The sequence below is a fragment of the Mustelus asterias genome, chromosome 4, assembly GCF_964213995.1.
Source record: "Mustelus asterias chromosome 4, sMusAst1.hap1.1, whole genome shotgun sequence".
Taxonomy (NCBI): Eukaryota; Metazoa; Chordata; class Chondrichthyes; order Carcharhiniformes; family Triakidae; genus Mustelus; species Mustelus asterias.
In genome coordinates this window covers 107726418-107798506 of record NC_135804.1, presented here as the reverse complement: position 1 = coordinate 107798506, position 72089 = coordinate 107726418, and the positions used below count along the sequence as shown (strand labels likewise).

Genomic DNA, 72089 nt, shown 5'->3' with positions numbered 1-72089 from the left:
GCAAGAAAAAAGGGGACCAGATGGGCGTTTGAAAAAAATCCTAGCAGCACTGCACTGGCTGCTTATTTTTAGTGATTGGTAAAAGTTTGTTTTATAAAATTTCAGATGGATAATCAGCTCATTGTAGAATGCAGGTTGGTGTGTTCTGGCTCACTGATTACTGATTCAAGATGGCGCCAGAGCAAGCTGTGCCTTCTAATTCCATCTTTTACTCTTGTTCTATGCTTCTAAAACTATGGACCTACCTCATATTAAGTTGATCTTTCTCTACACTCTAGCTATGACTGTAAGACTACATTCTGCACTCTCTCGTTTCCTCCTCTATGTACAGAATGCTTTGTCCGTATAGCGCGCAAGAAACAATACTTTTCACTGTATGCCAATGCATGTGATAATAATAAATCAAATCAAATCACTTCCATCAGCTGGAAAAATCCATTTCTTAAGGAATGAACTATAACAAAAGGAGTGAATTTATTTTTATAATTATTTTTAAAGAAGATAATAGAGGATATATTCAATGAAGCAATGATGGTATCTTACTACCAATTGTATTGTTCCATCCTCCTCTGTGTTCAGGCAGAGAATAAGGGTGAAGCGCAGTTTTTCCATGACAGTAAAACCCTTTTAAAGCAGACAATGCACTGTCGTCTCAAATGCAATCATTTGATGGTGCTTGCCCATCCACCACTGAAACCACTGTGTGAGCCATTCAGATTGACTCAACATCTCAATTTAATAACAGAGGGTGCTGTGGTTTAGCACCAAGTATTTGGTAAGTTTTAGAATAGAACATGTTTCCATTATCAATGCTGCTCCCCCTCTCTCACATTCACTTGCTATTTCCATTGCTGTCTCCCTCCATCCTCCCCTCACCATGACTGTGCAACATTGGCTGATTTCTAAAATGTTGCTGTGAAAATAATGCCGTGCTAACATTATTAAATTGCAAATGGGCCAGCAAGTTTATGGGAATAAGTGAAATGTCATGAGTTGTGGTTCCCCAGAACTTGCTGGTCAATTTACACTGTTCACTTCACACAAACAGCATGTTGTCCTTTGCCTCCTGTTTTTTTTAAATTTCTGAATTTGCTTATTAATTTTCATTCAATATGTCATTTAAGGTTAAGCCTGATAATTAATCATGTAACTACCCTTTAGACCATTTAAAAAAACTTCTTGCATGGGGTGTGGGTCTTAGAATCATAGAATCCCTACAGTGCAGAAGGAGGCCATTTGGCCCATTGAGTCTGCACCAACTACAAACCACAAAATCTTGCTGCTAAGCCAGCATTTATTGTCCATTTCTGAATTGCCCTTGAACTGAATAGCTTGCTGGACCATTTCAGAGTCAATCACATTGCTGTGGATCAGGAATCACATGTTGTCCAGACCAGATAAGGTTGGCGGGTATCCTTTCTTAAAGGACATTAGGGAACCAGATGGGTTTTTACAACAATTGACAATAGTCCCCATTAAATTGTTAATTATAGATTTATATTGAATTCAAATTTCACCATCTGCTCTGGTGGGATTCAAACCCGGGTCTCCAGCACATTACGCTGGGTCTCTGGATTACTAGTCCAGTGAGAATATCACTATGCGACTGTCTCCCCTAATAATTGGAGTCCTGTCACATGTACTTTGAATTTTTTTTTGTGGGACATGGGTGTTGCTGGCTGGCCAGCATTTATTGCCCATCTGTAGTTGCCCTTGAGAAGGTGGTGGTGAGCTGCCTTCTTGAATCGCTGCAGTCCATGTGCTGCGGGTTGACCCATAACTCTCTCTGGTTCCATGTCTAAATGATCCAAGCGTGCAAATCTTCATCATGAGTGTTGATTGGCCAGTCAACTGGAGGGGGAAGGGCTTCATAGCTTGCCCTGTCTTGTATCCCCAGCCTTAATAGTGAGTATTGACTGGCCATTTGACCGGAAGAAACTCACGCAGACACGGGGAGATTGGGCAAACTCCACACAATCAGTGACCTGAAGCTGGAATTGAACCCGGGTACCTGGCGCTGTGAAACAATGCTAACCACTGTGTCACCATGCCACCCTAATTTACAGCAGTTGAACTAAACACAGAACCTTTCAAGTCCATGCGGCATTTGCTGACGAGTCTGCAACTTGTGAAGAAGGGTAACGCTATTAAAAATAATGTGCACCACAAAAGGAAAACAGTGAAATGTGATTTCTGTGTGATGACTGGACATGTACAATGTTGGTTGGCAGCCTCCTAGCAACTGAATCAGAAAGTTGTGGACTCAAACTCCACTTAATCTAACTTAATACATCCCGTTGTTGTTCCTTGGATGGAATGTTAAACTCACAGGCCTGTCTGTGATTTGGGTAAGCATTAAAATTGGCACTGAACTGTTTGAGAAGAACCTGGTGTCCTAGTCAATATTCCCACTTCAATCCACACTAGCATAAACAAATGAATTGGCCAATGGTGTTTGCAGGAAGGTGCTGTGTGGAAAGTGGCTGCTATGTTACATAACAACATGGACTGCATGCTTCAAAGCAACAAATGGATTGTGAAACATTTTGGACTGTTCCAAGACAGATGATTTGGATAGGCTGAGCGAGTGGGCGAGGATCTGGCAGAGAGATTTGGATAGGCTGAGCGAGTGGGCGAGGATCTGGCAGATGGAATATAACATTAGCAAATGTGAGATTATCCACTTTGGAAGAAATAATAGTAAATTGGAATATTATTTAAATGGAGAAAAATTACATCGTGCGACTGTGCAGAGGGACCTGGGGGTCCTTGTGCACGAATCGCAAAAACTCAGTCTGCAGGTGCAGCAGGTGATCAAGAAGGCGAATGGAATGTTGGCTTTATCGCGAGGGGGATAGAATATAAAAGCAGGGAGGTCTTGCTACAACTGTACAAGGCACTGGTGAGGCCGCAACTGGAGTACTGTGTGCAGTTTTGGTCCCCTTATTTGCGAAAGGATATATTGGCCTTGGAGGGAGTGCAGAGAAGGTTCACCAGGTTGATACCGGAGATGAGGGGTGTAGCTTATGAGGAGAGATTAAACAGATTGGGTCTGTACTCGTTGGAGTTTAGAAGGATGAGGGGTGATCTTATAGAGACATATAAGATAATGAAGGGGCTGGATAGGGTAGAGGTGGAGAGATTCTTTCCACTTAGAAGGGTAACCAGAACTAGAGGGCACAGCCTCAAAATAAGGGGGGGCCGGTTCAGAACAGAGTTGAGGGGGAACTTCTTCTCTCAGAGGGTAGTGAATCTCTGGAATTCTCTGCCCATTGAAGTGGTGGAGGCTTCCTCGTTGAATATGTTTAAATCACGGGTAGATAGTTTTCTGATCGATAAGGGAATTAGGGGATATGGGGAGCAGGCGGGTAAGTGGAACTGATTCGCTTCAGATCAGCCATGATCTTGTTGAATGGCGGGGCAGGCTCGAAGGACCAGATGGCCTACTCCTGCTCCTATTTCTTATGTTCTTATGTTCTTATGATGAGGTTGCTGAATGATTCACTCATCCCACTGATTGTCTATTTCAGCTTTCCAAGCTGGATCCTTTTTTGATGTAAGTTCCGAACACTCATCTGTTTTCTCATCTGTAGCCAGCTCCTTTTGTTTCTCTCACTGAATTATGGCGTTGGGTGAATGTTAGAGTCTAGGATGGATTAATCAAGGGCCTGAATTTCACGCTGGTCGGACTCGCAGGAAGTTGTCACAGAATCTGCTCCTGGCCAAGATTGCCTTGTAAACATGATTTCATGCATGTGCTCAATTAAGGCTTGTCTAGCGTGAAACGTGTCCTCCTGTTGGTCTGATGGATCCCGGATACAATGGGGGCTTTAAACAATGTGCAGGCTGCTCCCTGAAGGCTGCCCAAGGGTAGTGGGGGAGGCTGAGGGTGCTTTCTGCAACATGTGGAGGTACCGTGCTATCCTCATCCTACAGTGGATTCCCCCCTTACCAGAGCAAAATTATACAGAGCACAGCAAGCAACAACTATCAGCAAGAAACGGTCTGGAGGATATTGCAGTGCTCCCCGATTGATTCAGGCAGATGTGACTCAACTTCAGCAGCCCAAACGTCCTTTCTACCACCGCCCTCGTGGAGTCGTGATTCCTGTTGTACCTCTTTTCCCCTTCTGTACTTGCGGGCTGGAGTGACATCATGAGCCACCTTTTCAAGGGATAGTCTTTGCCACCCAGGAGCCATCCATCAAAATAAAGCCTGTATTGTGTCTCCAGCACTCGAAGGATTAGAACACTTGTTCTCAAACATATATCTTGTTGCAATCAGCCAGGAGGAGTGAAAAGGAGAAATCACCCTATATCTTTCCCTGTTCATAACAATGCCTTATTTACCTCTAGATTTGACAATTCCAATGCAATCCTGGCTGTTCTCCCACATTCTATCCTTTGTAAACTTGAGGTCATCCAAAACGCTGCTGCCTTCGTCCTAATTTGCACCAATCCCCTTCACCATTGTTCTTGCTGACCTACATCGGCTCCCAACCAAACAGCATCTTGATGTTAAACTTCTCATCCTGGTTTTCAAATCCGTCCATGGCTCTCTCTTTCCTATCTCTGGACTCTCCACCAGCCCCACAGCTCTCCAAGATATCTGAGCACCTCCAATTCGGGTCTCTTCAGCTTCCACTATTTTAAATTCTCCAACTTTGCTGCACCTTATAGAATCCCTACAGTGCAGAAGGAGGCTATTCGCCCATTGAGTCTGCACCGACAACAATCCCACTCAGGCTCTCTCTCCGTCACCCCGCATATTTACCCCGCTAATCCCTTTAACCTACGCATCCTGGGACACTAAAGGGCAATTTGGCATTGCCAATCAACCTATCCCAACATCTTTGGAGTGTGGGAGGAAACCGGGGCACCCGGATGAAATCCATGTAGACACGGGGAAAATGTGCAAACTCCACACAGACAGTGACCCAAGCTGGTAATCGAACCCAGGTCCCTGGAGTTGTGAGGCAGCAGTGCTAACCACTGTGCCACCATACTTAGTCAACCTTCCTGCCCCAGCTTAGTCAACCTTCAGTTGCTTTGACCCTAAGCTCCAGAATTCTATCCCTACACCTCTTCACTGCACTCTGTTCCTTTAATACATTCTTTGAAACCTATTCCGTTGACCAAGCTTTGATCATATAATCTAATAACTCATCACATTGTTGTGTATTTAAAAATTTCTTGATGAACCAATCACATCCTACAGAAGAAGGAAAGTTAACAGATCGCTGTCCAACCAAACACCATCCCTTGGATCCTGCTTAAAAAAAGAGAGATGCTGCTTTGATTGGCTGAGTTCAGGATTGATCCATACGAGACAATGAGCAAAGCCACACACAATGTATTTATATTTTGGCCAACAGTTTCAAGCTAATCCTAGTGTTAACCCTCAGACAAGGGTATCAACTGACGTGGTGGATAAAGAAACACTCACATGAAATATTTCATATAACTTATTTTTTATTAATGTTTAAAAAAATAGATAAACACTGAACTACTCTTTAAACATCTGTTAGAGAACTGATTATAAATCACAAGACTTGGTGTTTCTTTATCCACCACGTCAGTTGATACCCTTGTCTGAGGGTTAACACTAGGATTAGCTTGAGACTGTTGGCCAAAATATAAATACATTGTGTGTGGCTTTGCTCATTGTCTCGTATGGATCAATCCTGAACTCAGCCAATCAAAGCAGCATCTCTCTTTTTTTAAGCAGGATCCAAGGGATGGTGTTTGGTTGGACAGCGATCTGTTAACTTTCCTTCTTCTGTAGGATGTGATTGGTTCATCAAGAAATTTTTAAATACACAACAATGTGATGAGTTATTAGATTATATGATCAAAGCTTGGTCAACGGAATAGGTTTCAAAGAATGTATTAAAGGAACAGAGTGCAGTGAAGAGGTGTAGGGATAGAATTCTGGCTTGGAGTCAAATACCACCCGTTGCAAGGTGAGATGATCAGTCCCCCTTCAATGGGTTATATTCTTCTCTGACTCCTGGACTCTGGGCTGCCTTTGTGATGGTTAGTCCTGCAGGTCTCCATTGCAGAGGCTTCTCACCTCCCCCCTTTTTGTCCAGTTTCTCCCAGCATCGAAAATGTTCTCAGTTACATACACCCACGGCCTGGGATAATAAGTTTGCCCATTACCAGTTGTAAATCAGGCTGTCCTGATTCTTCTGTCCTTACCTAGTAGTCTTGCAGCCGCAAGATTCTCATGACGAGCGCATCATATCAGACGCCGCTCACTCAACAGGCTGGTTCAGCAGCAACAGCTGTTTTCACAGTCCTTGTGCTTGTGTAAGCTTGGCTACTTTTCCCATCATGCTTTGTGGATGTTTAGCTGTCAGCCATCTGGCTACTCTAGAAGAAAAACGTTTCCTACCTCATGCAATTTGTTCCATTGCTGCCAAAATAGGTGCTAACAACCGACACACTCTTACTGGTCCCACACACCGACACAAAACAATCCCCACTGAACTTGACCTCCAAACATTTTAAAACACTATAAAAAGTTACTGGGGCTGTTCTGTGGCATTGGTAGCAAAGAAAGCATTCATTGTAGCAGAGAACACAGGTCTTAGCTTTCAATTCAAAGCCATGTTGTGTTTCTGATTGCTCCTCAGTTGAGATGGCGCGAGTGATGATGCTGGAAGGATCCAAGCTGCTGGGTCAGAGGAGGGCAGAACAAGAATAAGTGTTGCTGCCGCTGACAGCTATGTGAATACCGCTGGAAAACACAGGCTGAATTTTCAATATGAAGGCGGGGGCCAGGTTTGTTTGGGTCAGAAACCTGCTTCGAGTGGGAAAGTGACTCAAGTTAAGATTTTCACAGAGGTGAGCCCTGAAATCCATGGAAACAGGTTCCTTATCTAATTAGAGCCACTGTGGTTGGAATGGAGATGAGTCAAATAAAGTCCGGCATTGAATTAGACTCCCGGTGACAGCCATTACTGGCACCTCTCCATTCACTGTCATCCCTCTCCACCTCCTCTCCTCACCTCATACTGCAGCTCCTGCACAAACAAACTGTCTCCTCTCATGATACTCATGGCCTACAGCTCTCTGGAAGGTCATATTATGGAGTATGCAGCAGACCACTACAATGACTGAGACCCTTGCATGAGCGTATTGGCAGGCATCAACTGACTGGCATCAGAATCACAGTTTTAGAAACCAGCTCAATGTTTGTCCTACTAAGCAGAAGACATTGGTTGTATCACCTCTCTGTCTCTGTCTGGGAGTCCTGTAGAGAGCTCAGTATCCATCTCTTTAAATGATTTCCCTTGTCTCCTCGGATTGATCCACCATGGGATTTGGAATGAAGATCTGAGGCAGCCTGTACTGGTAGAGGAGTAAGGGATCATGGCAGATGTTAGGAAAGTGACCACGAATGTGGAGGAAGCTCTTGCTGTGGTCACAGACCATCTGAATGGTGAGGGAGTGGAATCCCATCCACTCATACCGGATCTTACTGGCTAGTCACTGAGAGACTTGATGCCATGTGGATGCATTGGTGATGCCGTGCACCAGAAGGAATCCAGTGAGGGTGGCAAAACCTAATGCCCACTATCCCCATGCCTAACATTAAATAAATGTGTTCAGTTCTGGCAAAGAGGGCACCAGTGACCAGCTGCAGTGATGTGCAGCCACTGGCAAGATGCCACTAATAGGGGGACAGGTGTGTGACCATCTGCATGGAGAGTCTATTCTTCCAGCAGAGGGTTTTTTCCACACTGCCAGAATCTGAAAATTGTGCCCACATTGCCAGCTGCAGCCTTCCTTTACAGGCCCTATTGTGACCATGCCCCCCCCCTTCTCTTCTGTCCTCCTGATGCCAGGGATGATGACTGTATTCAATGTCTGAGCGCAGAATGCCCACTCTCCCTGCTACCTGTGTCGCACTGAAAACACCCCCTTTGTAAATTGCAAGTTCATCTTTGCCCCACTTACTCTCTCATGGGGTTCGGGGTGGTGCCCTGGGGGAGCTGTGACTGACTCTGGCAAAGAGGGCACCAGTGACCAGCTGCAGTGATGTGCAGCCACTGGCAAGATGCCAATGATAGGGGCACAGATGTGCGGCCATCTGAATGGTCAGATGGTCACACACCTGTGCCCCTATCATTGGTCCTCTTACCCGCTCAGTGCCAACCCCTCTGTACCCTCCTCCCTTTAGCTGATCAGAAACTGACAACTCCTGAAAGCTATACAGCCTCTTCAAACTTTCACTCATGCCCTCCAACAAGTTCCTGAAATGCATTTTAACAACTTTAAATTACCTCAATAGGGCACTGAAGGGGATCCCTGTCCTGTTCTCTCCCTGCCCTGGTTTACGTTGTCAAGGCGGCCTTCATGACACATGACAACGCAGAGTCGCTGAGCAGAGACTGATAGCCAAGTTCCGCACACATGAGGACGGCCTCAACCGGGATCTTGGGTTCATGTCACATTATCTGTAACCCCCATGACTTGCCTGGGCTTGCAAAATCTCACTAACTGTCCCGGCTGGAGACAATACACATCTCTTTAACCTGTGCTTAACCCTCTCTCCACTCACATTGTCTATACCTTTAAAGACTTGATTGCCTGTAAAGACTCGCATTCCAACCATTATTTTGTAAATTGAGTTTGTGTCTTTATATGCCCTGTTTGTGAACAGAACTCCCACTGACCTGACGAAGGAGCAGCACTCCGAAAGCTAGTGGCTTTTGCTATCAAATAAATCTGTTGGACTTTAACCTGGTGTTGTGAGACTTCTTACTGTTATTACATTGTCCCAACGGGGAATGGCATCTTGAAACTGACAAGCTGGTCATCCAGCTTTGGGCCTCTGTTCCTGACCTTGGGGAGGAAACCTGAAACCTCAATCCAAAATGCTTGTACACCTAGTGAGGACAGAAATATACCCATCGGATTTAAAGTAGCCAACTTACTATTGCACCTGGATAATGTTCACTGAGGTTAGATGCTCCCTGTAACCAGCCTACTTAACATGCTTGTGTAATAACACTATATCTCCAAGGAAATTTAGTTTAAAAAATGACCAATATGATTTTCAACATTCAATTTTAATGTACTTTACACTATTCAAAATGTCTGATTACCCTAATCATTGAAATGGCTTCAGTATACTTTTATCAAAGCACTTCATAAATTAACAACCAATTAAGTCATTGTTCAGTGTCAAATCATTTTTCTGATTTTTCTTCTCTTTAATTGCAGAAAGGGAGACAGCAGATGGTGCAACAAAGTGGTGTCTCAACACCTTGTACCAGAAAGCAGTCGGATGCCAGTTCCTCACATGGTGAGCATGAAATCTCAGCAATGATCTCTGCAGTCGGGCAAATGGTAGCCAGGTGTTTCCTTTAACGGATCGAAAATGAGAAATCTGGAACTTTCACCCCCAATTACTGATAGTAAAACCTAGAGAGTGGCAATGGCAGGTGTCTGGAACGTGCTTTGTGCTTTAGCTTACCGAAACAATATGGCAAGCCCTGGTTTCCCAAATGGAGAGTGATTTGGGCCCAGATTTTCACTCCTGGGTCAGATCTGCATAGATGTGAGAATTCCCACCTCTGTGAACCCCACCGTTAACAGTGGTGGCCTGTGTCCAGCTTTTGTTCCAGAGCGGTGCGCAGAATTAGAATTTCGGGTCTGCCGTCCCTGAAATGAGTATGGATGCTCTCGGGTGCACAGGCAGGCTGAGTGGTGTCCTATCTCTGTGCTTTGGTACTTTGTTGAATTTAATATTTAAAAATGATTAAAATAACAAACAGCCCTCCATCCCTCAATCTTTGCCGCCCCCCTCACTCCCCAAGCTCCATCCATGCCAACTTCCCCACCTCATGCCACTTTATCCATGCCCCATGGCCCATCATGTCCCTATGCCAACTCTTGCCCTTCTACTGACTCCCCATGGCCCATTATAGTCTTTGTGCCAACCCATAACCCTCTAACCAATTCCTTCGACCCTCATACTTCCTAAGCCACCCTATGCCTCCCAGTCACTATCATGGCCCATTATAGCTATGATGTGGAGATGCCGGCGTTGGACTGGGGTAAACACAGTAAGAAGTTTAACAACACCAGGTTAAAGTCCAACAGGTTTATTTGGTAGCAAAAGCTTGTGTGGCTTTTGCGACCAAATAAATCTGTTGGACTTTAACCTGGTGTTGTTAAACTTCTTACCATTATAGCTATGCCAACTTAATGCAAACTGATGCCAACCCATACCTCCCACCCACCACCCTTTGGTCTTATCTCCTCAGTGCCAACTCGCCTCATATCCACCATGCGCAAACCTCAGGAGCCATGCTGACATAAAATAATGTTACGCATCTACTGATGAAATCACTATTTAAAAAACAACACACCATTGATTACATTTCAAAACATGGAAATTCTTTCAACTAATCTCTTATGAAAACAAACATTTCTGTCTATAACTACTTGGAGCTGTTGATCAAACAGCTCACTTAACAGGCACCCCATTGTGTTAATTTAATGTTAATTTGTAAAATCAGTCATTTGAGTGCAGACAGAATGAAATATAAAGCACTGATTTTTATTTTAACTACACACTTAGTGAAAAATTTAATCCCAGCAGCATTACATCCCATGAAAGCTATGACAGTTCTAATTAGTCCATGAACTTTACACGCACAATCATGTCTACTTTTAACAATCCCAAAGAGTCCCTTACCTCGCACACAGGACAGATCCAGAGAAGTAACTTATCTTTCCAAAAGATGCCCTGGTTATCCAGATAAATCCACCAAGTTCAGAGTAGCTCTTACTTGGTCTAATCTGCACACTTGAGGTTTCATATTCCTGGCCGACCAAAATCCCATCTCAGTGGAGGTAGCTGATGATATAAATGACCAGCTGCCTCTGTAAAACATGCAAACCCCGGCTCAACCTCAAATAGAAAATGCTGTGTTCAGAGGTGGGGGTGGGATTTTTCGCGCCTAAAGACTAGAAATTCCTGCCTGAGGTCCACAGACCTTTTCATGGTCCGCCAAATTTTCTGTCCTGCCTGCTACGATTCCCTCAGCAGGCGGGACGGGAAAATTCCTTGGCCTTTGGATTTTTGGCCATTTCCACTATTCTCCGCTGTGGTGAAGATCTGAGCCTTAGTCTTTAACTTCCATTTCTTCCCTGTGAGGTCACGCTTGGCTTACGTTTGTAATCCTCCCCATTAGCGCCATCCAGGATGAGAATCCAATTCCGGATGCAAACTCCTTGTTAACTCAATATTGGTGTCTTGGTTAATGCAGAGCAGAGACTAGGTGCCTCAATCAGTTTTAACAAAATCCTAAAACCAGCAAGGCCATTAATTGCTGCATCTTAATACGTTTGGTGAAATTGTTTTTATATTTCCATTGTCTGGATCATGTTTAGTGCTGGTGGCTTATTTTGCCATTTGTATGGAGGATGCTACACAAGTGTCTCGGGAAGGGAAGCATCTAAATAAAACTTTGTCTTTTTTTACAAGATATAGGCTGATCTTGTGGATCAACTTTGTCAACACTGGACGGTGTCTAATGCTGAATGCTTGAGATGGAGACAAAAGAAAAGATCGAAAGAAATTTCCTCAGCAGTCTAATTTCACCCAGTGAATTATACAATGCATCATATTTCTAAAATAAAGCTCCTGATATATAACCTGATATATAATTAGAATAATATTGAAATGATGGAAGATTCAGAATCACATTAGCTAAATGCAATTAAGAATGAAAATAAGGAAGCAGTCTTAAATTATAGAGCGGATAGATTTTTGTATTATGTAGATGTCTTGCCCTCATTTTAATAAATATTTGATTTAGCAATGCAACCTTAATCTGGGACCAGAGTTCAAAGCAAATCAATATCAACAAAAACTTGCATTATATAATCCTTCTGATATAATAAAACATATGCTTCACAGGCAAGTTTTCAAACAAAATTTGACACCATGCCACATGAGAAGATATGAGGATGGGTGACCAAAAGCTTAGTCAAGGTGGTAGGTTTTGAACAGTGTCTTAAAGAAGAAGAACAAGGTAGAAAGATGGGGAGGTTTAGGAAGGGAATTCCAGAGCTTAGAGCTTTGGCAGCTGATGGCACAGCCACCAATAGGGAAACAATTAAAATTAGGGATGCTTAAAATGCCAGAATTGGGGGAGCGTAGATTTCTCTGAAAGTTCATAGAATCATAGAATCCCTACAGTGCAGAAAGGAACCATTTGCCCCATCGAGTCTGCACCAACAACAATCCCACGCAGGTCCTATCCCCATAACCCCACATATTTACCCTGCTGATCCCCCTGGCACTAAGGAGCAATTTAGCATGGCCAATCTACCTAACCCACACATTTTTGGACTGTGGGAGGAAACCGGAGCACCCAGGGGAAACCACTGTGCCATTGTGCCACCCCCACTGTGCCATCGTGCTGCCCGGGATAGGTTATAAAGCTGGAGGAGATTAAGAAAATAGAAAAGGGCAATGCCATGGAGGAAGTTGAAATGAGAATTTTCAAGTTGAGGATTGCATTGAGGTCCAGCAGCTCAGAAACCTGAGCAGGACCACCAGGAGAGGTGGGCACTGCTGAGGCAGGTCGGTAACTTTGGGGTACCGCAGACTAGAGATTAAATAAAAAATTTAATTCAAGATGGTTCAGAGGAGAAATCTCACTAATCACAGGGCTAACCTCTCTGAGACAATAGCTGGAATGCAGGGGAGACTTTTCCTGACCACTGCTCTCTCTCTCAGTCATGGAGCATTAGGCTCTGATAACACCCAGACTGTCTCAAGGCGGCTAACTCTCAAAGCAGCAAGAGAGTCAAGATAAAGAATCGTACACACAGAAATGGGACTCAGAAAACAGGAAGAATTACAGGCAGAGAACATGTCATGCACTCTGCACTGAAGGCACGTTTTTGGCTACTTGTCTACTGATACTTCATCCTGTGCCATTTTCGAGGCAGTTTAGAATCATAGAATCCCGACAGTTGGAAGGAGGCCACTTGACCCATCGAGTCTGCACCAACCACAATCCCACCGAGGCCCTATTCCCGTAACCCCACATATTTACTCTGCTAATCCCCGATACTAGGAGCAATTTAGCCTGGCCAATCAACCTAACCCACACATCTTTGGACTGTGGGAAGAAACCAGAGCACCCAGAGGAAACCCACGCAGACACGGGGAGAATCTGCAAACTCCACACAGACAGTGACCCGAGGCTGGAATTGAGCCTGGGTCCCTGGCGCTGTGAGGCAGCAGTGCTAACCACAATTGCCTTCCCTTTTCAGAAACAGGGCAAGAAGGCAAGCTCCAAGTCTATCTCAATCAGAACCTGCATTGTTGGCATTATTCTGAACCACATGCTAGCCTGCTAAGCTAACCAGTCCTCCTCATACAGAGAACTGCAAATAGGAAATAGGAAGAGTTGAGATGGGGAGAAACATACAGGAAAAGGGAAACTGAAGAGTACCAGAGAGAAACCACACTTTAGGAAGAATGTTTTGGAGGGTACAGGAAAGATTTACTAGAATGGCATCAGAGATGGAAGATGACAGTTACATTGATAAACTGGAGAGGCGAGAGTTGTTCTCCTAAGTGGAGATCTGCTAGAGGTGTTTCAAATCAAGAAGGGTATGGTTCAGGTAAATAAAAGAAAAACTGCTTTCAGTGGCTGAAGAGTTAAAGGGTTAATAGTCAAAGGGCACAGATTTAAGGTATTTGGGAAAACAACCAGAGGTGACACGAGGGAAAATATTTTTTTAGGATTTGGGCTGTGCAACCAGATAATGTGGTGAATATAGATTCAATACTACTGAAGACTGGTGCTCCAGAACTTGCTGCACCCCTAACCAAGCTGTTACAACACTGGCATGCACCTGAAAATGTGGAAAATTGCCCAGGTATGTCCTGTACACAAGAAACAAGACAAACCCAGTCCGGCCAATTGCCGCCCCATCAGTCTACTCTCGATCATCAGCAAAGTGATGGAAGGAGTCATCAACTGTGCTATCAAGCAGCACCTGCTCAGCAATAACCTGCTCACTGACAGTTTTGGTTCTGCTAGGGTCACTCAGCTCCTGACGTCATTACACCCTTGGTTCAAACATGGACAAAAGAGTTACATGTCAGAGGTGAGGTGAGAGTGACTCCACTGGACATTTAGGGAGCAATTGACTGAATATGGCATCAAGCAAAACTGGAGACGATGAGAATCAGGGGGAAAGCCCTGATTGGAGTCATACCTGGCACAGAGGAAGATGGTTGAATTAGTTGGAGATCAATCATTTCAGCTCCAGGACATTGCTGCCGGAGTTCTTCAGGGTAATGACCTGGGTCCAACCACCTTCAGCTATTTCATCAATAACCAATGGCACAGTGATATTGTCACTTGATTAATAATCCAGAGACCCAGGGTAATGCTCTGGGGACCCGGGTTCAAATCCCACCACGGCAGATAGTGGAATTTTTAAAAAAAATTAAAATATATGGAATTAAAAGTCCAATGATAACCATGAAACCATTGTTGATTGTCATAAAAACCATTCGTGCTGCCCCTGTTCTGTCCCATCAGCAGGACAGACCAGCAGAGATGGCAGTGGTACAGTAGTATACAGTTGGGAGGGAGTTGTCCTGGGAGTACTGAACATCAACTATGGACCCCATGAAAAAAAGGTTGAATCCATTTGGGTGGAAATTAGAAATAGTAAGGAGAAAAGGTCACTGATAGTCGAAAGACCACCAAATAATATCATCATGATGGAGCGAGCAAGAAATAACTGATGCATGTAAAAATGGTATAGCAATTATCATGGGGGATTTTAATCCTCATGTCGATTGGTCAAACCAGGTCGGTCAAGGCAGCCTTGAGGAGGAGTTCACCCTATGCATCTGCGATAGTTTCCTTGAACAATATGTAATGGAAACCTACGAGGGAGCAAGCTATCCTAGATCTGGCCCTGTGTAATGAGACAGGAATAATTAAAGATCTTACAGTTAGGGATCCTCTCAGAAGAAGTGATCACAGTATGGTTGAATTTAAGATACAGATGGAGCATGAGAAGGTAAAATCCAATACCAGTATCTTGTGCTTAAACAAAGGAGACAACGTTGAATGAGGGAGGAGTTGGCTAAGACAGACTGGGAGCAAAAACTTTATGGTGGGACAATTGAGGAACAGTGGAGGACTGATTTTTCACAGTGCTCAGCAAAAGTATATACCAGTGATAAGGAAGGACTATAGAAAAAGAGATATCTAAGAAAATAAAGGAGAGTATGAAATTGAAAGAAAATGCATAGAAAGTGGCAGGTTAGTGGGAACCTAGACTGGGAAGTCTTTAAAGGTCAACAGAAAGCCACGAAAAAAGTTATAAAGAAAAGTAAGATTGATTATGAGAGATATAAGCTATTCTTATAGCTCAGAATATAAAAACAGATTGCAAAAGTTTCTACAAATATATAAAATGAAAAAAAGTGGCTAAAGTAAACATTAGTCCTTTAAAGGATGAGAAGGGGGATATAATAACTGGAAATGAGAAAATGGCTGAGGCATTGAACAGGTATTTTGTGTCGGTCTTCACTGTGGAAGACACAAATAACATGCCAAACATTGATGACAAGAAGGCTATGGCAGGTGATGACCTAGGAACTATCATTATCGCTAAAGAGGTAGTGTTGGGCAAGCTGATGGGGCTAAAGGTAGACAAGTCTCCTGGCCCCAATGGAATGCATCCCAAATTACTAAAAGAGATGGCGGGGGAAATAGCAAATGCACTAGTGGTAATTTACCAAAATTGGCTGGACTCTGGGGTGGTTCCCATAGATTGGAAAACAGCAAATGTGATGCCACTGTTTAAAAAAGGAGGTAGACAAAAGACAGGTAACTATAGGCCGGTTGGTTTAACTTCTGTAGTAGGGAAAATGCTTGAATCTATCATCAAGGAAGAAATAGCGAGGCATCTAGATAGAAATTTTCCCATTGGAAAGATGCAGCATGGATTTATGAAAGGCAGGTCATGTTGACTAATTTGGTGGAATTTGAGGACATTACGTGCGCGGTGGACAATGGAGAACCTGTGGATGTGGTGTATCTGGATTTCCAGAAGGCATTTGACAAGGTGCCGCACCAAAGGCTGCTGCATAAGATAAAGGTACATGGTGTTACGGGTAATGTATTAGAATGGATAGAGGATTTGTTAATGAACAGAAAGCAAAGAGTGGAGGTAAATGGGTGTTGTTCTGGTTGGCGATCAGTGACTAGTGGTGTGCCTCAGGGATCAGTGTTGGGACTGCAATTGTTTACAATTTATATAGATGATTTGGAGTTGGGGACCATGTGTAGTGTGTCAAAATTCACAGATGACACTAAAATGAGAGGTAAAGCAAAGTGTGCAGAGGACACTGAAAGTCTGCAAAGGGATATAGGCAGTCTACGTGAGTAGGCAAGGGTTTGGCAGATGGAGTACAATGTTGGTAAATGTGAGGTCATCCATTTTGGTAGGAATAACAGCAAAATGGACTTTTATTTAAATGGTAAAAAATTGCAACATGCTGCTGAGCAGAGGGACCTTGTGCATCAATCGCAAAAAGCTGGTTTACAGGTGCAGCAGGTAATTAAGAAGGCAAATAGAATTTTGTCCTTCATTGCTAGAGGGATGGAGTTTAAAAACAACAAGGTTATGTTGCAGCTGTATAGGGTGCTGGTGAGGCCACACCTGGAGTACTGTGTATAGTTTTGGTCTCTTTACTTGAGAAAGAATATATTGGCACTGGAGGGGGTGCAGAGGAGATTCGCTAGGTTGATTCTGGAGTTGAGAGGGTTGGCTTATGAGGAGAGACTGAGTAGACTGGGAGTATACTCATTGGAATTCAGAAGAATGAGGGGAGATCTTATACAAACATATAAGATTATGAAGAGAATAGATAAGATAGAAGCAGGGAAGTTGTTTCCACTGGCAGGTGAAACTAGAAGTAGGGGGCATAGCCTCAAAATAAGGGGGAGCAGATTTAGGACAGAGTTGAGGAGGAACTTCTTCACACAAAGGGTTATCTGTGGATTCCTGCCCAGTGAAGCAGTTGAGGCTACCTCATTGAATGTTTTTAAGGCAAGGATAGATAAATTTTTGAACAGTAATAAATTAAGGGTTATGGTGAGCGGGCGGGTAAGTGGAGCTGAGTCCACAAAAAGATCAGCCATGAACTTATTGAATGGCAGAGCAGGTTCAAGGAGCAGATGGCCTACTCCTGCTCCTAGTTCTTATGTTCTTATGAAATCTCATGGCATCAGGTCAAACATGGGCAAGGAAATATTCTGCTGACTACTACGTACCATCCCTCCTCAGCTGATGAATTAGTACTCCTCCACTTGGAGGAAGCACTGAGGGTGGCAAGGACGCAGAGCATACTCTGGGTGGAGGATTTCAATATCTGTCACCAAGAGTGGTTCAGCAGTACTGCCAAAGTCTGAGTTGGCCGGATCCTAATGGACATAACTGCGAGACTGGGGCTACGGTAGCTGGTGATGAAACCAACAAGAGAGAAATACATCCTCAACCTGTCTGCCGCAGATGCATCTGTCCATGACAGCATCAGTAGGACTGACCACCACACAGTCCTTGTGGAGACAAAGTCCGGTTTTCTCACTGAGAATACCCTCCATCATGTGGTGTGGCACATCCACTGTGCTGAATGGGATAAACTTCAAACAGATGCAGTGTCTCAAAACTAGGCACCCATGAGGCACTGTGAGGCCATCAGCAGCAACAGAATTGTGCTCAACCACAATCTGTAACCTCATGCCCCAGCATATCCCCCACTCCAATGCTGCCTAAATGACCTGTACTCATGAAATTAAAGGTAAATCCAGTGTGCCACTGCTTGCATCATAGAAGATTTTGTTTGTTTCTGCTCTCTTCACCACCACTCCACCAGTAAGGGGCAACCCAGGTTCGATTCCCGACTTGGGTCGCTGTCTGTGTGGAGTCTGCATGTTCTCCCCGTATCTGTGTGGGTTTCCTCCAGTTGCCTCCCACAGTTCAAAAGACGTGCTGGTTAGGTGCATTGGCCATGCTAAATTCTCCCTCAGTGTACCCAAAAAGGTGCCGGAGTGTGGCGACTAGGGGATTTTCACAGTAACTTCATTGCAGTGTTAATGTAAGCCTACTTATAACACTAATAAATAAATAAAAAATAAGTTGGTTAGGCCACAGCTGAAGTACTGTGTGCAGTTCTGGTCACCTCACTATAGGAAGGACGTGATAGCACTAGACGGGGAACAGAGGAGTTTCATCAGGATGTTGCCAGGGTTAGAGCATTTGAGCTATAAGTAGAGACTGGATAGGCTTGGCTTGTTTTCTTTAAAGCACAGAATGAGCATGATTGAGGTGTATAAGATGATGAGAGGTATGGATAGGGTGAGCAAGGAGAAGCTCTTCTCCTTAGTTGAGGGGTCAATCACAAGAGGGTATAGTTTCAGGGTAAGGGGCAGGAGATTCAGAGGAGATTTGAGAAAAATCGTTTTCACTCAGAGGATGATGGGAATCTGGAATGCACTGTCTGGGAAGATAGTGGAGGCCGGAAACCTTACCACCTTTAAAAAATATTTGGATGAGCACCTAAAATATCATAATGGTCGAGGATATGGGACAGGTGCTGGAAAATGGGATTAGAGCGATTTTAGTGGTCGTTATTGTCGGTGCAGACTCGATGGACTGAAGGGCTTTTTCTCTGCTGTGTGACACTGTGACTCTATGAGTACATGGAAACAATCCAATCCATGCTGCCAAGTCTTTTTCCACGTCCCCAGTAAATGATGCTGGCACTTTTCCTTTTCCCATTCCAGGTTCACAGTGGTGTACTTCCCTGGTCTCTCTATTCACCTTTTCCAATAGTCCCATTACCACGATTCTTCCCTGATTCTCCAGATAGTCAGTCAAATTAGTCCCTAAATCTGGGATTTGAACATAAAAGTATTACATCTGTCAAAGCATTGTTGGACTCGACAATCATTGTGTGAATGCACTATAACTGATATGAAATAGAAACATAGAAGATAGGAGCAGGAGGAGGCCATTTGGCCCTTCGTGCCTGCTCCGCCATTCATGATGATCATGGCTGATTGTGCAACTCAATAGCTTAATCCTGCTTTCTCTCCACAACCTTTGATCCTGTTCGCCCCAAGTGCTATATCCAGTCGCTTCTTGAATACATTCAACGTTTTGGCATCAATTACTTTCTGTGATAATGTATTCCACAGGCTCACCACTCTTTGGGTGAAGAAATGTCCCCTCATCTCAGTCCTAAATGATCTACTCTGTATCTTCAGACTGTGACCCCTGGTTCTGGACACCCCCACCATCGGCAACACTCTTCCTGCATCTATCCTGCCTAGTCCTGTTAGTTTCAACACAATTGTTGAAAAACATCTAAAAACTGAAAATATAAAAAATGTCAACATGGATTTCGGAAGGAAGGCCATGGTTGACCAGCCTTACTAAATTATTTGATGAAGTAACATAAAGGGGGAGACAAGGTTAAAGCTGTAGATGGGTATCGCGGTGACACAATGGTTAGCACTGCTGCCTCACGGCTCCAGGGACCTGGGTTCAATTCCAGCCTTGAGTTACTATCTGTGTGAAGTTTGCACATTCTCCCCACATCTGTATGGATTGCTTCTGGGCGCTCTGGTTTCCTCCCACAGTCCAAAGATGTGCGGGTTAGGTGGATTGGCCATGGTAAATTACTCCTTAGTGTCCCAAGATGTGTAGGTTAGGTGGATTAGCCATGGGAAATATGTGGGGTTATGGAGATATGGCTCCCTTTCTGCATCTGTCCTGTTAGTTTCAACACTATTATTGAAAAACATTTTTGGAAAAAAAAGAATTCTTATCAGGAAAGGCTGATGAGGCTGGGGGAGGAGGGGGGAGGATTTCCCCATCCCGCCCACTATGGGAATTGTAGCGAGTGGGGGCCAGAGCATGCAAAGGTCCATTGATCTCGGGCAGGATTTTCCAGTTTTGAGGCGAGCACGGCTGGAAAATCCCGCCCTATTTTTCATATTTCTTCAGGAAAATGAAATAGGAACAAGAGTAGACCCCACAGCCCACCGAGCCTGTTCCGATTCAACACCATCATGGCTAATCTTGGGCTTCAACTCTATTTTCCTATCCACTCCCCATATTGCCTTGAGAGACCAAACATCTGTCTATCCAGCCTTAAATATATTCAACAATGGAGCATCCACAACCCTCTGGGAGAGAGAATTCCAAAGATTCACAACCCTTTGAGTGAAGCAATTTCTCCTAATTTTAGTCCTAAATGATCAGCCCCTTATCCTGAGGCTGTGCCCTGTATTTTACATTGGCCGGAAACAGTCTCTCAGTGTCTACCCTGTCAAACACCTTCTGAATTTTGTAAGTTTCACTGAGACCCACGCTTCTCATTCTACTAAACTACCACTGACTCACCTGATGAAGGAGCTGCGCTCCGAAAGCTCATGATTCCAAATAAACCTGTTGGACTTTAGCCTGGTGTTGTGAGACTTCTTATTGTACTAAACTCCAGACAATAGAAGCCCAATTTACTCAGTCTCTCATATAGAACAAGCCCCTTATCCCAGGTACCAGTTTAATGAACCTTCACGGTACCACCTCAAATGCAAGCATATTTTTTCTTATATGTGGCTGCAGATAGTATTCCAGATGTGGTCTCACCAAAACCCTGTACAACTCTAGCAAAACTTCTTTGCAAGCATTTGTACAAGCAAGTTTCCTTTAACATCAATATTTACAAGTAACACACCTCTAAAAACATCTGATTCTAAGAGTAGAAAAGCAAAGTGAATAACTTCACCAGTTAGGCATGAACTGATAAGGTCTTTCAAATTCTGACATTGAGATGGTAGATGCAGAGATGTTTTCGCTTTTAAGCAAGTCCAAAACTAGTCACTAATAAATCCAACAGGAAATCCAGGATAAAGTTTTTTTTATTCCGAGTGGTCAGAATGTGGAATCATAAAATCATAGAATCCCTGCAGTACAGAAGGAGGCCATTCGGCCCATTGAATCTGTACCAACCACATCCTAGCCAGGCCCTATTCCCGTAACCTCATACATTTACCCTGCTAATTCCCCTGACACTAATTTAGCATGGCCAATCAACCTGACCCGCACATCTTTGGAGTGTGGGAGGAAACCAGAGTACCCTGAGGAAACCCATGCAGACATGGGGAGAATGTGCAAACTCCACACAGTCAGTTACCCGAGGCTGGCATTGAATCCAGGTCACTGGCGCTGTGATAATATATTAACCACATTAAGGTAAACAGCATTGGTGCACTTAAAGAGAAGCTCAATCTGTACACGAGGGGGAAAGGAATATAAAGCTGTATGGGAGGAGATTCCTGTAGCACATTAAAGGCAGTATGTGGTTGTTGGACCCAGTGATTTGTCTGTGCTATAGACTCAATGCGACAGTACACATTTGACAGCACTAGGGTAAATTCACTCCATCATATCGAACCTGACTCACAGTTGCTGACACCGCTTCAGTAGATCGGCTTTTTAAAGTGGAAAGTACATCTCTGAAATAATAGTCACATGCCTCGGAAAGTACACTATTTTTTCCGGGGGGTGGAGGGGACGCAGCAAGTCATCCTTACACAATAAACCGACCAGAACGACAAGGTCGGCGGCGTGGGCTGTTAGCCGAGAACACTGTACGTAGTCACAATTGCTACATGAGCTGGGAGCGCAGTGTCCGGGGGACTGGACCCGGAACCCGCAGCAACACTGGACAGTCCATGAATCAAACCCCAGGATCAGCTCAGCCTGCAGCTCTGCCGCAGATTGGACAATCTCTTCCGCTTTCCTTCGTCTTTGGAAAGTCCCGGGGCATTTTTCAGAAACCACAGAGATCACATCCGCCCAATCTTTGGAGTCTGTATATATGTGTGTTCACGTGATGAAAAAGTTTTCTTTTAATCACATGTGTCCGAATGATAAGACAGGAGTGTTTTGGAGATGAGTGTGTGTTGAAAGGGATTGAACTGAACAACTTGGTGTAAGGTTTACTTCCAATTCACGGCGAATAGATGAATGCGATCGGGTTCTTGGTTATTTTGAAATGCTCGGGTTTCTCCTGTTTGAATGTAACATTTGGAAAGTTGTAAGACCAGGGTTATCAGCTGGTCTCCACAACATTGCACCTGATGCTGAGCACATTTCCTCATGAAACTGTATCAAAACCACTTCCTTTTTTTTAACAATTAGGTTGAAAGCTCGGGGACTGGGACTTTTTGTAACTAACTGGAGGGTCAAAGGAAACTGAAGACTGCGGCTACACTCTGTAATTGAAGGATGGAAACCCAGGCTGTCCTGCTGCCCCACTCCACTCACAGCCTTGAGCTGCAGCAAGCACTCGACAAAGCTTCCAAGATTCACCAGGGGGACGAAAGGAAAGGCATCACAACATCTGAAGTTACTTTTGGGTAAGTTCACTTGAATTACAGACCTTATAGGATCTGGGTATGATGTGTTGATTTCAAGAAGAAATTAGATCTAGCTCTTTGGGGCTAAAGAGATCAAGGGATATGAGGGCAAGAGCGGAGGTGGGGATCAGGATATTGAATTTGATGATCAACCATGATCATAATGAATGGTGGAGCAGGCTCGAAGGGCCGAATGGCCTACTCCTGTTTCTAGTTTCTGTGATTCTTGGCTAAGCACAGTAAGAAGTTTAACAACACCAGGTTAAAGTCCGACAGGTTTATTTGGTAGCAAAAGCCACACTTTTGCTACCAAATAAACCTGTTGGACTTTAACCTGGTGTTGTTAAACTTCTTACTGTGTTTACCCCAGTCCAACGCCGGCATCTCCACATCATTCTTGGCTAAGCACAGGGTCAAGTTTGGCACTGAGGCCTCCTATAGTCAAATAGTTGGTTTTAAAGGTTCGTGTCACCTGAGTCCAATGAGGGGTCAGGACCTATAGGAGAAGAAAAATTCAGCAAACAAAAAATTGGCAAGAGTAAAATATTTTCTAAACTTAAACACTATGCATAATAGCATTGAGTGTTTTAATAGCTTGATAGTTTAACTATGATTAAGTCTCCTCATTCAACAATATTATTGTAACTTTCAGAATCCCATCTTAGAGTGTCATTACCAAACCATGGTAGAAATGCTGCACATTAAGATCAGTTCTGCTGTGTGCTTTTATTAAAACACATTTAGGTTGGGCATTTTACTTTATCTGCATAATATTTCAGTCATGGAGAAAGCTGAAGATTTTGTGTGTCTTTTTTTTGCCATTTTGTTCATTTCTTTTTGTAGAGTGATAGCATGATATACATCGAATCCCTTCAATTTCACAACACTTCAGATTTCTACAGACACAAGTGCATTTCTCTGAATCAAACAAGAGGGTCAGTAAAATTACAGGATAGCCCTGCAAATTAGGACATCTATGAAAAACATTGGTGAAAAGACCGCCTGCCATTTCACAATGTTTGTGAAGATGCCAAACCTGTATTTCAGGCATTTCTGAATTCATACACCAATAACAATGTTAGTTTCCAATAATATATAATGTATTCCTCTGTCAATTTATTTACAAAACTGTTGACATGTAACCAGTTACCTTCATGATTGTCTGTTCTAATTTTAATTTTACTTGTTTCCTACACGTTGTCAATTTTCAAATTTCTTTCTCATTTGATAATTAACCATAAAGTATTTTCCAAATCTTCTTTCACCTTTATCAGCTTTTTTGGTCCATTTATGGAGGTAAGACCATAAGACATAGGAGCGAAATTAGTCCATTTGGCCCATCAAGTTGCTCCACCATTCAAACATGGCTGATATTTTTCTCATCTCCATTCTCCTGCCTTTTCCCCATAATCCCTGATCCCCATATTAATCAAGAATGTATCTATCTCTGTCTTAAAGACACTCAATGACCTGGCCTCCACAGCCTTCTGCAGCAAAGAGTTCCACAGATTCACCACTCTCTGGCTGAAGAAATTCCTCCTCATCTCTGTTTTAAAGGATCGTCCCTTTAGCCTGAGGTTATGCCAACTGATTCTAGTTTTTCCTACTCATGGAAACATCCTCCACATCCACTCTATCCCGGCCTCGCAGTGTCCTGTAAGTTTCAATAACATTCCCCCTCATCCTTCTAAACTCCAATGAGTACATTCGATGAGTACAGACCCAGAGTCCTCAACCGTTCCTCGTACAACAAGCTCTTCATTCCAGGGATCATTCTTGTGAACCTCCTCTGGACCCCTTCCAAGGCCAGTATATCCTTCCTTACATATGGGGCCCAAAACTGCTCACAATGCTCCAAATGGGGTCTGACCAGAGCCTTGTACATCCCTGCTCTTGTATTCTAGCCCTCTCGACATGAATGCTAACATTGCATTTGCATTAAACAACATTTTCGTAGGTAGGGAACTAATATTAAAGGCCCTTTGTTTTTAACTAATTGAATACTGAGATATTCATGACTGATGTAGTTGGATCATGGATTTATTTTTTGTGTGGCGAATGTGTGCTATTTGAAAGCATTAATCTTTGTTTCTCTAATAATTGAAATAATAGTTAGGTGTCAGGTAACTACAGCAACTCTGGTCCTTAAGGAATATCAAAACCTCACATTGTAACACATAATAAAAACAAGGATAAACTAATAACTGTTGGTGAGGAAACTGTTCAATATCCATTCTGGAGTTTATTCAACTGAAAGTTCAATTTTGGTTGATATGAAAGGAAAGTAACATGTATTTTGTTACTATTTATATCTTATTGAATTCTGGCGGTCAGTTCAAATGTAAGGATTGAAACTCTAGCCAATGTTTTGAAGTCAATGCATTGAAATTGCACTGTGTGAATTAAATAACACATTTTTATCTATTCGCATGATATTCATGTCTGCTGTTATAACAGGAAGGAACCCATTGAAAATAAAAGGGTTCACGTCCTTATTATAATATTGCATGGAGCTCTCAGCTTCAGTGATGACACAGAATTGGACACCAATTGTGAAGCCAATGGGAATTAAAATTCGGAATTAAGTTGCCATTTGTGGAAGAGAGTTCTGAACTTCTGTCACCTTTTGCACGTAGAAGTGGTTCCTCACATTACTTCTTAAAGCCCTGGCTCCCATCTTTAGGTCACATAACTTAGCCCTGGACTCCCCAACCAGAGAGAACAATTTCTCACTGCCTACAACATTAGTTTCTGTCCAGTGAAGGGTTCACAGCTCTGGCCACTAGCCGTCTAGTGGAAGGCTCACAGCTCTGGCCACTAGCCGTCTAGTGGAAGGCTCACAGCTCTGGCCATTAGCCGTCTAGTGGAAGGCTCACAGCTCTGGCCACTAGCCGTCTAGTGAAGGCTCACAGCTCTGGCCATTAGCTGTCCAGTGGAGGGGTTGGCCCTTCACTGTGGCATTTTTACATTAATTTTCTTTGCCTGTTCTCCAGAAAGAGCATTGGCAGCTCCCACATTGGGCAGTGAGGTTGATGATGTGTCATCATAGCAGTGTCTCCTAAAGTAAAAGTTTATTTATTAGTCACAAGTAGGCTTACATTAATGAAGTTACTGTGAAATTCCCCTAATCACCACACTCCGGCACCTGTTCGGATACACTGAGGGAGAAATTAGCATGACCAATGAACCTAACCAGCACACCTTTCAGAATGTGGGAGGAAACTGGAGCACCTGGAGAAAACCCACACAGACACGGGGAGAACGTGCAAATCCTCACAGACAATGATCCAAGCTGGGAATTGAACCCGGGTCCCTGGCGCTGTGAAGCAGCAGTGCTAATGACTGTGCTACCGTGCCGCCCCGATTGACACTCCAGCTTTGAAAGCCCACCGACAGTGTTTAATTGGACAGTGTGAGCACCCTCTGACCACAAATTGGCCAATCTAACCAAAATCAGTGTTAGGTTACTGCACCTAATACATTTGACCATGATGTCAGGGCCCCAAAAAATGCTGTTCCAGGCATCATACTAGTAAATCTATGTTGCACTCCCTCCAAGGCCAGAATAGGCTTCCTAAGTAATTGTGGGCAAAATTGAATACAGCCCTCCAGGGGCTTGACAGGGTAGTTGCTGAAGGGTTGCTTCTCCTTGCGGGAGAGTCTGAGACTAAACGGCATAATCGCAGAGTGAGGGTTCGCCCACCTTAAAATAGGGATGAGGAATTTCTTGAGTGAATCTGTGGAATTCTTTACTGTAGAGGGCTGCGGAAGTTGGATCTTTAGTATGTTCAAAGCTAAGATTGACATTTTTAATCAGTAAGGGAATCGAGGATTATGGGGATAAGGCGGGAAAGTGGAATTGAGATTACTGTATCAGATCAGTCATCATGATCTCATTAAATGGCAGAGCAGACTCGATGTGCCGAATGGCCTAATTCTGCTTCTACAACTTATGACCTATCGAGGGTTTTGTACAGCTAGAGCATAACTTCTATCCCTAAGCAGCTGAAAGTACAGCTGGCAATTGTGGAGTGATGGAAATCAGGGATGCACAAGAAGCAATCAATGTCAGAGTGTACAGATCCTGGAAGTTGGGGCAGGTTTCAGAGAAAGGGCAGGGCAAAACCAATGATTTCTCATGTTCAACCTGTTTCTCTCCTCCCCTCCCCAACCCACCCCTGCAGTGTATTCCAGTGCTACTTAGGGTCAGACAATAGCTAGAAAAAGAATAACCATCGCTGTGAGAGAATTGAACCTTAACATAGCAGACAAATAATCCACATCATTACGGAAAATCTTGCCGACAACTTTCTTCCCCCATTATCATGAACCCTGGCTATGCTTTTCTCTTAATATTCATCATTGTAAATTACTGTGTCAACATTTCTTTTTACTGTCAAATGGCACAATATAGTAGCTGACTCTAACCAATGGATGATTTGGTGGGACTGAGTAGAGGCAGCACGATGGCACAGTGGTTAGCACTGCTGCCTCACAGCGCCAGGGACCTGGGTTCGATTCACGGCTTGGGTCTGCACTTGCTCTCCATATCTGTGTGGGTTTCCTCCCACAGTCCAAAAGATGTGCTGGTTAATTGCACTGGCCATGCTCAATTCTTCCTCGGTGTACCCGAACAGGTGCCAGAGGTTGGCGACTAGGGGATTTTCATAGGAATTTCATGACAGTGTTAATGTAAGCCTACATGTCACACTAATAAATAAACTTAACTTTAAAAAACTTAAGTGTCATTGAGGCTGTTTAGAAAAAAAAAGCTCTTGCATTCAACTAAATCTGGGCAATTTCACGAATAATTTACTAATATTGCTATTATAAGCATTACATCCACAACCTGCATCAAGAGGACTTGCTCTGGTCACTTTGGGCCTGATTTTACCATTTTCATTCTAAGTGCTGAATCTGGGCGTAATTCAGATCCGACTTGGAAACCTGCTTTCAGACGCCCCCATACGCACATCGCCTGAAAAAAAATCGCGGGTTTGAATTGCGCAGTGGGCGGGGCTTAGCATGTCTGAAACGATCGGAGCTCTGAGCTGCGCATGTGCAGTTAGAAAAAACAATTGAAAAAGCATGCCCGTGTCAGATCGCTCCCGGGCCACAGAAAGCAGAGAAAGTGGCCCGGGTGCAAACAGCGGGAGAGATGGCCCCCACAGACATTACTGTCCCCCTTATCCACCCCCCAACTACCCAGACCGATCACGACCCCCTGCCCCCTTCCCCTCCACCGATCGCCCACAGAGTGGCAGTGGACCCCCCTGCCCCCCCACCAGAGATCCATCTGCCCCCCCCCCCCCCCCAGTGAATGATCGGGCCTCCCCCCGCCCACATCAGAGATGCATCTTACCCGCCTCCCTCCCCCCCCCCCCCCCCCTGCCCCCCAGAGAACGATCTGGCCTCATTCCCCCCCCCCCCCCCCCCCGCCATCCAGAGAATGATCTGGCCTCACTCCTTCCCCCAGAGAATGATGGAAATCATAGAAATCATAGAAACCCTACAGTGCAGAAAGACGCCATTCGGCCCATCGAGTCTGCACCGACCACAATCCCACCCAGGCCCTACCCCCACATATTTACCTGCTAATCCCTCTAACCTACGCATCTCAGGACTCTAAGGGGCAATTTTTAACCTGGCCAATCAACCTAACCCGCACATCTTTGGACTGTGGGAGGAAACCGGAGCACCCGGAGGAAACCCACGCAGACACGAGGAGAATGTGCAAACTCCACACAGACAGTGACCCGAGCCGGGAATCGAACCCGGGACCCTGGAGCTGTGAAGCAGCAGTGCTAACCACTGTGCTACCGTGCCGCCCTGGCCTCACTGATCTGGCCTCACTCCCCTCCGCCCCCCCCAGAGAATGATCTAGTCTTACATCTCCCCCCACCACCTCCCTCCTCCACCCCCCCCCCCCCCCCCCCCCCCCACAGAATGATCTGGCCTCACTCCCACACGCCCCACCCCCGCCCCCAGAGAATGATCTGGCCTCACTCCCCCCCTCCTTCCCAGAGAATAATCTGGCCTCACTCCCCCCCCACCCCCACCCCCCCGCCCCCAGAGAATGATCTGGCCTCACTCCCCTCCCCCCCCCCACCCACCCCCTCTAAGAGAATGATCTGGCCTCACTCTCCCCGCCCCCCCCCCAACCCCCCCACCCCCAAGAGAATGATCTGGCTTCATTACCACCCCCCCCCCCCTTTCCCCCCCAGAGGAACATGTGACCCGCCTCCTCTTCCCTCCCCACCTCCTCACCAGAGAATGTCTGGCCTGCCACCTTCGGCCCCCCTCCCCAACCAGGCAATGATCGGCCCTCCCGATCCCCCCCACCAGACAACGATCGGCCTTCCCCCCCCCCACCCCCCCCACCACCAGACAACGATCGACCCTCTCCCCCCTCACCAGAGAATGATCTGATCTGCCTCCCTCCCTCCTCCACCACCACCGATCTGAGTCAGAGAGCCGTTGGAAGCTCTGAACTCACCTCTTCAGCAGCTGGAGCACCCGAATCAGACTTTTATTCAACATGTTCATTTCCACGCGATTCCGGATTGGCGAACGCGGTGGTAAAAGGGGAAATGCTGATAAAGGTGGGCGGGCAGTTCATTAATTCAATTTAAATGCACGCAAATGCATTTAACTCGCCGTTGCACCCATTTTGGGTGCGAATCGGATCGCGGCCGTTCCCGGGTCTCGGCCATCTGCGCGGACACGGGCGCGGATTGCGTTAATGGCCTCACACCCGACTTTACCACGTTTACCTGCCCGAAAACGGGCGCGACGCAATGGTAAAATAGGGCCCTTTGTGTAGCTTTTTAGATACATTTCTGATTTTGCTTCAAACCTTGACAAAAATAAGTCTTCATGAGTTATTTAAGATATTGCTCTACCTCGAAACCATAAAAATCTCTCCTAATAGTATAACAGAGCTCCAGTTATGCTGCTTATAGAAGGGAGCCACTTACACTTGCTAATACTTGTAATGTTTTAAACTATATTTGAAATGCAATTCGGATCTTGTTTAAAGGTCAAGTGACAGTCCATCACTCAAACTAGCTTCCCACTCATTGACACATTCTATACTTCCCGCTGCCTCGGAAAAGCATAATTAAGGACCCCATGCAACGTGGACATACTATCTTTCTTCACCTTCCTCCATCGGAAAAAAGGTACAAAAGTCTGAGGATACGTACCAACCGACTCAAGAACAGCTTCTTCCCTGCCGCTGTCAGACTTTTGAATGGACCTACGCGCATTAAGTTGATCTTTCTCTACACCCTAGCTATGACTGTAACACTACATCCTGCACTCTCTCCTTTCCTTCTCTATGTACAGTATGCTTTGTCTATATAGCGCACAAAAAACAATACTTTTCACTTTATATTGATACATGTGACAATAATAAATCAAATCCAATCAAAAAAATGGCCCAACTGCGATCTGACTAATGCAATCACTCAGCAATGTGTTGCTAAGATTCTTCATAGCCAGAGAAGCATAGCATTGCACCATTAACAAAATGATTTCCTTCAAAAGGAAGGCATTTGTTGTCTGCTTCAGACAGCACTTAAATTACAATTGTTGGCTGATTTGCTACTTAATCTCTTAAAAATTGGGAAAGATATTTTGAGAATGGATTTCGAGGGGGGAAAAAATACAAAATAAGGATTTTTTTTAAGGAGGAGGCTATCTGTTTAAAAAACTTCCTCATGCATTGCATCACCAAGATTAAATAGTTTGACATAGTTATTTTCATGTTCCGATCCAAAGATATTTACTTGCTTTGTGCAAATGAACATTTAAGTAGTTTTACTAGAATTTGATGTGCATTGCACTGAGTCTCTGTCTCTAATCTAGAAATGCCAGTCTGTGGTGGAAAGGTGACTGGATGTTTGCTGTTCATTTCGCATGGGTGACTTACTAATTGACAGTGAGGTATTACTGACAATATAGCTAATACAAAAAGCTAATACAAAACATTGATATCCTGCAAAAGATTGTACTGGGGGATAAGTTGGAGCATGCAATCAGCTGGTCGCTGATGTAATTGCACAAACTTAATGTGTCAACCACTAAAATATTTCTGTTTTATTGAACATTAAAGGAGCATAACCGTGCAAAAACCACAACAAAGTACTTTGTGCTGCAACTGTTGTAGTATGGGATGTGACACATGTTGTGGCAGATAACATGATGGCACTTTAGTTTTGTAAAGGAGTGGTTTCATGTACTGGCAGTGCATAAAATAGCCTTCAGTTTAAAGATGTCCTTTTGACCGACTTTTGCATGAACCATATATAGGTGAGACTTACATAGAATCATAGAATCCCTACAGTGCAGAAGGAGGCCATTTGGCCCATCAAACTTGCACCAACAACAATCCCACCCAGGCACTATCCCTGTATCTCTATGTATTTACCCTGATAATCCCCCTAAGGGGCAATTTAGCACAGCCAATCCACCTAATCCACACATCTTTGGAGTCTGGGAGGAAACTGGAGCACCCAAAGAAAACCCACGCCGACACAGGGAGAACATGCAAATTCTACACAGACATCCAAGGCTGGAATTGAATCTGGGTCCCTGACGCTGTGAGGCAGCAGTGCTAACCACTGTGCTTTAAATGTTTGTTTTCACAATTTATGTCCTGACTTGCACAGGAGCAGCAAATACCACAAGCAGCAGAGGACAATGAGAAAATAATAAAAGCAAGTGAATATTTTCTGGAATTGTTACCAGTGAAGTAAGCCTCGTTGCGATGAAATAAACATCACTCATGGTCATTAGGGTTAAGAAACACACGAGAGATTTATAGAATACTTTAATTAGTAATGCCTCCTTTCCCTCAGTGTAAATGTGAGTCGGTGTTGAACAATACTAGAGTCTGGTATGAATAAGTTCAGGTGATTGCTTACAGTTGTTTTATGTCTCGCTTTGCTTCATAACTTGGGAGTGCTACCATTAATAAATCAAGAATAGTGTATCTAGAAAGATACATTGCCATGCCAGAAAGCACAAAGCTCACAGCAAATGCCTCTTTTTATAGAATCACCGAACACTGGCTTTCCATGCTTCATATTATTTATCTTAATTCATTACATAATATACCTCAGATAACTGCAGAATGCTGCGGATGCTGGAATCTGAAACAAAAGCAGAAAAATGCTGGAAAATCTCAGCGGGTCTGACAGCATCAGTGGAGAGAGAATAGAGCCAATGTTTCGAGTGTAGATGACCTTTCGTTGAAGGTGACCTCAGCTGACGTCAGTGGAACATAATGTACCTCATTACAAAGATTGTGTTATTAAAAAACACAAGACTGTAACATCCCTCTGTCTCTTTCTCTCTCTCACTCACACGCACACACGGGTGTAAAGTACTTCTCTCTCTCCCTTTCTCTCTCTCCCTTTCTCTCTCTGGCTGAGAAACAAAAGAATGTGCCAAGTAATACCAGTGTGTTCATTATCTATTCTTTCCCCATTTCCAACTCCCCCCCCACCCCCTCCCCAATCTTTTGTTTCTCTACTTTGTGCTACACTTAACCCTTTGAGGCCCGTTACAAATCAGTCCAGCCTGGGTAGATCATTGTTTCAGAAAAGGAAAGCTTGATTCTTTCATTTCGGATTCATGGATTATTGGTGAGGAAAAATAAATCATTCTGAATTTAAAAAAAAATTAAAAGCAACTTTAGTAAATTTAACTTAGAATTAAAAACAAACAACAAATCTTAGGGCAAGTGTAACTTTTGAAAGCACTTGTCTAGCACTGGGGTGCTATATTGCTTAACTCTGATCTATAATTTGCATACAGCAAGATCCCACATGTAGTGACCAGATTACCTGTTTTGTGATGTTGATTGAACAGTGAATATTGGCCAGGGCACCAAGGCTAATCCCCTGCTCTTTTTTAAAATACAAGCATGGGATATTTTATGTCCAACAGACAAGGCAGATGGGGCCTCACTTTAACATCCCATCAGTGCAGTATCCCCCCAGTACCTCACACCGCTCACTCATCATCACAGATTTATGAATCTTGGAGTGGGACTTGAACCTGGAACCTTCTGACTCAGAGGCAAGAGTGCTACCAACTGTGCCACAGCATTGAATGAAGAATATTGTAACATTAAATCATGGGCCATTAACACAGATGTATGTTCTACAAGCACAATTCCCTTAATGACAGTATGATAAAAGCAAAATACTGCAGATGCTGGAAATCTGAAATAAAAAGAGAAAAAGCTGGAAAACCTCAGCAGGTCTGGCAGATGGGGAGAGAAATCAAGCTAATTTTTCTGTCTGTACGACTCCTCCCGAACAACAGTGTTAGATTGCAGAATCTCCCTGACGTCTTGTACTGTACCAAATCTGGGGAAAAGCGTTTTATTGTCAACAAGGCCATTCCTTATCTTTATGTGTAGAAAAGGCATTTGAAAAGCTTTTAGAAGGTTGGTTATGAAATTAATAAGAACACAGCAGAAGTGTGTTGGAGGGTGGGGGGGGGGTTATTTTCACTTCTGCTGCTTGGACACTGATCTGGTAAAGGGGATTACAAAAGCATGACAATCAGTAGACTCTACAAGGGTAGGTAACTTATTGCACCTGATTAATGCCCAGTCCCTGAAACCAAAAATGAACCTCAGAGAATTCAAGTAGAAATAGCATTTCAGAAAACACACCCGTCTTGTAGCTTTATACATAATTGCTTTTAGGAGGAATAACCTGTAAGAAAAATCACCTTCTGTCTGAAACGTTAGCACAGACTGATTGTCGAGTGTATCAGCCTCAAAGGACCTCATCTTGCTGTGCTTGTGCTGTCGTTGCACAATGTAGCCTGTTTTTACATGTAACCGTGTTGGCATTGACACCACATTCTGCATTCCCCGTGCTGCAATAAAGTCACTATTTGCATCACAATGCTGCAGGACATAGATCAATCGTAATCTCAGTCTAAAAGTGGAACTATTAACTCCTGGTTCACTGGCTTCATCAGACATTGAGTGGTAATGACATTTGGCTTCTGTTATCTATATACTCTGTGTGCAATGATAGAGTTTCTGAAATGTTATTAATTTTAAAGACATACATTATTAAACAAGAACTATATTAAACAAAAACTATTCTTCTCACTAAGTTAACCTGATAATGATAGCAATCTAACTATGAGTGAACAGATGTGCCTCCTGTTCCCATATCAAACAAGTTAATCTCTTTTATTGAGGAAAGTCTTGCTTGAATGATTTGATGGCTCAGTCTGGACAGGGCTGAGAGTGTTATTCACATCCCACACACATTACGCTTCAAAACTGTGAAAGAATCTGTGAGGAAATGCTGTTCTGAAATAATATGACAATTGGAAGTAGTATGATTGGATGAAATGCAATTTGAAATGAAAACGCCTCAGTTGGGGATTCTGAAATAATATTGAATAATTAAGAACGTCATCATTCACAGTTTCTTTGTGTCCCACCCAAACTGCCTCCAAAATGGAATCCACATTCTTCTGGAGCTAATCATGACAGACAACCTTTTGGAAAGGGCACCAGCACGTGCACAGGGAGTGGCTGCTGAAAAGATGCAGATTGTCACATCAATCCATGTGTAGTGCTGATGTGATGCCAGCACTGCCACTTTGGAGGTGATCACTCCACTTCACCTCACACAGCCAAACATGCATTCAATAGCAAGGAAGTCCCCCCACCAGCTCAATTTAAAGGGGATTTTCACAGTAACTTCATTGCAGTGTTAATGTAAGCCTACTTGTGACTAATAAATAAATAAACTAAGGGATCATCAGCCATTTTCATGTCAGTTGCTGACTGATTTACTAGCTTCTGCTGTGATTGTAAAAGTGTTTGGTGGTTTCCAAGGTTGGTTAAAGTTGCTGAAGTTTACAAGGAGTGATGTGGCATATGCTGAAGGACTTTCTGTTGATTGCAAAGATTCTGCACAAACCACTCACCTCAGGACATGGGTGCAGATACGTGCATCTCTTGAACTACTGACTGCTGGTACCAACATTACCTTTGATCCCTGCCTGGCTCAGGCTGCCTATACCCAGTACCTGACCACATGCAAGTCCTATATCCTCTGTAAAGTACGTGTCATGTCACTATCTGAGCTGGTGGCCGCTGGTCTGTGAGCAAACAATGGCGTTTCTTTTCACTGTCTTCTACCTATCCCACCAGTGCTGACCAAACACAAGAAAAATACAGTGCCTTTCATGAACGCCAGCTGTCTCAAGTGTTTTACAGCCAGTAAACAACTATTAAAGTGTAGTCACTGTAGTAATACATCAGTCAATTTGTACACACCACACTTCCATAAAGAGCGATGTGGTCATGACCAGAGAAGCTGTTAGTTTTTATGTTGGTTGACCAGGTGGCAGTTCTTTAGTATCTAAAAGGAGAAAGACTCATGAGAAAGGAGAAAGGATTGTGGTGGGAAAGAGAGACCCGTGTGCTTACACCATGTGCAGCTTGTAAATCAGAAGGGATTGTGGGATGAAGGGAAGCTGGGCGTGAGAAGGGGGATCGGGTATGAGGATCTGATCATCGTTGGTTGCTGCACCACTGCTGGCCATGGCCTCAGCCCAGGGGTGCTCCAATGATGATAAACACCATCCCTCTCCTTGGGGTCAGGAATGCAGCCATGCATTGCACGGTAGCAGAGTGGTTAGCACTGCTGCCTCATAGCGCCAGGGACCCGGGTTCGATTCCCGTATTAGGTGACTGTGCGGAATTTGCATGTTCTCCCTGTGTCTGCGTGGGTTTCCTCTGGGTGCTCTGGTTTCCTCCCATAGTCTGAAAGGAGCATTGGCCAAGCTAAATTCTCCCTCAGTGTACCTGAACAGGCGCCTGGGTGTAGCGACTAGGGGATTTTCACAGTAACTTAATTGCAGTGTTAATGTAAGCCTACTTGTGACAATAATAAATAAACTTAAACAGTATGTGAGGCTAGTGCTGCAGATGGTGGGATATGCCATTTGAAGATACCCTCACTAGTCTTCACCACTCCAATTAGATCAGTGAACTTCCAATGCTGGCATCCTTATCTTCACCCTGGAATTGAGGACCATGGCTAGCTGATGCCCATTGTCTTTGAAACACTAGTCTGCAGAACCTCTGGCCCCTGTAGCTAGATGGCAGCTTTTATATTCTCTGCCTCCTCTGTGTAGGTGTTGGCTGCCTTTAAATAAGGAAGACTTGCTTTAACTTGTATCAATTTCATGATTCTACACAGCTTCTACTCAGGCATGCAGCCATTCGATGGCTCAGTGTTGGCTACACGCCACAAATGAACAAGCAGTAGTTTGTGCGCTGCCTGTATCAGAGGCACTGGACGTGGGGTAACCCTGTGTTGCCTGTCTTTGCGTCCTGTCCAATTTAGTGGCTAAGCTGTATTTCTCAATAATAGCAAAGTTCTGCACTTACACTCCACTGCCTGTGCCAACTAATTGACTCATCTTGAACTTAAGATGAATGTTGGCATCTAAACCAGAATGACCTACAAGAAATTCTAAGACTTAGAATCTAAGTGGAACTGATCTGATTTATTGTGTTATACGATTATCTGACTGCAGTGCCCTAGGTTGCTGAGTACTGATATTAAACAACATTTTGTTTTTAGAGACACTATCGCAAGAACATCAAACGAACCATTCCAACTGGCCCAAAATGTGAATGAGTTTGGAGCTGAGGAGAATGTGACTTTTATCACAGAGAGCATGAGTGTAACTACTGCAGATGAGGAGAAACTGCTGCTGCTGAACAGGAACACTGAACTCAGACGTATGAACAAAGAGGTATTTGGTTCTCTTTCACTTCTGTTTTTTTTAAAGCAATTTGAGTGCACCAGTTAATTTACATAAAAGTCTATTAAGCAACACCCTGCTGGAGTTTCCCTTCTGACTCAAGAACAACACCGATAACCATTTATGATTCGCAGTCACCTTCTTTGCAAAGCAAAATCTGTCCAGTATGTCATTGTTGAAATGCCTTGAGAAATTTCTGCTTTGATGTATGCGGTTACACACTTGTCCCTGAGATGTTAGTGGTCTGTCCAGCATCACATCGTGCAGCACACATAATTAAACTGTGAGCCACATTATCACAAATGTCATTGTGGAAGAGATTACGTAAGTTGATCATCAGGACATTTAGACTATGCTGTAGATGTGTTCCATTCCATTCCATAATTAAATAATGTTCTATCTGCTTTGCAGAGTTATTTCTTTAAAAACCTGCCCATTGAATGGGTATAACTCTGAAATGATATTGTAGGCACAGGTGCTCAGTGCAATTGGAAAAACCGAAGTGACTCATGTTCAGTTAGTTAGAAATAAGAAAGAACTTGTTCATGTAGACAATTTGACACAGTGGTTAGCACTGCTGCCTCACAGCGCCAGGGACCCGGGTTCAGTTCCTGGCTTGGGTCACTGTCTGTGTGGAGTTTGCACGTTCTCTCTGTGTCTGCGTGGGTTTCCTCCGGGTGCTCTGGTTTCCTCCCATAGTCCGAAAGGCATGCTGGTTAGGTGCATTGATCATGCTAAATTCTCCCTCGCTGTACCCAAGCAGGTGCCAGAGGGTGGCGACTAGAGGATTTTCACAATAACTTCATTGCGGTGTTAATGTAAGCCTACTTGTGACATTAAAACTACACTTTAAACTTTATATACATGATATAAATGTTATACAATGTATATATTCTTAGAAAGCTTCGAAACCCTACAGCACAGAAAGAGGCCATTCGGCCCATCGAGTCTGCACCGACCACAATCCCATCCAGGCCCTACCCCCATATCCCTACATATTTACCCACTAATCCGTCTAACCTACGCATCCAAGGACACTAAGGGCAATTTTAACATGGCCAATCAACGTAACCCGCACATCTTTGGACTGTGGGAGTAAACCGGAGCACCCGGAGGAAACCCACCCAGACATGAGGAGAATGTGCAAACTCCACACAGACAGTGACCCAAGCCTGGAATCGAACCCAGGTCCCTGGAGCTGTGAAGCAGCAGTGCTAACCACTGTGCTACCGTGCCGCCCATTATATTATATGTATTGTCTTATATTATATGTATTATATTGTATGTATTGCATCGTTCATGACTTTAGCATCTCCAAAAGCTTGTTGCAGGCAATGATGTACTTTTGAACTCCAGTCACTGGTTTAATGTAGAAATGCAGCAGTCAATTTGCACACAGCTAGTCCCACAAACAGCAATGAGATAAATAATCAACTTATCTAATCATTTAAGACAAGAGAAATGGGAAAATCCCTCTGCTCTTCTTTGCATATTTCAAACGTTGCTAAGTTTGAATCATTCAGAATTCTGACCGTTGCACATAAAGAGGGATAATGAAATACTAACGTCATTTTACGGTGAATTTACTTGAGCATTGCTGAAAACGAGTTGGAAAAATGTAGGTTGAATTTAGGATGCTGTTGCTTTGAGCCGAAGTGGTACATTCAAAATTGTGGGAGAGCAACTTTTATTTGGTCATTGGATGTGTTTTGCATGCTTGGGTGTATTTTTTTCAACAAAAGGAAGGGAAAAATGCCAGGATACAAAGCAGTCGTTTTGCAGCATGCAGCAATTCTGAGTTAGATGACACAGCAAAAGGGAACAATATCATGGACTGGGGAAAAGGCCCATGAGTGGCTTGCCAGCGTGTATCTGTATGAATTAGTCAGAAGCACTGCTTAACGCAGATGTCAGTTGTGGTTATGGTTGCTGCACGTGACGCACTCCAAGGGTTTATGATCACATGGTCGAATGCGATGAAAAGCTCCTTTGCAAAGAAATGAGGATCAAACTGGTTCATTCCAGCTTAAAGCTGTTGTGCTTTATTTAACAAATTGTGCAGTAACTGTTCTGTATTAGATTTATTGTAATGTGGTTGTAGGGTGAAATCAGGGGACAGTGATTTTCTGTGTGTGTTATATCCCCGGATGAGGAGCAGTTACTGATGCAAGCAGCAATGACTTAGTAAACGGAAAGCAGCCAAGACAGATGTGTGTTCATTCAAGATGGACATGGGATGTACAACTAGGCAAGGACAGGTTTATTAAGTTGTATTCATTTTCAGAGTAGAAAAGGAGAATAAAACACCAATGATGGGAGGGAAGCTAAACAAAATCTAGGGGGCAAACTTATCAGATCCAGCATAATTAACAAAATGGAGGAAATAATGGTATTTAAAATACATAATTCTCGAGGGCATAATGATTCCCACTCCAGGATGTTAAAGTAATTACAAAAGCAATGTACTATGGATTCTGGAAATCTGAAATAAAAGAAAGTGCTGGAAATATTCAGCAGAATAGGCCGATTGGTGAGACAAGCCGGTAAGATAGGACGAGAGTCAAAAAATCAGGATCAGACGTGGTTTTTCACCTCTCGTGACCTTACTGGCACTGATTTGCTGATATTTATGATATATTATTTGCATGTCATTAGTGAGTTCTGGACACTATAGTCCACATTCCCTTGGACTTACCCCATCGTTGATTGAGGTCCTCACCAGCGAGAATCACGTATGGCCCCCACCAACTGAGACCAGACGTGATGGCCTCGCCAGGGGGATTGGAGGTCATTGAAGCCTCCCAGGTGGTCGGGAGCAGTGCCCCTTTGGCTGTGCCTGCCTACCATCCTCGTGCTCCCAACTTCCACCCTGGCAGCGCCAGAGGCACTGCCAAAGGGATGGGGCCTGAGGGGCTGGTGGCTGAGAAGGGGTGGAGCCATGATGGTGGGAGGAAAGAGGGGAACTCTGCCGGGGTGGGGGGGGGGGGGGGGGGGGGGGATTGATTGGTGGGGATGGTGATTGGAGGGTGGAACTCTGTAGCGGCAGCGATCAGCAGGGGCAGGGACAGCATGAGGGCAATGTCCAGGGGAGTGGGGGGGAATGATGTAAAGGGGGATGAGAGACCGACCCAGGGAGTTATCAGTGGTGAGTTCCGATGTCCATGGATGGGTGGTGTGAGAAGGGGGAGATGGTGGGTGGTGTAGGTGGTGACAGATTTCCCAGTTCACTGGGAGATCGGGGCACCTGTGCAATTGTGCCCCAAGAGCTTAACAGCCAGCTTCCCCAGCGATATTAGGCTCCACCACCCCCCACTGGTGGGAATCACATCCTGGCACTTTGTTTAACTAATTGTGACTGGAAGTTCGCCCAAAAAAATCAGTGCGATTCTCTCCCATTTTCACGCTCGTTCAGCACTTAGAATTATTTCGATAAAATTCTGCCCTAAATGTTTCAGGTCAATGATCTTTTAGAACACAGGTCGTAGGTTATCAACCTGAAACATTAACTCTCTTCTTCACAGAAATTGCCTGACCTGCTGAGCATTTCCAGCATTTTTTGTTTTATTAAAGCAATTAGAGAGTGAATTACATAAGCATTTGGCTTTCTTGGTTTGAGAATTGCGCAAATTGGAAATGATCTAATATTTCATTATTTAAAAATAGTAGGAGTAAGAGACCCGAGACCTTTTGAAGCTACTAAAATTTGACAGTTGTGTTAAACAGTGTTAATGTTGCTTTGCTGAGGGTGAGTACTGTGTGAATAATCTAACTGCCTGAAGATTGAAGGGTGGCAAATGTTGTGTCTTTGTTTAAGAAGGGCTGCAGGAAAAGCCTGGGAACTACAGGCCGGTGAGCCTAACATCTGTAGTGGGTAAATTGTTAGAAGGTAATCTGAGGGACAGGATCTACGGGCATGTAGAGAGGCAAGGACTGATTAGGGACAGTCAACATGTGAGTGGAGAACACAGTAAGGCAGCATGGTGGCACAGTGGTTAGCACTGCTGCCTCACAGCGCCTAGCACTTCTGCCTCACAGCGCCAGAGACCCGGGTTCAATTCCAGCCTTGGATGACTGTGCAAACTCCACACAGACATTCTCCCCGTGTCTGCATGGGTTTCCTCCAAGTGCTCCAGTTTCCTCCCACAGTCCAAGCATGTGCAAGTTAGGTGGATTCTCCATGATAAATTGCCTTTTAGTGTCAGGGGGATGCACAGGGTAAATGGGTGAGGCTAAGGGGATAGCGCCTGGGTGGGATTGTTGTCAGTGCAGGCTCGATGGGCTGAATAGCCGCCTCCTGCACTGTAGGATTCTATGGATTCTATGAAAATCATGTCTCACAAATTTGATTGAGTTTTTTGAAGGGATAACCAATAAGGTAGATGAGGGCAGTGCAGTTGATGTTGTCTACATGGACTTCAGCAAGACCTTTGACAAGGCACCACATGGTAGGTTGGATAGGTTGTTGCATAAGATTAAATCTCATGGGATCCAGGGTGAGGTAGCCAAATGGATACAAAATTGGCTTGATGACAGAAGACAGAGGGTAGTTGTACAGGATTGTTTTTCAAACTGCAGGTCTGTGACCAGTGGTGTGCCTCAGGGATCGGTGCTGGGTCCACTGTTATTTGTCATTTATATTAATGATTTAGATAAGAATTTAGGAGGCATGGTTAGTATGTTTGCAGATGACACCAAGGTTGGTGGCATAATGGACAGTGAAGAAGGTTATCTTGGATTGAAATGGGATCTTGATCAATTGAGTCAATGGGCTGATGAACCACAGATGAAGTTTAAATTAGTTAAATATGAGGTGATGCATTTTGGTAGATCAAACCAGGGCAGGACTTATTCAGTTAATGGTAGGGCATTGGGGAGAGTTACAGAATAAAAAGATCTCGGGGTAGAGGTTCATAGCTCCTTGAAAGTGGAGTCACAGGTGGATAGAGTGGTGAAGAAGGCATTCGGCATGCTTGGTTTCACTGGTCAGAACATTGAGTACAGGAGTTGGGACGTGTTGTTGAAGTTGTAGAAGACATTGGTAAGGCCACACTTGGAATATTGTGTATAGTTCTGGTCACCCTATTATAGAAAGGATATTATTAAACTAGAAAGAGTGCAGAAAAGATTTACTAGAATGCTACCGGGACTTGATGCTTTGAGTTTCAGGAGAGGCTGTATAGACTGGGACTTTTTTTCCCTGGAGCGTAGGAGGCTGAGGGGTGATCTTATAGAGGTCTATAAAATAATGAGGGGCATGGATCAGTTAGATAGTCAACATCTTTTCCCAAAGGTAGGGGAGTCTAAAGCTAGAGGGCATAGGTTTAAGGTGAGAAGGAAGAGATACAAAAGGGTCCAGAGGGGCAATTTTTTCACACATAAGGTGGTGTGTCCAGAACAAGCTGCCAGAAATAGTAGTGGAGGTGGTACAATTTTGTCTTTTAAAAAGCATTTAGACGGTTACATGGGTAAGATGGTTATAGAGGGATATGGGCCAAACGTGGGCAATTGGGACTGGCTTAGTGGTTAAAAAAAGGGTGGCATGGACAAGTTGGGCCAAAGGGCCTGTTTCCATGCTGTAAACCTCTATGACTCTAACTGAATTTTTTTGAGGTCCCTGAAGAGTTAGCTTATTGTACATGGATGTAATCAAAATGGACTTCTAGAAAATAATCAAAAAGAGGGCATTTGAAATTGGTGGTGGCCTTTGACTTGTGTCAAAAATTGGTTTGGAGGTGGGGTACAGAGAGTGACAGTGAAAGATAGGTACTCTGGTGGGATGTGACAGATGAAACTTCTAAGGGATATGCTCAGGAACTTCAAATGTTCAGCATATCCATTCGTAACTTGAATGAATTGATAGAGAGTTGTGTATCCAAGCTGACAGATGACACAGAATTAAGTGAGGAGCAGCAAGCTAAAAAGGAACATAGATGAAGTGAATGGACTAAACTCTGGCAAATGAAATTAAGTGTGAACAAGTGAGTTTACCTCTGTTGAACCCAAGAAATATATGAATAAATTGGAGTATTTTCTAAGTGGTGAGAAACTAGGACTCTGGAGGAGCAAAGAGATTTGGGAGTCCAGGTTCACAAGTCATTTCAAAGTTAGTAGATGGCTACAAATGTTAAGCAATAAGGTTATTGAAATATTGTTTTTTTTAATCTCCAAGGGGCTGAAATATAAAGAGAGGAAGTTCAACTTTACTTGTATGAAGCCTTGGCCAGAGATTATCTGAATAAATCTAAATTCAGATTTATCTGAAAGCAGATTATCTGCTTTCAGTTTTGGATCCCATACACAAGGAGAGTTATATATTTCCTGGAAGTAGTGCAGTGTAGATTTACCAGAAAGATACCATTGCTTTGAGTGTTAAGTTAAAGCACACTAACTCGACTTGTACTTCCATAAGTGCAGAATATTAATGGTAATCTAATTGAGATATTTAAGATGTTAAAAGGGTTTGACATGGTAAAGATGGAGAAACTATTTGCTTGACACAATCTATTAATCTGTGTAATCCATGTCCCTAACAAATGATAAAGAGGTATTGTTCTTTAGGTCAATGCTGTTAGCTTCCTAAGACATAATGACTAATTGATCAGGAAGTTCTCTCTAGAAATAGATGTAACCCATTAGAAAGAAAACTGGAGAATGTGGATGACACTGAACACCAGCTAATATGGATTATCTGCTTCCATTCTTATCACATGATCCTTCTTTCAGCTGATGAAACTCAACCAGGACTGGGACCAGGTCTACCGAGCAACCACAACAGGACTTCAGCAGCGAGTGACAGCATTGCAGATGGAGGTTTCAGATACCAATCAGCATGCTAATACACTTTCCAAGAAACTGGATAATGAGCAGGTACAGACAGAACCACCAGCCACAATTCCTAACCAATGACTGTTTTCTAATAAAACCCCTTTTTTCATATATGTCAAACATTAACGCTTTTCTCTGACATTCAGCATTGAGACTATTCAATGTGTGGCACAGATGAGTGTCATTGGATTGCTGTTTATTAATGACAGGAGGAGCATGTATAGTGGAAGAGCCCAGCTAGCAGGTTAAACAGCAATCAGATTGCTATCTGTATACACTACGAGCAGGAACTTTTTCAAAAACTAGAACTCCTTCATAGCTGGCAATCCCAAACGAAAGATCTGTGAGCACATTGACAGGAGGAATGAGACCAAACTGCTCGGTAAACTTTGAGGTAGATTTGAAGCGATGTAAACCAATGGAAAACAGACAGTATTTGAAGAGGACAGAATGCATGACATGAAGGGAAAATGGATGCGGAGGGAAAGGAAAGAATGGATGGCAATGGGAGGGATGTGGATAGCAGTGAAAGATAGGGAGTGGCACTAATATCAGGAAATCAAAGGGAGATGAAAGGAAAAGTTGAAGAGCACCGTAAAGAGGTTGCCGCAGATAGCAAAGAAGGAGGTAAGTGGATATAAATGAAGGAAAACATGAAATGAATGGCAAAGAAGTGGAAAGAGAGCAGTGGTTTTTGCTGGGAGTAAGAAACGAGAACCTAAGGGTTACATTTTGAGCTAGGGTAGAAGGAAAATACCACCAGTTGTTGCAGGGGAGTGTGGAGAGTTTGCCAGCTTAAATAAGCAGGAATGTGGGTTCAAGCCAGTAATGTGGACAGATTAATTAGGTCAGGGGAGATGAAGAATGATGAATCCGTTATAAAAATGAAGAAGGGTAGGGAGAATAGTGCCAGTCTAAGTGAGGAAGGTTAAAGAAGAGAGCATCTCCCTAAAAGGATGGGGAGTTGAATGGGGTTTAGTGTCTCTGTGAATTGAATCTGGAACAGGTTGTGTATTTTTGTGAACTTGGTGGCAGAGGTTGCATGTGAGACAACGACAGCTGGAGGTTGTGTGTGGATTAGTAAAAGCTGACATAACGTTTGGGTAGGAACGCAATGTCGCATTGGTTTTCACTTATTACCTTTAAAAAAAATCTTTTTGTTTTAAAAAAAAGAAGTCTTCAGGGCAGGAAACCTCCACGGTTCCACCTGGTTAGTAATGGAGATCCAGCTGTAGTCATGTTGGCACCTGGTCTATACGAATATCAGTGCAGTATGGCACTTATGGGTGAATCCAGGTATAACTGAGAAACTTTGGCCTGCTTAAGATTAACCATAAATCACAAAAAGCTATTCTTGCGTTGTCAACATCTTGTGAGCTGTCGGTTTTTCTGAAGCTGCCGAGAAGCTTTCGCTGTTTTTCTAGTTTGTTTTGAATGTTTTTTTGCAATGTCACCAAGAGTGTTTGTGTTATAAAGGTGGAAAATATACCTTCTTCTCAATATGTAACATGAGAATTTTCTTGTAAAGGATTAATGGGGGCATAAAATATAATGATACCCGATAGAGAGAAGGAGTGGCAAGAAGGCCGCCAGGTGTACTGTAGAGAAGTGTGTACTCGTACAAGCATATAAATAAATAAACCATGTCATATAAAAGAACCTCACCAAAGTGACTCCACTGTTTTGGATGCCATGAGGAACCTCAAATTATATTCCAGCCTTAGAGTTTTGCCCCAGCTCCTCTCAGAAATACATTTTCTCTTATTTATTGTCGAATATTTTGGAAGTCTGCACAGAAATAATAATGTTGCTTTGCTGATGACCCCATTTCACAAGTCTGAATTGGTAACTAGAATCCAAGTGCAGGGCTATACTATAAAAATAGTTAGTAACATGCAGAATCAGAAGCATAATCTTCAGCAGATCTCTTGGTAGCCTCATAATTAGCCTCAGTCATTTAGAGGGGAATTATTTTTTCCCCTCAGAACGCAGTTATCTTAACCTGACGAGTTATATCTTCTGAAGGAAAGTACATTTTAAAGGCAGCTGTTTGAGTACAATGACTTTTAAAACTGCTAATTGATTAAAGCCACTGATTTATTTTACTTCTTGTCAGATAATAGTAAATTGCTGCATAGAAACTTTTTTGTAACAATTCAGCCACAGTAAATTGGTGATAGAAGGCGTACAGAATCTACAATTTTTAAAGTATCATTTGAATAAATTCAATGGTGGATTCTTTATCTCAATTGCATTGTTCACGAAGGTCACGTTACTAATTCTCTAGAGAATGCCAGCTGTAATTGTAACATTGTGGCCAGTTAGATTCATCTCCGTATTATCTCTTCTGTTGCAACAAGTATTTCAGTGATTAATCTCAATTCCTGATTTAAAGCAGGACACTAATTATTATATAGAACCTTGAAAGAAAAATATAGTTGACCCAACGCACAAGGGGAAAAATTTGATTTAATTTATTATTATGTTCACATGTATTGGGATACAGTGGAAAGTATTATTCTTGCATGCCAAACAGACAAAGCATACTGTTTATATAATACATAGGGAGAAGGAAAGGAGAGGGTGCAAAATGTTGTGTTATAGTTATAGCTAGGGTCAGGAGAAAGATCAACTTAATATATGGTAGGTCCATTCAAAAGTCTGATGGCAGCAGGGAAGAAGCTGTTCTTGAGTTGTTTGGTATGTCATCTCCAACTTTGTATCTTTTTCCCAATGGAAGAAGGTGGAAGAGAGTTTATCCAGGGTGCCTGGGGAGTCCTTGATTATGCTGGCTGCTTTTCTGAGCTAGCAGGAAGTGTAGATCGACTCTTGTCGATTCCCCTGGGACAGGCAGCACCAGGCATCGCTTCTCTTACAATGTTCTTCATTGATAGCATTGAGGGACAGCTTGTCAGCCCGTAACCACGTTACAAGCGGTGTTGTGCATAATTTCTCCCCTACATGTTCCAGTTCTCCCTGAATGGATTGCTTTAGGAATTTGAAGTATTATAATCGTGAGGTCCACACTGTACCTTCTTGGAACTTGGCTTTTAGGCCCCTTATGTCATGCCAAACCTGGGTCAGTCTTGCCTCTGAGTCAGAGACTTGGGAGTTTAAGCAGAATTTCAAAGGATTGGGCATATTATCTTGTTGATCCTTCAGTGCAGTTCTGAGAGGATGCTGCATGGTCAGAGGTGCCATCATTCAGATAAATGGTTAAATTGAGGCCCATCTGAACTCTCCGATGGCTTTAAATGATATGACAAGCCCATTCAATGAAGAACAGGGAAGTACCCCTGGCGTCTAGGCCATCTTGTATCCCTCCACAAAAACCAATAAAATGTGTTTTTTTTCTGGTGAATTACCATATTTCTGCCCATGGGACCTTGCTTTACATATTATGTGTTGTGTGTCCTTCTATTTCAAGAATAACTACACTTTAAAAGTGTTTCATTGACTGTAAATGGTTCAGGATATCTTAATGATAGGAAATGTTCTTATATGCAAGGGTTTTTTTTTGCAAGACATGCTAAACTTTAAAAAAAAATATTTGTGGGATTTGGGCAGCACTGGGTCAGCATTTATTGCCCCTTGAACTGAGTGACCTTCAGAGGGTCAACCACATTGTTGTGGATCTGTAATCACATGTAGGCCAGACCAGGTGACGACAGCAGATTTCCTTCCCTAAAGGACACTAGTGAGCAGACTAGACAGATCAATCTGTCTTAATCAACAATGAACAGTTAGGAATGAATTTAATGAACTATTAAAAGATCTAAGCACAAAGTCAGATGAACAATTATCCAATAAGAATGTGTTGTTTAACTGGAGTTGTGCTTACATTGTGACCAATTAATGCCAGGTACTGAACAATGGTTAATCTAATTGCTCAGCCGCAGTTAGGAATTTACAGAAAATCAAGATTTTAAACGTACTCATTAGTTCAGATTTATTTCTGAAAAATACCACAGGATAGGAACTGCTATCCCTCGACACATTGACACCTGACATGTGTTACTGAAGTTGGGGGTGGAGGGGGGGGAGATTGACAAAGACATTTAGGTATCATTCAGATACAGATAGACAATGGCTGGAAATTTCCTGTTGTTCACGCTGGCAGGATCTTCCAGTCCCGCTGGTGGTGCACCAATGCCAAGGGTTTTCCGGCGGCGAGGGGTGCATTCAATGAGAAACCCTGCTGACAATGGCGGAGCCAGAAAGTAGCACCACTGGCCAATGGCAGGTCATGCTGCAAAACATGCGGTGGGTTGCTTGGTAAATCATGCCCCAACATGGTTCCTCACAAACAGGATTTGTGAATTATTCAAATACACTCAAACTGAATCCAAACTCTCTGGCGTAAGAGATTGGAGTTAATATTTCTGTGGCTTGTGCCTTGGGGAGCATCCATGATGGTGCCTCCCAGCCCCTCATGCTGCTTCAGAACATTCTGGACTTTCCCTGGGAGAGAATGAGGTCAGAATTACTTGTACTGATGTCAATTGCAAGTATGTCAATGAGTAGGCGGGAACATTCTTGTCATTTCTAGCCCAATTTCTGTCTATAGCATGAAGCGCACTGCCACTAAAGCTGCAGCAATGCCTGGCAATCTAAGTTCCAAATCATGGGGCACAGAGGGGCAATGCAAATGACTAGAATCATTAGTGCCATCGTTCAGTTTGGGTTAAACCCTTTGGGTGTACTGTGCTGAACCAGAACTCAAGCACAGGAGAAATCAGGAAGTCAGCCTCACAAATATAGTTGTAAACGCCTCACCCATTTGAAGATCAAATATCCTTGTTCTTCAGAAATAAAGATCTCCATGTAGACTTCATTACTGTCCAGTGCCCCATATTCACTGAAACTGAGTAAAATATAGAAACCCCTGTTATCCCTGTGCCTTCTGCTAGAATATTCACTCTTTCTGGAGTTAGTGTTTGAGAAGTCAAGTGGCACAGAGCTGTAGATCTGAACTATCACCTGTGAAAGTTATGGAAGCTTTGCTACTATTTTCAGTCTTGTTATCAAGGTTATAAAGGTTACTGGTAAGGGGTGGGGCGGGGGGGCGGGGCGGTGGTGATTGGGGATTTCACCAGACTTTGACTTTGAAACAGGGTTTGGTTTTATTAAATTACTCAGGTTACATACCAGCAATTTAAAGTTTATTTATTAGTCACAAGTAGGCTTACACTGCAATGAAGTTACTGTGAAATTCCCCTAGTTACCACACTCCAGCGCCTGTTTGGGAACACTGGCCAGTGCACCTTGGCAGCACATCTTTGGACTGTGGGAGGAAACCGGAGCACCCGGAGGAAACCCACACAGACACGGGGAGAACGTGCAAACTCTGCACGGACAGTGACCCAAGCCAGGAATGGAACCCAGGTCCCTGGCGCTGTGAGGCAGCAGTGATAACCACTGTGCCACCATGCCACACTCGAGTGCATTACCTCACAGATATTCTTCTGATACTTTCGCTGCGCCTCACACTGCTTCAATCACACAAAAAACCCTCCCTCCAACCCTTATATGTCTCAGCCACATACCATCTCACTCCAACCCTCACACTGCCTCAGCCACATACCATCTCCCTCCAACCCTCACACTGCCTCAGCCACATACCATCTCCCTCCAACCCTCACACTGCCTCAGCCACACACTGATCCTCCAACCCTCACACTGCCTCAGCCACATACCATCTCACTCCAACCCTCACACTGCCTCAGCCACATACCATCTCCCTCCAACCCTCACACTGCCTCAGCCACATACCATCTCCCTCCAACCCTCACACTGCCTCAGCCACATACCATCTCCCTCCAACCCTCACACTGCCTCAGTCACACACTGATCCTCTAACCCTCACACTGCCTCAGCCACACACTGATCCTCCAACCCTCACACTGCCTCAGTCACACACTGATCCTCTAACCCTCACACTGCCTCAGTCACACACTGATCCTCCAACCCTCACACTGCCTCAGTCACACACTGATCCTCCAACCCTCACACTGCCTCAGTCACACACTGATCCTCCAACCCTCACACTGCCTCAGTCACACACTGATCCTCTAACCCTCACACTGCCTCAGCCACACACTGATCCTCTAACCCTCACACTGCCTCAGTCACACACTGATCCTCTAACCCTCACACTGCCTCAGCCACACACTGATCCTCTAACCCTCACACTGCCTCAGTCACACAGCCCTCCACCCGCGTCTGCTCTCCTACCTCAGACCTCTAACTGCCAAAGTCCATAGAACCATAGAATCCCTACGGTGCAGAAGGAAGCCATTTGGCCCATTCAGCATTCACCATCTCACCCAGATCCCCCGTCCCTCTCTCACTGTATGGTGTGATTGATCCCACCTTTCCAGTTGCCATAAGAGGAGACAACAGATTCCATAGAAACCAGAAAGCTCATTTGACATTATATTAATGATAGTGCTTCAGCCTTGATTGTTCAGTTGCTGGTAATACCAAACAGTTACGCTTTGGTAGTGTCATTTGACTACCAGTATAATTATGTTTTATTATTTTTAAAGTATTTGAATATTTTAAAAATCATCGTAAGTTTTGGTTATTATAATGTGCGGAGCTATGGCAGCAGACTGCTGAGATAATGTAGAAATGTCCTTGTTACTTGCTTGGAGCTTTAAATGAACACCTGTCCAGCACTACCTCAGTTGCACAAAGACCAGAAGTAGCTACAGCAGCATTCAAACCAGTCAGAATAAAGCTGTGCTAAGCTGTAATGTGGGAAGTTTAATTCCCCTGTTCCTGTTTCTGTCAGTAAGTATTGACAAGTAGAGAACAGAATGAAAATGCTGAGGGCTGCATTGTATGTCTGCTTCCTAATTTATTTCTTCGATTTAGTTGCAATTAAATCCAAATTTGACCATGAATGCATCAATGGTACGTACAGTTTCCCCAAATTAACCTCTGGGGAGTTTTAGTTGTTGCTATGAGTCAGTAAAACAACATAGTCAGTTGAGTAGTTTCGAATTGTGTGTTTTGAATCAAATATGTATTCTCTCATCTCCCAAAAAGTTTATGCTTAGACCCTACATGGAAACTAAGGATTTCAGAATCTCTCACTTGGGTCTCTAGTGGTAATAGTTTCTCCTGCCATTCATTTGTGTTAGTGCAGGATAACTGGCCTCATCATTTGACCTCTCCACATCATGGTCACCATTTGAACCAATGTATGTCAAAAATTTGATTTGTTAATTAATGAAATAAGGTTCACTTGACCAGGCTCTCAATGTTGGATATCGGTGTCACCATTAATCAACGTATAAAATATATCTAATACTTTTGTTTGTTTGGAAATTAGCGCAAAAGGGAGTATTATGAGCAATCCTTAATCCAAGAGATGAAGCGAAACCAACAGCTCCAGGAGTATGTGAGACAATTGGAAAGTAAATTACACAACATGAGACAGACAGTACAAGTACCCTTGGTAAGTCTTTTGAACCATAAGAAGTTGGGAAGAGTTTGCCATTATGCGCTGAGCCAGATTTATTCTCCCTTTATTGTGAATCGCCAGTAAACCTTACCTCCGAGCCAATCTTTTTGGCTGAACCAATTAAACTAAATCAAATTAACTAAGGGACAAATTAAAAGGGGCAGCTCCCAAAAGGAGGAGAACCGTCTGAATCAAAAGACTAAGTAGAAAGGAAATATTAAATTAAAATGTGATTATAGGGGTCAGTAACGCACCCTAGCCCTTGCGGTGCCCAGCGGGCACGGAAGGCCTTGGACATCGCATGCTGTCTCTCCAGGGACACCCGGGCACGAATATAGCCGCGGTAGAGGGGCAGACCGTCGGGTCGGGCAGACTGTCGGGTCGGATGACCCCCTCGGTCGCCTGCTGCCTGGACCTGTTAATGGTAAGTTTTGCCAGGCCCAGGAGTAGGTTCACAAAGAGGTCCTCTGCCTTTCCCTCGCCTCTCCGCATCGGGTGTCCGTAGATCAAGAGCGTGGGACTGAAGTGCAAACAAAACGTCACTAAAAGGTTTTTGAGAAAACTGAAATGGTTGCGCGGTCTAAAGCATTAAACATAGACATGGTCTATGAACTCTGCAAGATCCTTACTTCCAAGTCAAGGTCAAAGACCTTTCTGTCCATCATTGCTTGCTCATTGCTTGCAACAGCATTTCAAACATCCCTAACTCTCTCTAAGTAAATTATTCCCAACATAAAATTTGGTGCAATGTGCCGTCCTGCAAATTTCTACACTTTTTTATATCATGCGGAACAGAATTTGCATCCCTGCAGAGAAATCCCAGAGGCAATGGAAATGGCAACTTTTGAACAGATATTCACAGTAATAAATCTCGTCCTATTAATGTCAAACATTGAGTGATGATCTGATTTATTACTAGGCAGTATAAAGTTATATTTCACCAATTTAGGTTTATGTTCTATGCTCTGATCTGGCCCAATGCGAATTAATGATCTGGTTTACCTCATCTATAAAATTTAATATTCTGCGCCTGGATACTGTGATGTCTGCATTTCTATTAACCGTTCACCGGGCTTAGTGCCTCTACACTGATTTTTCTTGATTGTTTTTACATTCTTACTGATGCACGCACGTTCCTGTTGGTGCTCCTCAATGAACAATAAAATGCATTGGTCAGAACATATTTGGAGTAAAGAGAGTAAGCAGTGTGCAATTCCCCCCATACTTTTCGTGAAGCAGTGGAACGTTTGGAACTGGAATATAAAGCTATTCTATTGATTGGATATGTGTTCTGTAAACCCTGCAGTGCAGTGGGTAAAAAGCACCGATCTTGAAATTAGACACACTAGCATTAAGTCCCGAACCAGCATGTGAAACACTTTAGTTGAGGGGAGGAAAATGACATTCCAGGCTTAATTACACTTTAACAAAAGAAGAAATAACAATGTATAAACTGAAGGATGAGGAATTCTTTGATCTATCATTTCCATTCCATTTGGCTAACCGATCTACAATGAGCAATTTCAGATTATACTTCCTATGTGACAGAATTAACACATTTGATGGGGAATTAAAGATGGTAATAAGCATTAACAAGCAAATAATTAAGAATGCTACTCAGTGGAAGCCAAACATTGCCATAGTTACATAGTATTTACAGCCATTGCAATTGGATCCAGCTAGAAAGTCAGTAACTACAGAAGTACAAGAGGAAGCTTACTGTTGGAAGCATGCCATCCAACTGATTATTTTTCTCAATATCCAGATGGTCCGTAAGGTCCTTCACTTTAATAAGGAACTTGTTTTCTATGTTGTTTTTCTTTGAAACAAAAGACAAAGTTTTGTTTTGATTTTTGCTGAAGTACTCTTTAACTGAATGATTATTGACTCAGACAGTTAGCCATTTTAAGGGGGTAGGTTGAGTCCTGACCTGGTCCAGGATTCCCTATGTCCTGAGACAAAGACACACTTAATTAAGGAGAAATTATATTGGATTGTGAGTAAAATTATCTTTAATCAGTACCCGTTTGGTTTTCCAAACTGTCTCACAGGCTAGACAAGCAACAACCTGACTTAGTCACACTCACAGAATCAGACCTTACAGATAATTTCCCAGACACCAAATTAAAGTTTATTTATTAGTGTCACAAGTAGGCTCACATTAACACTGCAATGAAGTTACTGTGAAGGTCTCCACAATCAGAGAGAGAAACTACACAGTACACACACATCTGAATAATCCCTTTGCCGCCCAAATTGATTGAAAATGGCTTCTCCGCCTGCACAGGCCATGATCCCTTAGGAAAGCCAGCCCCGCACCCCCTCCCCAACCCATCCCTGACTCTTTATTCCATGGCCCTTTGACAACAGGCAATAATCACACACAAGTCCTTCTTGTATAAGCGAATCTATCCCTACACCAGTGAAAATGCAAGTGTTACTGCTGAACTTGATTGTGCATTCCAACATCATTCCATTCTCACTACACTACAGTCCCAGGCATGCTGCTTTCAGATCAATTCTAATAACCATGACTGTTTGTAAGATGGATGAAGCCCTGTATCTAGTTCCTGTTATGCTGGATGCGTGTGCGCCTGCACATATGCATACATAATAATGTTAACTAATAACTAGTTACTTGCATTTAAATCTTCAAGTAATTTTCCAGTATTGTATATTTTAATTTTCCACTCAGTTATCATCTAATATTAACATTGGACCTGAATTTGTTAAAATTGTGATGAAGTAGGATCTGTATTATCTAAAGACTTTTGTTGTATCTTTGTTTAGAAAGATGAGCCATGGAGACAAATTCGACGCGATGAAAAAGCAAATGATATCTATCACCAATCACAATCGGATTATAAAGACACGATACCCTCATCGCCAAAACATATACAGATCTCGGAGAAGCCAAGAGAGCACAGTCAGTACAGACAGTCAAAACCAGAAGCAGTCCGACATGTAACCAGCAATGGAATCTTGCAAACGGAGTGTAAAGAGCTTCGGGACCAAATGCTCGCTCTCGTGTGTCAGGTAAGGTGTCATCTTTCTCCTCGGGATCTTGTTTCTTTTCCCCATATCAATCCGTGATGGGATGATACTTAATGCTGGGTTGAAGAAAAATTAAAACAAAAAGCTGTCCAACATCTGTCGACATGGAAACTGAGCTAGCGGGTGGAATCTCTTGTGAGATTTGGAACAAAAGTGGGTCCCAACCCAGCTGGCGGTACCTGGATGTCTGTTGTGTTCTTACCGGAGGCAAGTAATTAAAGGCTGCTTCCAGGAGCGCTATCCAATTAAGAACAGTATTTGGCTGGGCCAGTGGGAGGATCTGCAGGGCTGTCATGTTGGAGTCCCATTGGGGAAGGTAGACACTGCTGCAAGAGGCAGTAAAATGTGAGGACACTTCAAGATGGAGGCACCCGCTGAAGATGTAGAAACATTTTAAGATTATTTATGGTCACAGCTGCAGATTGTCAGAGCGCACTCACTCCACAAATGTAGTCCCATGCTGTGAGGGGAGGGGATCACATAAATAAAGGTGGTCTCACTGGCCGGCAAGCCTACTGTCAGGAGGCTGCTTCCAGAGACCCGTTGATCATCACCCACTGCATGGGCTGTGTCCACTACCAAAGCTACCTTCATGCAGCTGGTAAGATTCCACCCAGTGTTTCAGGTCGATTAATCTATATTTCCAACTTTTCCCAGTTCTGATGTAATCAGTTTTAGACAAGTGAAAGTGAGGTGCATGGGAAAGATCAGGTATATGACAGGGTGGAAGGCTGGTGAGATTAAATCACAAAAGGGTGGGTAGTGCAAGGCCAAAGGGAGAGATAAAGGAATAAAAGCTATCCTTGGAGGGGGTTTGAATTATAAAATGTCAAACAGCTGCTGTCCAATGCAAAAGTGAGAGGAAAAAACAAGAGTTAAATCAACACTAGCAAAGAAAAGAGAAACAAAATGGAGACAGAAGTTACAAGCTAAGATTGTTGAATTCAACATAGAGTCCAGAAGGCAGAAAGATGAGGTGCTGCTCTTTGAGTTGACATTGAACTTCACTGAAACTTGGCAGGAGGCCGAGGACGGGAAAGTCAGAATGGGAACAAGGTGAAGAATTAAAAGGACAGGCAATCAGAAACTCAGTGAAATACTTACTGACTGAACAGTGCTATTCAGCAAAGTGACCACTCAGTCTACATTTGGTCTTCCCAGTGTGGAGCAGACCACATCATGAGCAGCAAATACACAATACTAAATTGAAATAAGTACAAAAAAATTGAAGTTTCGACTGGAAGGAGTGTTTCTGCCATTGGATGGTGAGAAGGGAGGAGATGAATGGGCAGGTGTTGCATCTCCTGTGCCTACATGGAAGGGGACACAATGTCGGGGGTGACTTAAGAGTGACCAGGGGGTCAGAGGGAACAGTCCCGTAAGAACACTAAAGTGGGCAGGGAGGTGAATACTAGTGGTGGCCATCATGCTGGAGATGCTGAAAATGCAGCGGATTATCAATTGATTATTGAGGTCTGTGGCTGGAAGGTAAGGATAAGGGGGACCCCAACATGGTTCTGGGAGGAAGGTGAAGGGATGAGTTCAGAAGTGCAGAAAATGGAACAGAGATGGGGTTACGGGCCCTGTCAACCAACATGGGGCAATCCTCGGTTGAGGAAAAAGCAAGACCCATCAGAAGTTTTGGTATAGGGGTATGCTATCAATGAATATTTACTGTCAACCTCCCACTAATTCCCACAGCTACCTCAACTACATTTCCTGACTCCCCACTTCGTGTAAGGACCCCATTCCATTCTGCCAGTTTCTCCACCTCCGTTATATCCGTTCTGATGATGCTACTTTCCACAGAAATTCAGCTTGGATGTTTCAAAACTTACCTGCTTGATAACATGCAGATAAGCATGCAGGGGTGACACGGCAGCTCAATGGTTAGCTGTTGCCTCACAGCTCCAGGGACCCGGGTTCAATTCCGGCCTAGGGTGACTGTGTGGCGTTTGCACATTCTCTCCATGTCTGCGTGGGTTTCCTCCGGGTGCTCACAGTCCAAGGATGTGCAGGTTAGGTTGATTGGTCATGCTGAATTGCCCTTTAGTGTCAGAGGGGTACGTAGGTTAGATGGATTGACAGGGTAAATAGGTGGGGTTATGGGAATAGGGCCTGGGTGGGATTGTTGTTGGTGCAGACTCAATTAGCCGAATGGCCTCCTTCTGCACTGTAGGGATTCTATGCATTCTATGAACAAGATATATTTTTGCTGATTGAAGCTGGAATTGGCACTAGCCAGTTTCCTCAGGGTAAACCAATCTTGTAATGGAGATTCAAACAAGCATAAGTTTTTTCTTTGCCAATGAAAAGCCCAAATACCTCTTTTTGATCTGGACTGAGATCCTGGATATCGACTTTCCTCCTTTTCCCAATATGGCAGCATATTGGAACCTTAACTATGGTGGAAATGAATGAGGTTTAATCTAGAATTTGTCCAAAATTTGATTCATAATTTTCTTATATATAGACAAAGCTTTATGAATCTGATTATAAGACGGAACGCAAAGATCGACAACGCACTCAAGCTGAAAATGAGAAGCTGAAGAAGAAAACCGATGAAATGCATTTGCAAATGAACCTTCTTCAGCAACAGGTTAGTTATACTTTATTATTCCAAACTTGGTCTCATGATTGACCTTGAATTGAGTTTCGAACCACACATCTGTACCATCACCAAGACTGCCTACTTCCACCTCTGTAACAACACCTGTATTTGCCTCGGTTCGTCTCATCTGCTTCGGAAACCCAATTCATGTTGTTGTTACTTCTAGACTTACAAGTCATAGAATCCCTACAATGCAGAAGGAGGCCATTCGGCCCATCGAGCCTGCTCCGACAACAATCCCAACCAGGCCCTATCCTCGTAACTCCAGGTATTTACCCTGCTGCCCCCCCTCCTCCCCCCCCCCGCTAATCCCCCTGACACTAAGAGGCAAATTAACATGACCAATCCACCTAACCAGCACATCTTTGGACCGTGGGGGGAAACTGGAGGAAGAAATCCCGCAGACACGGGGAGAACGTGCAAACTTCACAGACAGTCACCCGAGGCTGGAATTGAACCCTGGTCCCCGGAGCTGTGAGGCAGCAGTAGGTTTTTTAGGGAACATTAAAACTGACAAAGCCCCAGGGCCTGATGGCATCTATCCTCGACTGCTCAGGGAGACGAGAGGTGAAATTGCTGGGCCTCTGACGGAAATCTTTGTCGCTTCTTTGGACACGGGTGAGGTCCCTGAGGATTGGAGGATAGCGAATGTGGTCCCGTTGTTTAAGAAGGGTACCAGGGATAACCCAGGAAATTATAGGCCGGTGAGCTTGACGTCCGTGGTAGGGAAGTTGTTGGAGAGGATTCTTAGAGACAGGATGTATGTGCATTTAGAACGAAACAATCTCATTAGTGACAGACAGCATGGTTTTGTAAGAGGGAGGTCGTGCCTTACAAATTTGGTGGAGTTTTTTGAGGAAGTGACAAAAACGGTCGATGAAGGAAGGGCCGTGGATGTCGTCTATATGGATTTCAGTAAGGCATTTGACAAAGTCCCACATGGCAGGTTCGTTAAGAAGGTTAAGGCTCATGGGATACAAGGAGAAGTGGCTAGATGGGTGGAGAACTGGCTTGGCCATAGGAGACAGAGGGTAGTGGTCGAAGGGTCTTTTTCCGGCTGGAGGTCTGTGACCAGTGGTGTTCCGCAGGGCTCTGTACTGGGACCTCTGCTATTTGTGATATATATAAATGATTTGGAAGAAGGTGTAACTGGTGTTATCAGCAAGTTTGCGGATGACACGAAGATGGCTGGAATTGCGGATAGCGAAGAGCATTGTCGGGCAATACAGCAGGATATAGATAGGCTGGAAAATTGGACGGAGAGGTGGCAGATGGAGTTTAATCCGGATAAATGCAAAGTGATGCATTTTGGAAGAAATAATGGAGGGAGGAGTTATACAATAAATGGCAGAGTCATCAGGAGTATAGAAACACAGAGGGACCTAGGTGTGCAAGTCCACAAATCCTTGAAGGTGGCAACACAGGTGGAGAAGGTGGTGAAGAAGGCATATGGTATGCTTGCCTTTATAGGACGGGGTATAGAGTATAAAAGCTGGAGTCTGATGATGCAGCTGTATAGAACGCTGGTTAGGCCACATTTGGAGTACTGTGTCCAGTTCTGGTCGCCGCACTACCAGAAGGACGTGGAGGCATTGGAGAGAGTGCAGAGAAGGTTTACCAGGATGTTGCCTGGTATGGAGGGTCTTAGCTATGAGGAGAGATTGGGTAGACTGGGGTTGTTCTCCTTGGAAAGACGGAGAATGAGGGGAGATCTAATAGAGGTATACAAGATTATGAAGGGTATAGATAGGGTGAACAGTGGGAAGCTTTTTCCCAGGTCGGAGGTGACGATCACGAGGGGTCACGGGCTCAAGCTGAGAGGGGCGAAGTATAACTCAGACATCAGAGGGATGTTTTTTACACAGAGGGTGGTGGGGGCCTGGAATGCGCTGCCAAGTAGGGTGGTGGAGGCAGGCACGCTGACATCGTTTAAGACTTACCTGGATAGTCACATGAGCAGCCTGGGAATGGAGGGATACAAACGATTGGTCTAGTTGGACCAAGGAGCGGCACAGGCTTGGAGGGCCGAAGGGCCTGTTTCCTGTGCTGTACTGTTCTTTGTTCTTTGTTCTTTGTTATCACTGTGCCACCGTGCCGCCCTGCTCTCCTGGCTGATGGTCTGCCCTCTGCCCTCCATAAACTTAACTTACGCATGAATGTATTGAACAATTATTATGCATCCATGATGATAATCAGATCAATTATCAAAGCAGGAATGTTTACTTTTGTGTTCATTGTTGAACTCCTAGGTTGACTAGTTTCCTACTTTTCGTTTTTTTGGGAGTCGTAAAACATAACCAGATTTTTGATTTGATTTATTATTGTCACATGTATTAGTATATAGTGAAAAGTATTGTTTCTTGCACGCTATACAGACAGAGCATACCGTTCATAAAGAAAGAAACGAGAGAGTGCAGAATGTAGTGTTACAGTCATAGCTAGGGTGTAGAGAAAGATCAACTTAATGCAAGATAGGTCAACTCAAAAGTCTGATGGCAGCAGGGAAGAGGCTTTTCTTGAGTTAGTTGGTACGTGGCCTCAGACTTAAGATTTTTTAGTAAGATTCTTTCTTTGGTTTAATTAAACCTTCCGCGTATGCACAGGCCACCAGAAAGAATTAGAGCACGCACAGAGCACAACACTGTGTAATATTGGCGGGTTGTTATGGTATTGAGAACACTGACTTAGCAACTCAGTATCTGATCATACTCATGAGACTTGATGAGAAGTTGCACCCAGCAGCCCGAATTTACTGATTTTATCGTGAATCATGGACAGGTTTTCCCCCAGTTCATGCTGGAGTTACTTCCTTCCTGAAAAGGTTAACCCCTGAGGTTTTAATATTGGCAGCTTCTTGAACTTCCTCTATTGTATGTGTGTAAAAATGCCAGAAAACATAGAACATTTTTTTTTGTGGGGAAAAGTAACTTGTGGCACAAGAAAGCTTTCCTTATCTAGGCCATGATTGTTAAAGAGGTCTTCTTACACCCACGGCCTGTCCTTTGAAATGTGTTCTCTCTCCTGTGTCTGTGAGCAATGCTGAACCTGAGAACAGTGCTAAAGCAGAACAAACTCAGCAGACACTTTGCTAATCAGCACGAGATCCTTTATTGCAGTCCATGTACTATATAAATCTACGTTTCCAAAGGCAGCTCACGGCTACTTATGGTATACTTTGAAAATGATTTACTACTTAATTGTTGAGAGCAATTTTAAAGTTAGTTGCAACATAATTGAACATTTCAGGTATAGCAGTACGTTAAGACTTGAGGGTTTGTTTCCCATAACAAATTCTGGATTTCTGCTTACCATTCATTGGAAGTGCTGAGAGGCAGTTAATGGATTTTGTTTCTTCTCAAGCATCTGTGAAGTGCTTTGGGATCCTTTTTTGCAGTCCAGGCACTATATAAGCCCAAATTGTTGCTGAATTGAACCAATTATATTGTGTAACCTAAAACTGCATTAAAATCGCTGTCAAAGTGAAACTGGTCCCTGGATTTGGTCTGCATTACTTCAGCATTGACCCTGATACACAGTGCAAAATGGTAACCAAAGTACAGTAAGTTTGTGAATCAGCCCAACTGTAATTTGGGCAGGGCTTTGGATAGAAAATAAGATGAAACTATATTTGCCTGTATTTTATAGTCACATATAGTCACATATAGTCCAAAGATGTGCGGGTTAGGTTGATTGGCCAGGTTAAAAATTGCCCCTTAGAATCCTAAAATGCGTAGGTTAGAGGGATTAGCGGGTAAATATGTGGAGGTAGGGCCTGGGTGGGATTGTGGTCGGTGCAGACTCGATGGGCCAAATGGCCTCCTTCTGCACTGTAGGGTTTCTATTTCTATTTCTATTTCTATAGGCACCAGTTTACAAGTAATGAATTTAATGTTACAGCAGGGCAGTAAAATATGACGTGACACAAGGAATGCATTGGAGGGGGTTAGTGTCGTTGATGCTTAACTTGTTTTGCAGTAGACATGCTTCCTGTTAATTTCACTGCACCGCGGCACAGCCAGACATTAATGACATTTGCCGTGATGTGACCATATTCCTGCAGAATCATATGTCCATCAAGTGGGTGGAAAGCTGGAAGGGAAATTTCACTGAGACACCTGTCACTATGAATCATAAAATCTGTAGGACAAAGAAATGTGACTTTCCCTTGCAATATCCAAGTACAATTCATTTATCTCCATTCCTTCAGAAGTTACAGGAAGCAGGACAAAGCATTGTATCACAAGGAACTTATTGAAATGTGTGGTTTCCTTTCTGGAAGCACATATTCCCATCAAAAATGTTTGAAAGAACCAACGGTTGTTGCTGTAACTTCTCTGTTTTCAGACCTCTCAAGTGATAGATGTTGCCCGTTATTCCAGAAACAATAAAGAAACTCTATTGAATTTCTGACCTTGACTCATGTAACCAATGTTGATCCAGCGTTAATTTCTTTCTCTCATTTATAGCCAGATGGCTAATGATTAGCTTGTTAAAGTAAAAGTAAGGCTTACTGCAATGAAGTTACTATGAAATTCCCTGAGTCGCCACACTCTGGTGCCTGTTTGGGTCAATGCACCTAACCAACACGTCTTTCAGAATGTGGGAGGAAACCGGAGCACCCGGAGGAAACCCACGCAGATACGGGGAGAACGTGCAAACTCCACACAGACAGTGACCCAAGCCAGGAACTGAACCCGGGTTTCATTACTAAATGTTGACATAAATCCATCAGAATTACTGGACTATTAATTATCTATTCCACTTGATGCTTTAAATGTTATTCCAGCTTTCCTCCTTAGGCTGGGTAGATGAGTTTCTCCAGGCCTAGTGTAGGCAGGAACTAAAAGAGCTTCTTCAAAAGATTTCAGTATTTGCCTCATCCTCCTTGCACAAGTGCCTGCCGGCACTCAGCGTTTCTCCAATTAACCTGATGCCAATCGTGAATCAATCACAAGGGAAGAACTTGTTGCCCACAATGGTGGAAGCGGAAACAATCAATGATTTCAGAGGAAAACTGGATAGACACTTGAAGGAAATAAGTTTGCAAAGCAATGGGGATCAAACAGGAGAATGGGAATGACTGGATTGATCTGCGGAGAGCTGGCATAGTCTCAATGGGCCAAATGGCCTCCATCTGTACAGTATTTGACTCTGACTTCAACTGTGGCAACCATGAAATAAGAAAAAAAAGTATGTTCTCAGTTATGTAACACATAATGTATGGACAATTCCTTTTTCCGATGGGACAAGTAATAGAGATACACTTCATGAAATAATCCTTCAGTATACCAACACTGGCGGGGCAATCTTAGTCCTTTTACGGTTTGGGAAGTATTTCCGACAGGCTGGCTCTTAATTCTTGATTTTTCTCTGGTTTGGTACTTAATGACAATAGTGCCCAGCCAAGTAAAATATTTTCCAAGGATATCTTTATTGTCAGTAATAATTGACCAATGTGGATGGAGTACTGTATGGGGAGAAGGATCAGAGTTAGTCAAGGTTACTGTTAACCATTGCTCCAGGATATTTACTTGATGAGAACTATCTTCACACAAGGTCATGATATCAATGGGCACCTTTTATGATCAAATATGTTTGTTTCTTATGTGAAGAATCATGGATGCTGGAAGGCTGCCAGCATCGGTACAATCTATCTCAGTAAGAGTCAAATCCTTCAGAGGAAGAGGGGATAAATTGGATCAGGCGCTGAAATAAAACGTGGAATTTTCTCTGTATTGAAATGCTAACTCTCTGCTTCACTGCTTTCTTAGCTCAAGATTTATGAGGACGACTTTAAAAGGGAAAGATCTGATAAAGAAATTCTACAGCGTCTCCTAAAGAGTAAATCGGAAAATAAGGAGCCAGTCCTGGTTCATCGGTGCAACAACACTCACCAGAAATCTCCAGAGATCAGGAGTGTACAGTGTGGCAAGCACTGCGTTGAACGACATACCGGGTGTTCAAATCATCATAGGTACAGAGGTGCAGATATTCAGGCACAACCATACTCCATAGATTATCATTAAAACAAACATTTGGAAGATGACAGGCACTAACAAGAGTACCATCAGTACTGTGGAAGACCTACCACACTCACATCTTTATTCACAAATGAAGAAAATCTATGATCATAACATAAAGTGTATAATTTACACCTTTGTGTGAATTTCATGTCCTCTAAGTATAGGAGAGCAACTTAAACACATGAACGCATTAAAACTTCAATGTCTTTCATTTTATAAATGGGTTCATATAATGCTTTTGCTAAAATAGCAGACAGAAGTATGTTACATGAACACATTAGTATGTTTGTTACTAATTTCCTTCAGTGCAATTTCAATCCAAAAATGCGTGTCTTCAAAATCGTGCATTTTTAAACAGAATATATGATAACAGTAGTGAATGATTTTTTTACACATGTCACGTAAACTTGGATTTTGTTGTTCTGTCTTTTATGGGATAAGCGAGGTTAGTAGATACCATTCCTGAATGTACAGGATACAGTCACATGTCCTCTATAGGTCAAAAGGAAAAAAAACACATTTTTCTTTCTCAAATGGGTACTGTGTATACATAAATATAACAGGGAGGTTAACATATTTCATTTTGAACCAGTAAAAAGATTTGTGATTTAATTTGCACCCCCAACAAAATGGCGGCATCACAGGGCTGCTGATATCATTCATTCTTGGAGTAAAAATATTGGGGTCAGATTTTTCCAATGAACTGCTGCAATTCAGTGAGAACAGATCCATGACTTGATTCAAGAAAAGTGCAACACCTGAGCTGAGTCTAGCTGACTGTCCTGATACAATCTCATCCACAATGTCCATCATTCCTGGTGCACTGCACTTACACTTTTCTTTTCTCAGAATATGTTGCATGATACACTTGCCAAATAGCAACCTCTAGAAACTACATCACGGTAACTTTGTACACACATGTAGAATTTGAGTGCCAAGCCTGACCCTCACACTCTGACATTGCATGGGATCGAATTCACCAGCTTTGGCCAGATTGCTAAAAATCAGGCTTTGGGCCACTGTGAATTTGAATTGGCTAAAGCTGCAGAGCTGACTAACACAGAACAGTGGAAGCTTCCCTTGTCCTGTCCAGCCCTAACCATTAAAACAATCCATTTCAGTGTTAACTGGAGCAGGATTTTATCTTCCATTAATACATCTACTGATGAATGAATAAAAGTAGCAACCTGGACTACTTCAGACCTGCCTGGCTCGCTAATCTGATTTTCAGAGTTTACCATAGTGGGTCACTCAGTTCCTCCTCCCATCACCAGACTTTATCCCAAAGACACAAAAGAGGATCATCATTTTTCAGTCACTATACAACTGATGAGTAAGAGTTGAGCTTTGCTAGACAAACAGTAGATAATAGGATGTCAGAATAACCAATGCATAAGATGGAGAGGGGACGGGTACAACCAATTGAAGGTAAAGTTCAGTAGCAATTTTCACCTAATCACAGGGTGCAGCATATATGAGCATTGTTTTCAGGTAATTCCCCCTCAGTTGTCACCAGGCATTTTCTCACCACCAAAATGGGAGACATCTGCCTTCAAAGTGATACACACGGACAGTTTACGACTTGCCATCCATCTTGATATTCTAAATCTTTTTCTATATTTCAGGCTTACTTGTCCCGACAAGTTGCAGATTGAAATGCTTTAGCAAAGAGTTGTGCCAGCTATGAAGCTAATTCATGGCCCAGGTGCTAAATGATGGGGCCAATGCTTACCTTTCAATATCGAGACAAACTGGACAGATTATCTGGTCATTGTCATGTTGCTGTTTGTGGAACCTGGCTTCAAGCAAATAGATGCCACATTTCCTACATTACAACAGCGACAATACTTGACTTCACTGGTTACAAAGTGCTTCGGGATGTCCTGATAGTATGAGATATATTATACGGAAGTGACAAGCTTTTATTCCAGTGTAAATGAAGCTATATATCTTATATTGCTAATATTGATGTGTACTTTTACTTTTCATTCATGTATTTACATATACATCGATTATTTTAAAATTATCTGCATTTGGAGGAAAGGTTAAAAAGTAAAGAAATTAAGTTGTATTTGTAAAACGTCTTGTTTATTTGGTAACCTTTTTGTGCATCATTTTAGGCTGAAGAGCTTAATGATGGTTATGATGGAGCATGAGAACTTTTTCTGACTATATTAAGAATAGTGCTGAGAAATTTCTCATCCATAGTTCTTAACAGTCAGGGAGGGCAAAGTTGTGTTGAGTTACTGGGTTATCCTCCGAGTAAAGTTTGTAACTTAATAGGTAATAAAACTCCATGTAGGAGTCTTCCAGATAATTTAATAAAGAAAATTGTTTATTTTAGATAATTTAAATGATTGCTAATTTGTTATGGAATAAATTGTATCACTTGTAAGGAACTGAGATTTTTGTCTTAATCTGTTGTCTTTGGAAAGTAGACAAACAAGAGAATTTTGAGACCAGTCTGCTAATGGCTTTGTATACCCAGTGCTGAATCAGCCACATGTTTAAAATAAACTGTTATAAGAAATTCAGCCTTTCGGGTGCAAACCCATCATGTCATTTGTAAGGTGCTCCAGATAAATATCTTGAACTACCGCTCCCTAATTGAGGTATGTGTATCTGCAGCATGGAGATCTCACAGTAAACATTAGCTGTAACAAACATCCTGTGATGTAAATGGTGATAAATGGGCATTCTAAATTGGCAACAGAACAAAAGATTTTTGAAGTTTATTTATTAGTCACACTGCGAAGAAGGTATTGTGAAAATCCCTTAGTCGCCACACTCCGGCTCCTGTTCGGGTACACTGAGGGAGAATTCAGCATGGCCAATTCATCTAACCCGCATATCTTTGGACTGTGGGAGGAAACTGGAGCACCCAGAGGAAACTCACTTAGACAGGGAGAACGTGCAAACTCCACACAGACAGTGAGCCAAGCCGGGAATCGAACCCAGGTCCCTGGCGCTGTGAGGCAGCAGTGCTAACCACAGTGTCACCGAGCTGCCCCCAGGGATCTATTAAGCCAGTAGAATATGTTGAAACCTGATAAATATCGGAAAAAAAAAGAACTTGAATACAATATACTTTGGGCAAATCATCTTTGGTTCATTTCAATTCTACAAGTGGATCAACTTATACTCTTATCTGTTCGCGTTGCGGTCAGAGAATGATATCACTGTTCAATATCATAAAACTTGACGTCACATTTACTCATGACAAGATAAAAATGAAAAGCATCTTGTGCCGATAAAGCTCAGCACAACATCGTGGGCCGAAGGGCCTGTTCTGTGCTGTACTGTTCTATGTTCTACGTTCTATATCTTGATCATTAATAGATTCTGAGACAGTGCAAAACCACATACATGTTGAAAGATAGTATTTTACATAAAAATGTCGAAATCTGAATATTTTAAGAAATATGGGGCGCAATCTTGCCTCCCATTCAAGCCACACTCCCACTGCAGCAAAGACGGAGAATTTGGCAGCAAGCCAAATATCCGTTCACTGCAATGAGATGGGAAAATCCTGCTGGCATGAACAGTCTGAAAATTCTGGCCTCCGGTATTGTGCTTATTGTTGAGTGGCAGAGGCTGTCTGATTTCACTCTTCCCCACTCTCCTGTCCCAGTATAGTGAAAAAAATGTGTTGCTGCATGAGGGAGGAGGCCTTTCACTATCTGATAGGAGACGTGGAAGTGTTATACCCTCAGTGTGTTTCCACTAACCTAGTCTCAGCACAATCGAAGTGGAGGTGGGGAGAATTGCAATTTAGTTAAATTGGATAATTGTCCCATGTCTTATCTTTCTGTAAAATAATTGCGCCTTAATGTGTTTCTGTACCTTACAAATACGACCATTGAAATATAAAGTCATTATTCTGATTTTACTGTTTTGCTACAATAAATGGTTATTGTTTAATGATCCACTGATTTTGGAACTGTTTATTTAAAGTGGAAAAGCAAACATTAGGGCCGGAATTCTCCAGCTGTTCATGCCATGGGATTCTCCGGGTCCTGCCCACAGCGCAGCGCAATGGGAATTCCCATTGACAGCGGCGGGACAGAGAATTTCACCGCTAGCAAACAACGCACCACCTCCCACCGGCGGGAAACACCGGGCTGGGAGGCCGGAGAATCTGTCATTTGATGTTTAATCCCATTTTTTAAGTATTTGTCGGATTTTCCAAGTTTTTTTGTTTTTATTCCCCAATTTCCTAGTATGTATTTATACTAAAAACACTGGTGCATACTGACATCTGGTTTAATTTATTCTTCAGCTGTGAGTGCCAATATTGAATGTTAACGAGCTACTTGCCTGTCAGTTAGATTACAACTGATCCTGCTGCTGCTTTCCTTAATCAAAGAGCACACATTTTTCACTGGAACTCACTAGAGTTATGAGAAGCCAGGACACATTTCTCTTCCCTCTCGCAGGCACAGAGGCCAGTGCAGCATTCTTAATGTTGGTCCAGCTGAGATCAATTCGCTCAACATAGTCCCCTCCAATTCAATTTTCAAGTTTGCTGATGACACCACCATAGTGAGTCGGATCTCAAACAATGATGAGACAGAGTACAGGAATGAGATAGAGAATCTGGTGAACTGGTGCGGCAACAATAATCTCTCCCTCAATGTCAACAAAATGAAGAAGATTGTCATCAGCTTCGGGAAGCATATAGGAGAACATGCCCCTGTCTACATCAACGGGGACGAAGTAGAAAGCGTCAAGAGCTTCGAGTGTTTAGGTGTCCAGATCATCAACAACCTGTCCTGGTCCTCCCATGCCGACACTATGGTTAAGAAAGCCCACCAACGTTCCTACTTTCTCAGAAGGCTAAGGAAATTTGGCATGTCAGCTACAACTCTCACCAACCTTTACAGATGCACCATAGAAAGCATTCTTTCCGGTTGTATCACAGCTTGGTATGGCTCCTGCTCTGCCCAAGACCACAAGGAACTACAAAAGGTCATGAATGTCGGCCAATCCATCACGCAAACCAGCCTCCCATCCATTGACTCTGTCTGCACTTCCCGTTGCCTCGGCAAAGCAGCCAGCATAATTAAGGACCCACACACCCCGGACATTTTCTCTTCCACCTTCTTGCTTCGGGAAAAAGATACAAAATTCTGCGGTCACATACCAACCGACTCAAGAACAGCTTCTTCTCTGCTGCTGTCAGACTTTTGAATGGACCTAACTTGCATTAAGTTGATCTTTCTCTACATCCTAGCTATGACTGTAACACTACATTCTGCACTCTCTCGTTTCCTTCTCTATGAAAGACATGCTTTGTCTACATAGCGCGCAAGAAACAATACTTTTCACTGTATGTTAATACATGTGACAATAATAAATCAAACCAAGATAAAAAATATTAAGGATAATCCTAGTTTGCATGGTATTAGTCTCCACCAGATAACGGATAGATGGCTGAAAGGGCAAAAGCTGACATTCATTCTGCACCAGTCTTCCATGGAATCCGTGGAATCCGTAGAATCCCTACAATGCAGGAGGAGACCATTCGGCGCATCAAGTCTGGACCAACCACAATCCCACCCAGGCCCTATCCCCATGACCTTACCCATTTACCCTACTAACCCCCTGACACTAAGGGGCAATTTAGCATGGCCAATCAACCTAACCCGCACATCTTTGGATTGTGGGAGGAAACCGAAGCACCCGCAGGAAACCCACGCAGACACGAGGAGAACGTGCAAGCTCCACCCAAGCCGGGAATCGAATCCGGGTCCTTGGCGCTGAGGGAAATAGTGCTAACCACTGTGCCACCGTGCCGCCCAGTGCCACAAATTGATCTTGTTTCACAATATCTGAGAAATATCTCTTTTTGTATTCCATTCTTTCCACCCGGTTCGATTGTCATGGCTGTTAGTTTACCTTAGTAATAGCGCTCTCACTGTTGAACCTCATAGTTCAAGGTTCACTCCAGGGTATGATCACAGAATCTAGTCCAAAACCTCAGTACTGAGGAAGTGTAAGATGCCATCTGATGAAGAGCAGGTTAAATTGCAACTTTCACCTATTCAGGTGGACATAAAAGATCCTATGAAATAATTTGGAGAAGAGCAAGGAAGGTCTGCTATCCCGGCAAACAGCTATTCCTCAATTAGGGTTACGAGGTCAGATTAACGGGGGAACAGGTTAACTGATTTTTTTCTGGAACCTTGTACAAATTGGTTTCTGGCTTTGATAACACTTCAGATTAATTTAGGAGTTGTGAGACACTATCGGATATCCTAAGCAATGAAAAACACGATATAAATACAATACTTCTTTGTCTTTCTTAATTGCTTACAGCCTTTCCCACTATCTAGCAGCATCACCCAACCGTTTCCCCTGGGAGGAGGTCCATGCAGCCAAATTGGGGTGGGGTGGGGGTTTGTTATATTCATTGCAACTTGTCCTCTCTGGATTAATTGTTCCCAAAGGAAAAAGGCTCCCCTCCTGCATGGCACCGAGTATAATGTTTCTTAAAAGGACACATAGGTACCTGAAATTACAACATTTAAGAAAATCATTGATCGCAAGGTCAATGTCCCAGTACATTTCTTTAAACAAAAAACGTTGATAACAGGTGGATTGGTTTTCAGAAGTTGATGGATAAAGGGTTTTGCTTACATTTTGTCATAGAATCCTACAATGCAGAATGAGGCCATTCGGCCCATCGAGTCTGCACCGACCACAATCCCACCCAGGCCCTATCCCCATAACCCCATGCATTTACCCTAGCTAGTCCCAATGACACTAAGTGGCAATTTAGCATGGCCAATCTACTTAATCCGCACATCTTTGGAGTGTGGGAGGGAACCGGAACACCCGCAGGAAACTCACACAGACACGGGTAGAATGTGTAAACTCCACACAGATAGTGACCCAAGATGCGGAGATGCCGGCGTTGGACTGACGTAAGCACAGTAAGAAACATAGAAACCCTACAGTACAGAAGGAGGCCATTCGGCCCATCGAGTCTGCACCGACCACAAACCCACCCAGGCCCTACCCCCATATCCCTACATATTTATCCACTAATCCCTCTAACCTACGCATCTCAGGACACTAAGGGCAATTTTTAGCATGGCCAATCAACCTAACCCACACATCTTTGGACTGTGGGAGGAAACCGGAGCACCCGGAGGAAACCCACGCAGACACGAGGAGAATGTGCAAACTCCATACAGACAGTGACCCAAGCCGGGAATCGAACCCAGGTCCCTGGAGCTGTGAAGCAGCAGTGCTAACCACTGTGCTACCGTGCCGCCCCCCACTGTGCTACCGTGCCGCCCCAGTCTCACAACACCAGGTTAAAGTCCAACAGGTTTATTTGGCAGCACGAGCTTTCAGAGTCTCAAGCTCCTTCATCAGGTGAGTGAGGACTTGTGTTCACAAACAGGGCATATAAAGACACAAACTCAATTTACAAGATAATGGTTGGAATGCGGGTCTTTATAGGCAATCAAGTCTTAAAGGTATGGACAATGTGAGTGGAGAGAGGGCCAAGCACAGGCTAAAGAGGCGTGTATTGTCTCCAGCCAGGACAGTTGTGAGATTTTGCAAGCCCAGGTAAGTCGTGGGGGTTACAGATAGTGTGACATGAACCCAAGATCCCGGTTGATGCCGTCCTCATGTGTGCGGAACTTGGCTATAGCCAAGTGAGACTGCTTATAGTGACCCAAGCCAGGAATCAAACCCGGGTCCCTGACGCTATGAAGCAGCAGTGCTAACCACTGTGCCACTGTGCTGCCCTATTGTCATTAATTATTTCCAAATACTAGTCATGCATAAACCTGCTAAAAGGAAACAACTAATCAGTGACAATTGTTCCCATTGACTGCATTACAATCTCCATTTAAAGATCTCCCAAAATGATTTATTTTGTTTACAAAGCGAAAAGCCTAATTATTGATACAATAAAATGCTTAAAGCTGTTAAGTAATTGCAGACCTTTTTTGGCTCATGCTATCTGTACAACACTCTGTTACACAATGTGTGTACAATAGATAAAACAAAAATCCACATCAATAAATAAGAAATTCTGCTTACTGTGAAACATGACTCTTGCACACTTCCACCTTTTCTTATTTAGGGTTTTGTGATTATGAGAGAAATATTGGAAACAAAGTAAGAAAAAAAATTGAGAAATATAACAAGCTGGTCAACATCTGTGCAGATCGAGGAAATACATTTAATACGCTTGGCTTCTGGCTTTCCTTCTTGAAAAGAACAAGCTGGAAAAGCACATTAGTAGATTCAAAGGAAGAAGAAGATGGGGTAAATGCAAACAAGAAGAGGTGAAATGATTATTAAATGTAACAGATCAGCTAGGCCAGTAAAGGAAATAAGCACTTAAGCACCACTAACACACAGAGGAACATCCCAGGTGCTTCACAGCCTTTGAATCAGAGAAAACTGGATTTCAAGCTGAAGGAAGATATATTAGAATTGGTGAATGAAACTCGGTGAAAGAGGTGGATTTCAAGGAAGGTCTTGAAGGAAGAGAGGAAGGTGGAGAAGCTTAAAAAAGGAACTCTGTAACTTGGGGCAAGGTGGCTGTAGGTATGGCTGTGTGAAGGATAAATTTAAGAAACAAAGGCCTGGATCTTTAACAGGGCTGGGTGAAGTTTCAAATTGGCAGTCTGGGTTTTCCCAACATACTATGGCATTTAAACTTTGGAGTCTGCATCTTCTTCTCAACTGGAAATCATTACTGATTGACTAGCTTGGCTTCCAGTTCAGTAGCAGGTAATCTCGATCCATGACTGGTTGGGGGTGGGGGGACTGCAGCACCCATTCCATTCCCAACCTTGAAGGAGGACTTTTAATGTGGAGTAGGGAGCCAAAATATGGTGGGGTGGGACTGGAGGCGGGGGGTTGGGGATGGGGGGGAACGCAAGACCCCTGCTGCTCCTCACCCAAGTCAATGCTGAAAAGGCCAGCGCAGCCCCTCGACACAATGCTGATCCCATTGGAACTACGATGATAAGCATAAATGAGACTGCCACATCAGCGGTGACTCATTAACACTTCATCTGGGAAGATGTTTTGTTTTTTACTATACTGATTAGCATTCCCTTTTGTCTATTGTACCATGAAATCTTTTGTCATTTAATCTCCTGTGTCCTCCGGCCTATCACAGATTTTCCCTTTTGTTTTTCCTTCCTTCCTTCTCCCTCCCCCACTTCAAGTTATGGCACTTTCATGCTCATTCATGAAACACTGCATAGAAGAAATCAGAGACAGAACTGTCAATCAAACAATGTTTCCCCTGTGGTTCAGGTGTTTCAGTATTCTAATGGATGTCTGGACTTTAACAATAACTTGACAGTGGGGCATGAAGAGCCATAGGGAGTGGGTGAGAATGCCATACCTTGGTATGCAGGCATGAAAGGTTACATGGGATGGATGGGGGTCATTCCTTGGCATAGGAAATATGAGAAAGACCGTTTGAACTTACCTTTCAAAAGTGTCCCTCAGGCTATGGCTCATGACTCTTTGAAAAGCTGGCCTGATTTCATGAAAATTATGGAGGGCTCAAACATGCCTATCACTGCAATGGAGCCAGCCAGGTTTGGAAGACATACAGGCTGTGGGCTCATGATCCAAACCAGCTCTCTCCCTTAAGATGCACCCCTGAAAATCAGAAACACTGAGAATGGAGTCAGGAATCCTGGAATTGCATCCTGGCCGCCATTTTCACTTCTCCACTGAGCCTTCCCGTCAACATGAAAATCCAGCCCATGAACTCTGCTTCTCCCACACATA

General features: G+C 43.4%; 1 protein-coding gene across 6 annotated transcripts; it reads left to right on the top strand.

Annotated features, from left to right (window-relative positions):
• The first annotated feature begins 21503 nt into the window (after positions 1–21503).
• Positions 21504–66231, top strand: LOC144492922 (uncharacterized). Of its 6 annotated transcripts, none has more exons than XM_078211552.1 (9): positions 21504–21962; positions 22284–22501; positions 36142–36316; positions 43049–43192; positions 50490–50615; positions 53412–53657; positions 56149–56274; positions 62058–62260; positions 63935–66231. In XM_078211552.1, exons 2-9 carry the CDS (start codon positions 22371–22373, stop codon positions 63972–63974), a joined length of 1191 nt encoding a protein of 396 aa, XP_078067678.1. In that variant the 5' UTR covers positions 21504–21962; positions 22284–22370; the 3' UTR covers positions 63975–66231. The 6 variants fall into 6 exon arrangements, with proteins under 6 accessions (XP_078067678.1, XP_078067676.1, XP_078067674.1 ...); XM_078211553.1 differs by lacking the exon at positions 21504–21962 and adding an exon at positions 21994–22074; XM_078211550.1 differs by lacking the exon at positions 63935–66231 and having other exon boundaries at positions 21846–21950; positions 62058–62810.
• The last annotated feature ends 5858 nt before the right edge of the window (positions 66232–72089 follow it).

Coding starts and splice junctions, on each gene's coding strand:
- LOC144492922 (XM_078211550.1), top strand. CDS start 22,371: ATGGAAACCCAGGCTGTCCTGCTGCCCCACTCCACTCACAGCCTTGAG. Junction 22,502..36,141: donor ACATCTGAAGTTACTTTTGG/GTAAGTTCACTT, acceptor TTTTGTTTTTAG/AGACACTATCGCAAGAACAT. Junction 43,193..50,489: donor AGAAACTGGATAATGAGCAG/GTACAGACAGAA, acceptor TTTGGAAATTAG/CGCAAAAGGGAGTATTATGA.